The 72089-nt window shown below is 39.2% G+C and overlaps 1 non-coding gene across 1 annotated transcript; it reads left to right on the top strand.

The window, feature by feature from the left end:
- Nucleotides 1–37072: 37072 nt before the first annotated feature.
- LOC112719010 (small nucleolar RNA R71) lies at nt 37073–37180 on the top strand. Its single transcript, XR_003161334.1, has one exon. It is a non-coding gene; the product is annotated as a small nucleolar RNA R71 (small nucleolar RNA).
- The last annotated feature ends 34909 nt before the right edge of the window (nt 37181–72089 follow it).

Raw genomic sequence — 72089 nt, 5'->3', positions numbered from 1 at the left:
TTGTATTCACTGCGTTTTCTTGCTTCAAGAATCAATCTGATGATTTTTTAGATCCTCACTAACAGTTCTCTTTTTCCTCATTCTTTCAAGAGCCAACAATTTTTAACATTCTCAAAACAACAAATTCAAAAGACATATGCACTGTTCAAGCATTCATTCAGAAAACAAAAAGTATTGTCACCACATCAAACTAATTCAACTAGTTTCAAGGATAAATTTCGAAATCCTGTACTTCTTGTTCTTTTGTGATTAAAGCATTTTTTTTATTTAAGAGAGGTGATGGATTCATAGGACATTCATAGCTTTAAGACATGAATTTTAAATTTTATTAATTATGCATTAAGAACAAGACTCAAAAATAGATATAAGATGAGACTAGAAAAAAATAGAAAACAAAAAATTTAGATAGGCTCTTAATGATAGAGGTTTTCACAGAGTTAGGACTCAACAACCTTGATTTTGAGAAGTGGATGCTCCCTCAACTTGAGAAGAGAGCTTTTGGCGTTTCAACTCTTGGAGTTCACGCCCCTGCTTCTCTTGTTCCTTCAACAATTTGCAGAGCATGCAGTTCTGATTCTGCTGTTCTTCCTTCAGTTGCTCCATAGTCTCTTGCAACTTGGTGATAACTGCTTCTAGGCTGGCCCAGTAGCCAATTTCAGGGAATTCAGGGAGGAACTCCTGCGCCCTCCTTTTGATAGAGTTGTCTTGTATTTGTCCTTCCATTGACTTCTTGGTGATTGGATGTTCAATGGGTATGAATTCATCTACTCCCATCTTTACCCCAGCCTCTTTACAGAGCAAGGAAATCAAGCTTGGGTAAGCCAGTTTGGCTTCAGTGGAATTCTTATTTGCAATTGTGTAGATCTCACAAGCAATCACATGATGAACCTCCACTTCTTTTCCAAGCATAATGCAATGAATCATCACTGCTCTCTTGATAGTGACCTCAGAACGGTTGCTAGTGGGCAGTATGGAACGGCCAATAAAGTCTAGCCAACCTCTTGCAATTGGTTTGAGGTCTCCCCTCTTGAGTTGGTTTGTGACACCCTTTGAATTGGTTATCCACTTAGTTCCAGGGAGGCATATGTCCTCTAGAACTTGATCCAACCCTTTATCTGCTCTCACCATTCTCCTATTAAAGGATTCAGGATCATCTTGCAGTTGAGGCAATTTGAAGATTTCTCTTATTTTGTCCAGATGGAAGTACATAACTTTCCCTCTGACCATGGTTCTGTAGGTATGGTAAGCAGTTCCAGTCATTCTCTACTTATCTGTTAACCACAGATTTGAGTAGAATTCCTGAACCATATTCCTTCCAACCTTTATCTCAGGATTGGTTAGAACTTCCCATCCTCTGTTTCGAATTTGCTCTTGGATCCCTGGATATTCATCTTCTTTCAGATCAAATTTAACTTCCGGGATCACTGACCTCAGACCCATTATTTTGTGATAATGGTCTTCATGTTCTTTGGTTAAGAACTTCTCTTGATTCCAAAGATTCTTTGGATTATTCTCTTTCTTTCCTCTTAAATTGGTTTGTTTTCCCTTAGGAGCCATGATCTTGATGAATCTTGGCTTAGTGATCACGAAAAAGCACACCAAAGTTAGAGGTTTGCTTGTCCTCAAGCAAAAGAAAGGAAAGAAGAGAGAGAAGAGAAGAGCAAATTCGAATGGTGTGGGGGAATGAGGGGGCCAAACGTGTATTTATAAAGTGGGGAGGAGAGATTTCGAAAAAAAGAAAAATTTGAAAGGAGATTTGAGAAGATAAGGAAAGAATTTGAGAGAAGGGTGAGTTTTTGAACAAGATTTGGGATTGATTTGAGATATTTGAAGAATGATTTTAGATTTTTGAAAATTTGAGAGTGAATGATGAAAGGTTGAGATGTATTTATGTAGAAAAGTATGGGTAAGAAAAGGGAAATTTGAAAAAATTTGATTGGAAATCAAAATCTTGGTCCCCCCACCTTTCTGGCGTTAAACGCCCAGAATGGCACCCATTCTGGCGTTTAACGCCCATTTGTTGCCCATTGTGGGCGTTTAACGCCCAACCAGGTGCCCTGGCTGGCGTTAAACGCCAGAATTCCTTTATCACTGTGCGTTTTGCTAAACGCCCAGGATGCTGCACACCTGGCGTTAAACGCCCATAATGGTGCCCATTCTGGCGTTTAACGCCCAAAATGGCACCTTTACTGGCGTTAAACGCCCAGAATGGTGCCCATTCTGGCGTTTAACGCCCAAAATGCCCCTTACTGGCGTTTTTTCGCCAGTAAGCTCTTTTTCTCTGCTTTTTGCGCTGAATCCTTCTGTAACTCTGTGAATTCCTTCATTTTTGATACTTGCCTTTGTAGAAACAAAACACATAACCTGCTAATGACTGGGTTGCCTCCCAGCAAGCGCTTCTTTACTGTCTTTAGCTGGACCTTTACTGAGAATCACTCAAGTCTCAGTTTTGAGCATTCCTGCTCAAAATTGCTTTCAAGATAATGCTTGATTCTCTGTCCATTAACATTGAACTTTTTGTCAGAATCAATATCCTGAAGCTCAACATATCCATATGGTGACACTCCTGTAATCACATACGGACCCCTCCACCGGGATTTGAGTTTTCCTGGAAACAATCTGAGCCTAGAGTTGAAGAGCAGAACTTTTTGTCCTGGCTCAAAGACTCTGGATGACAACTTCTTGTCATGCCACCTCTTTGCCTTTTCCTTATAAATTTTTGCATTTTCAAAGGCATTGAGTCTGAACTCCTCTAGCTCATTTAGCTGGAGCAACCTTTTTTCACCAGCTAACTGAGCATCCATGTTTAGGAATCTGGTTGCCCAGTAGGCTTTATGTTCCAGTTCCACGGGCAGATGACAAGCCTTCCCATACACCAGTTGGTATGGAGAAGTTCCTATAGGAGTCTTGAATGCTGTTCTGTATGCCCACAGAGCATCATCCAAACTCTTTGCCCAATCCTTTCTTCGGGCTATCACAGTCCGTTCTAGGATTCTTTTTAGCTCTCTGTTAGAGACTTCAGCTTGCCCATTTGTCTGTGGATGATACGGAGTTGCCACTTTGTGGCTAATTCCATATCTGACCATAGCAGAGTATAGCTGTCTATTGCAGAAATGAGTGCCCCCGTCACTGATTAGTACTCTGGGAACACCAAACCTGCTGAAGATGTGTTTTTAGAGGAATTTCAGCATGGTCTTGGTATCATTAGTGGGTGTAGCAATTGCTTCTACCCACTTAGATACATAGTCCACTGCCACCAGAATGTAAGTGTTTGAGTATGATGGTGGGAATGGACCCATGAAGTCAATTCCCCATACATCAAACAATTCTATCTCTAATATCCCTTGTTGAGGCATGGCATATCCGTGAGGCAAGTTACCAGCTCTTTGGCAACTGTCACAGTTACGCACAAACTCTCGGGCATCTTTATAGAGAGTAGGCCAGTAGAAGCCACATTGGAGGACTTTAGTGGCTGTTCGCTCACTTCCAAAATGTCCTCCATACTGTGATCCATGGCAGTGCCATAGGATCCTTTGTGCTTCTTCTCTGGGTACACATCTGCGGATCATTCCGTCTGCACATCTCTTAAAGAGATATGGTTCATCCCAGAGGTAGTACTTGGCATCTGAAATTAATTTCTTTCTTTGCACTCTGCTGTACTCCTGGGGTATGAACCTCACAGCTTTATAGTTTGCAATATCTGCAAACCATGGAGCTTCCTGAATGGCAAAGAGTTGCTCATCTGGGAAAGTCTCAGAGATCTCAGTAGAAGGGAGGGACGCCCCAGCTACTGGTTCTATTCGGGACAGATGATCAGCTACTTGGTTCTCTGTCCCTTTTCTGTCTCTTATTTCTATATCAAACTCTTGCAGAAGCAACACCCATCTTATAAGTCTGGGTTTTGAATCCTGCTTTGTGAGTAAGTATCTAAGAGCAGCATGGTCAGTGTACACAACCACTTTGGATCCCACTAGATAGGATCTAAACTTGTCAATGGCACCACTGCAAGTAACTCTTTTTCTGTGGTTGTGTAATTCTTCTGTGCGTCATTTAGAACACGACTGGCATAATAAATGACGTGCAGAAGCTTGTTATGCCTCTGTCCCAACACTGCACCAATGGCATGGTCACTGGCATCACACATTAGTTCAAACGGAAATGTCCAATCTGGTGCAGAGATGACTGGTGCTGTGACCAGCTTAGCTTTCAGGGTCTCTGATGAGCGGATAATTTGTACGCTTTTTGGCATTGTTTTTAGTATGTTTTTAGTATGATCTAGTTAGTTTTTAGTATATTTTTATTAGTTTTTAGTTAAAATTCACTTTTCTGGACTTTACTATGAGTTTGTGTGTTTTTCTGTGATTTCAGGTATTTTCTGGCTGAAATTGAGGGACCTGAGCAAAAATCTGATTCAGAGACCAAAAAGGACTGCAGATGCTGTTGGATTCTGACCTCCCTGCACTCGAAGCGGATTTTCTGGAGCTACAGAAGCCCAATTAGCGCGTTCTCAACGGCGTTGGAAAGTAGACATCCTGGGCTTTCCAGAAATATATGATAGTTCATACTTTGCCCAAGATTTGATGGCCCAAACCGGCGTTCAAAGTCACCCTCAGAATTTCCAGCGTTAAACGCCGGAACTGGCACCAAAATGGGAGTTAAACGCCCAAACTGGCACAAAAGCTGGCGTTTAACTCCAAGAAGAGTCTCTACACGAAAATGCTTCAATGCTCAGCCCAAGCACACACCAAGTGGGCCCGGAAGTGGATTTTTATGTCATTTACTCATCTCTGTACACCCTAGGCTACTAGTTTTCTATAAGTAGGACCTTTTACTATTGTATAAAGAGATCTTTCAATCTTTGGATCTTTTGATCATGTTTTGATGATTGAACCCTCATTGGGAGGCTGGCCATTCGGCCATGCCTAGACCTTGTTCTTATGTATTTTCAATGGTGGAGTTTCTACACACCATAGATTAAGGTGTGGAGCTCTGCTGTACCTCGAGTATTAATGCAATTACTATTGTTCTTCTATTCAATTCCGCTTGTTCTTGTTCTAAGATATCACTTGTTCTTCAACTTGATGAATGTGATGATCCGTGACACTCATCATCATTCTCACCTATGAACGTGTGACTGACAACCACCTCCGTTCTACCTTCGATTGGGTGAATATCTCTTGGATTCCTGATACACGATGCATGGTTGATCGCCTGACAACTGAGTGCTCGCCTGACAAACGAGCCAGCCATTCCGTGAGATCAGAGTCTTCGTGGTATAGGCTAGAACTGATGGCGGCATTCAAGAGAATCCGGAAGGTCTAACCTTTTCTGTGGTATTCTGAGTAGGATTCAATGATTGAATGACTGTGACGTGCTTCAAACTCCTGAAGGCGGGGCGTTAGTGACAGACGCAAAAGAATCACTGGATTCTATTCCGGCCTGATCGAGAACCGACAGATGGATAGCCGTGCCGTGACAGGGTGCGTTGAACATTTCCACTGAGAGGATGGGAGGTAGCCACTGACAACGGTGAAACCCTTGCTTAAGCTTGCCATGGAAAGGAGTATGAAGGATTGGATGAAGACAGTAGGAAAGCAGAGAGACGGAAGGGATAGCATCTTCATACGCTTATCTGAAATTCCTACCAATGAATTACATAAGTATCTCTATCCTTATCTTTATGTTTTTATTCGTATATCACCCATATCCATTTGAGTTTGCCTGACTAAGATTTACAAGGTGACCATAGCTTGCTTCATACCAACAATCTCTGTGGGATCGACCCTTACTCGCGTAAGGTTTATTACTTGGACGACCCAGTACACTTGCTGGTTAGTTGTGCGAAGTTGTGTTTATGCCATGGTATTGAACACCAAGTTTTTCGTTTCATTACCGGGGATTATTTGATTTGTGAAAAGTATTGATCACAATTTCGTGCATCAAGTTTTTGGCGCCGTTGCCGGGGATTGTTCGAGTATGGACAACTGAAGGTTCATCTTGTTACTTAGATTAGGTATTTTTTCTTCAGAATTCTTGAAGATGAATTCTAGTGTTTCATGATGATCTGTTGAAGTCTGGCTGGCTGTGAAGCCATGTCTAATTTCATTGGACCGAGGTTTCAACTTATCATTACAAGAGCTTGTTGATTTCTATCAATCTTGCTATTGGAGCAGTGATCTGCTAAGGCTTGGCTGGCCATTGGCCATGTCTAGTGTTTTGGACCGAAGCTTTCTTTGAATGCTTGGCTGGCTGTGAAGCCATGTCTAATTCCTGGACTGGAGTCTTAGACTAAACATTGCATGATTCCTGGAATTCTCATTAAGAATTTTGATACCTTTTTCCACTTTATTTTCGAAAAAAGTACAAAAAAAAATTTACAAAATCATAAAATCCAAAAATATTTTTGAGTCTAGTGTTTCATTTTAAGTTTGGTGTCAATTGCATACATTCATTCATGTGTCTAAAGGATCTTCAAGTAATTCTTGATAATTTCTTACTCTGATCTTTGAATTCTTTTGACTTGAGTGTTCATGTGTCTCATATGCATTCTCATTAGTGTCAGCAGTATACAAACTGCTAAGTTTGGTGTCTTGCATGCATTGTTCTTTTGATTTTAGTTGCATTTTGATTATTCCTTATTATTAAAAATCCAAAAATATTTTTAATTTATGTCTTCTCAAGTCAATAATACAGAGAATTGAAGATTCAGAACATTCAGCAGAGGAATTGCACAGAAAAAGCTGGGCGTTCAAAACGCCCAGTAAGGAAGACAGACTGGCGTTTAAACGCCAGCCAGGGTACCTGGTTGGGCGTTTAACGCCCAAAAGGGTATAGTTTTGGGCGTTAAACGCCAGAATGTGCACCATTCTGGGCGTTTAACGCCAGGATGGCACAAGAGGGAAGATTCTGTTTTTTTATGCAATTTTTTCAGGTTTTCAAAGTTTTTCAAAATCAAATCTTTTTCAAATCATATCTTTTCAATCATATGCTTTCAAAATCAATTTCTTTCCTTTTTCAAAGATACTTGCTATCAATTAATGATTTGATTCAACATTTCAAGTATATTACCTTTTCTGTTGAGAAAGGTTTAATGTTTGAATCATATCTTTTCTTGATAGCCAAGTCATTAATTTTCAAAAATCAAATCTTTTAAAATGTTTTTCAAATCATATCTTCTCAATTACATCTTTTTAAAACCAATCATATCTTCTTAACCACATCTTTTTCAAAATAGTTTTCAATCAAATCTTTTTAATTTCTAATTTCAAAATCTTTTTCAAAAATCACTTTACTTCTTTCTCAATCATGGTTTTCAAAAATTAATTAAAGTTTTTCAAAATGTTTTCAAAATCTTTTACTTAATTTTCGAAAATTACTTCCCTTCTTCTCACATCCTTCTATTTATGGACTAACACTATTCCTTAATGCAAAATTCGAACTCAATCTTCTTTGATAAGTTCGAATTTTCTATTTCTGCCTTCTATTTTTCTTTTCTTCTGACACCTAAAGGAATCTCTATACTGTGACATAGAGGATTCCATATTTTGTTGTTCTCTTCTCTTTCATATGAGCAGGAGCAAAGACAAAAGCATTCTTGTTGAGGCTGATCCTGAACCTGAAAGGACCTTGAAGCGAAAGCTAAGAGAAGCTAAGGCACAATTCTCTGTAGAGGACCTAACAGAAATCTTCAAAGAAGAAGAACTCATGGCAGCCGAAAACAACAACAATGCCAACAATGCAAGGAAGGTGCTGGGTGACTTTACTGCACGTACTCCCGACTTCTATGGGAGAAGCATCTCTATCCCTGCCATTGGAGCAAACAACGTTGAGCTTAAGCCTCAATTAGTTTCTCTAATGCAACAGAATTGCAAGTTCCATGGACTTCCATTGGAAGATCCTCATCAGCTCTTAGCTGAATTCTTGCAAATCTGTGACACTGTCAAGACTAATGGGGTTGACCCTGAGGTCTACAGACTTATGCTATTCCCTTTTGCTGTAAGAGACAGAGCTAGAACATGGTTGGACTCACAACCTAAAGAAAGCCTGGACTCTTGGGAAAAGCTAGTCAATGCCTTCTTGGCAAAGTTCTTTCCACCTCAAAAATTGAGTAAGCTTAGAGTGGAAGTCCAAACCTTCAGACAGAAGGAAGGAGAATCTCTCTATGAAGCTTGGGAAAGATACAAACAATTAATCAGAAAGTGTCCCTCTGATATGCTTTCTGAATAGAGCATCATAGGTATTTTCTATGATGGTCTCTCTGAACTATCCAAGATGTCTTTGGATAGCTCTGCTGGAGGATCTCTTCATCTGAAGAAGACGCCTACAGAAGCTCAAGAGCTGATTGAAATGGTTGCAAATAACCAATTCATGTACACTTCTGAAAGGAATCCTGTGAACAATGGGACTAGTCAGAAGAAAGGAGTTCTTGAGATTGACACTCTGAACGCCATATTGGCTCAGAATAAAATATTGACTCAGCAAGTCAATTTGATTTCTCAAAGTCTGTCTGGAATGCAAAATGCACCAAGCAGTACTAAAGAAGCTTCATCTGAAGAAGAAGCTTATGATCCTGAGAACCCTTCAATGGAAGAGGTGAATTACATGGGAGAACCCTATGGAAACACCTATAATCCTTCATGGAGAAATCATCCAAATTTCTCATGGAAGGATCAACAGAGACCTCAACAAGGTTTCAATAATAATAATAATGGTGGAAGAAATAGGTTTAGCAATAGCAAGCCTTTTCCATCATCTTCTCAGCAACAGACAGAGAGTTCTAAGCAGAACACTTCTGACTTAGCAACCATGGTCTCTGATCTAATCAAAACCACTCAAAGTTTCATGACTGAAACAAGGTCCTCCATTAGAAATTTGGAGGCACAAGTGGGTCAGCTGAGCAAGAAAATTACTGAACTCCCTCCTAGTACTCTCCCAAGCAATACAGAAGAAAATCCAAAAGGAGGGTGCAAAGCCATCAACATGGCCGAATTTGGAGAGGAAGGAGAGGCAGTGAACGCCACTGAGGAAGACCTCAATGGACGTCCACTGGCCTCCAATGAGTTCCCCAATGAGGAACCATGGGAATCTGAGGCTCAAAATGAGACCATAGAGATTCCATTGGACTTACTTCTGCCATTCATGAGCTCTGATGAATATTCTTCCTCTGAAGAGGATGAGTATGTCACTGAAGAGCAAGTTGCTAAATACCTTGGAGCAATCATGAAGCTAAATGACAAGTTATTTGGGAATGAGACTTGGGAGGATGAACCCCCTTTGCTCACCAAAGAACTGGATGACTTGTCTAGGCAGCGATTACCTCAAAAGAGACAAGATCCTGGGAAGTTTTCAATACCTTGTACCATAGGCACCATGACATTCAAGAAGGCCTTGTGTGACTTAGGGTCAAGTGTAAACCTCATGCCTCTCTCTGTAATGGAGAAGCTAGGGATCTTTGAGGTACAAGCTGCAAAAATCTCACTAGAGATGGCAGACAACTCAAGAAAACAAGCTTATGGACCTGTAGAGGATGTTCTGGTAAAGGTTGAAGACCATTACATCCCTACTGATTTCATAGTCCTAGAGACTGGGAAGTGCATGGATGAATCCATCATCCTTGGCAGACCCTTCCTAGCCACAGCAAAGGCTGTGATTGATGTTGATAGAGGAGAATTGATCATTCAAGTGAATGAAGAATCCCTTGTGTTTAAGGCTCAAGGATATCCCTCTGTCACCATGGAGAGGAAGCATGAAGAGCTTCTCTCAAAACAGAGCCAAACAGAGCCCCCACAGTCAAACTCTAAGTTTGGTGTTGGGAGGCCACAACCAACTTCTAAGTTTGGTGTTGAACCCCCACATTCAAACTCTAAGTTTGGTGTTGGGAGGTTCCAACATAGCTCTGAGCATTTCTGAGGCTCCATGAGAGTCCTCTGTCAAGCTAATGACATTAAAGAAGCGCTTGTTGGGAGGCAACCCAATGTTATATTTTATCTATTCTCTTTTGTTATTTTATGTCTTTTGTAGGTTGATGATCATGAGAAGTCACAAAATCAATGAAAAAAGCAAAAACAGAATGAAAAGCAGAAGGAAAAATAGCACACCCTGGAGGAGAGCATACTGGCGTTTAAACGCCAGTAAGGCTAGCTGTTGGGCGTTTAACGCCCAGTCTGGCACCATTCTGGGCGTTTAACGCCAGAAAGGGGCACCAGACTGGCGTTAAACGCCAGAAAAGGGCAAGAAGCTGGCGTTAAACGCCAGAAATGGGCACCAGCCCGGCGTTTAACGCCAGAATTGGCTAAAAACGCATTTTTGCTTGCCATTTGGTGCAGGGATGACTTTTCCTTGACACCTCAGGATCTGTGGACCCCACAGGATCCCCACCTACCCCACCACTCTCTCTCTTCTTCACCCATTCACCAATCACCTCAACACCTCTTCCCCAAAAACCCTTCACCTATCAAATCCCATCTTTCTCTTCACCACTCACATCCATCCTTCATAAAACCCCACCTACCTCACCCTTCAAATTCAAACCACTTCTTCCCCTTTTGGCCGAACACAAAGCCATTCCCTTCTTCCTCATTTCTTCTTCTTCTACTCTCTTCTTTCTTCTTTTGCTCGAGGACGAGCAAACCTTTTAAGTTTGGTGTGGTAAAAGCATTGCTTTTTGTTTTTCCATAACCATTTATGGCATCCAAGGCCGGAGAAACCTCTAGAAAGAGGAAAGGGAAGGCAAAAGCTTCTACCTCCGAGTCATGGGAGATGGAGAGATTCATCTCAAGGGTGCATCAAGACCACTTCTATGAAGTTGTGGCCTTGAAGAAGGTGATCCCCGAGGTCCCTTTTTCACTCAAAAAGAGTGAATATCCGGAGAACCAACATGAGATCCGAAGAAGAGGTTGGGAAGTTCTTACCAACCCCATTCAACAAGTCGGAATCTTGATGGTTCAAGAGTTCTATGCCAATGCATGGATCACCAAGAACCATGATCAAAGTGTGAACCCGGATCCAAAGAATTATCTTACTATGGTTCGGGGGAAATACTTGGTTTTTAGTCCGGAAAATGTAAGGTTGGCATTCAACTTGCCCATGATGCAAGGAGATGAACACCCTTACACTAGAAGGGTCAACTTTGATCAAAGGTTGGACTAAGTCCTCACAGTCATATGTGAAGAGGGCGCCCAATGGAAGAGAGATTCAAGAGGGAGACATCCCTATTGATGAGGACATGCCCATCACTAAGAAGAGGATGGAGCACACAAGAGACCCCACTCATCATGAGATTCCTGAGATTCCTCAAGGGATGCACTTTCCTCCACAAAACTATTGGGAGCAACTAAATACCTCCCTAGGAGAATTGAGTTCCAACATGGGACAACTAAGGGTGGAGCACCAAGAACACTCCATCATCCTCCATGAAATTAGAGAAGATCAAAGAATCATGAGAGAGGAGCAACAAAGACAAGGAAGAGACATTGAGGAGCTCAAGCACTCCATAGGATCTTCAAGAGGAAGAACAAGCCGCCATCACTAAGGTGGACCCGTTCTTTAATTTCCTTGTTCTTTATTTCTTGTTTTTCGAATTTTAATGCTTATGTTTATCTATGTTTGTGTCTTGTGATCATTAGTGTCTTAGTGTCTATGCCTTAAAGTTATGAATGTCCTATGAATCCATCACCTCTCTTAAATAAAAATAAATAAATAAATAAATAAATAATAAATGTTCTTAATTGAAAAAGAGAAGAATTGCATGAATTTTAAATTTTATAACAGTTTAATTATTTTGATGTGGTGGCAATACTTTTGTTCTCTGAATGTATGCTTAAACAGTGCATATGTCTTTTGAATTTGTGGTTCATGAATATTGGCTCTTGAAAGAATGATGAAAAAGGAGACATGTTACTGAGGATCTGAAAAATCATTAAAATGATTCTTGAAGCAAGAAAAAGCAAAAAAAAAAAAGAGAGAAGAAAGAAAAAAACGAAAAAAAAAGAGAGAAAAGAAAGAAATGAAGTTGTGATCCAAGGCAAAAAGAGTGTGCTTAAGAACCTTGGACACCTCTAGTTGGGGACTCTAGCAAAGCTGAGTCACAATCTGAAAAGGTTCACCCAATTATGTGTCTGTGGCATGTATGTATCCGGTGGTAATATTGGAAGACAGAGTGCTTTGGGCCACGGCCAAGACTCAATAAGTAGCTATGTTCAAGAATCATCATACTTAACTAGGAGAATCAATAACACTATCTGGATTCTGAGGATAGAGTGAGATGCCAAAACTATTCAGAGGCAAAAAGCTAAAAGCCCCGCTCATCTAATTAATACTGATCTTCATAGATGTTTTTGGAATTCATTGCATATTCTCTTCTTTTTATCTTATTTGATTTTCAGTTGCTTGAGGACAAGCAACAATTTAAGTTTGGTGTTGTGATGAGCGGATAATTTGTACGCTTTTTGGCATTGTTTTTAGTATGTTTTTAGTATGATCTAGTTAGTTTTTAGTATATTTTTATTAGTTTTTAGTTAAAATTCACTTTTCTGGACTTTACTATGAGTTTGTGTGTTTTCTGTGATTTCAGGTATTTTCTGGCTGAAATTGAGGAACCTGAGCCAAAATCTGATTCAGAGACCAAAAAGGACTGCAGATGCTGTTGGATTCTGACATCCCTGCACTCGAAGCGGATTTTCTGGAGCAACAGAAGCCCAATTGGTGCGCTCTCAACGACGTTGGAAAATAGACATCCTGGGCTTTCCAGCAATATATGATAGTCCATACTTTGCCCAAGATTTGATGGCCCAAACCGGCGTTCAAAGTCACCCTCAGAATTTCCAGCGTTAAACGCCGGAACTGGCACCAAAATGGGAGTTAAACGCCCAAACTGGCACAAAAGCTGGCGTTTAACTCCAAGAAGAGTCTCTACACGAAAATACTTCAATGCTCAGCCCAAGCACACACCAAGTGGGCCCGGAAGTGGATTTTTATGTCATTTACTCATCTCTGTACACCCTAGGCTACTAGTTTTCTATAAGTAGGACCTTTTACTATTGTATAAAGAGATCTTTCAATCTTTGGATCTTTTGATCATGTTTTGATGATTGAACCCTCATTGGGAGGCTGGCCATTCGGCCATGCCTAGACCTTGTTCTTATGTATTTTCAACGGTGGAGTTTCTACACACCATAGATTAAGGTGTGGAGCTCTGCTGTACCTCGAGTATTAATGCAATTACTATTGTTCTTCTATTCAATTCCGCTTGTTCTTGTTCTAAGATATCACTTGTTCTTCAACTTGATGAATGTGATGATCCGTGACACTCATCATCATTCTCACCTATGAACGTGTGACTGACAACCACTTCCGTTCTACCTTCGATTGGGTGAATATCTCTTGGATTCCTGATACACGATGCATGGTTGATCGCCTGACAAATGAGCCAGCCATTCCGTGAGATCAGAGTCTTCGTGGTATAGGCTAGAACTGATGGCGGCATTCAAGAGAATCCGGAAGGTCTAACCTTGTTTGTGGTATTCTGAGTAGGATTCAATGATTGAATGACTGTGACGTGCTTCAAACTCCTGAAGGCGGGGCTTTAGTGACAGACGCAAAAGAATCACTGGATTCTATTCCGGCCTGATCGAGAACCGACAGATGGATAGCCGTGCCGTGACAAGGTGCGTTGAACATTTTTACTGAGAGGATGGGAGGTAGCCACTGACAACGGTGAAACCCTTGCTTAAGCTTGCCATGGAAAGGAGTAAGAAGGATTGGATGAAGACAGTAGGAAAGCAGAGAGACGGAAGGGATAGCATCTTCATACGCTTATCTGAAATTCCTACCAATGAATTACATAAGTATCTCTATCCTTATCTTTATGTTTTTATTCGTATATCACCCATATCCATTTGAGTTTGCCTGACTAAGATTTACAAGGTGACCATAGCTTGCTTCATACCAACAATCTCTGTGGGATCGACCCTTACTCGCGTAAGGTTTATTACTTGGACGACCCAGTACACTTGCTGGTTAGTTGTGCGAAGTTGTGTTTATGCCATGGTATTGAACACCAAGTTTTTGGTTTCATTACCAGGGATTATTTGATTTGTGAAAAGTATTGATCACAATTTCGTGCACCAGTCTCAAATGCCTGCAGACACTGTGTGTCAAACACAAATGGTGTGTCAGCAGCTAGCAGGTTACTCAAAGGTTTTGCAACTTCTGTAGAATCCTGCATGCCCCAGAAAGCTTCTGATTGCCTTAACATTGGCAGGTGGTGGTAATTTTTCAATTACCTCTACCTTTGCCTTATCCACCTCTATTCCCCTGCTTGAAATTTTGTGCCCAAGGACAATTCCCTCAGTCACCATAAAGTGACATTTCTCCCAGTTTAAAACCAGGTTAGTCTCTTGGCACCTTTTCAGGACAAGTGCTAGGTGATTAAGACAGGAGCTGAATGAGTCTCCATATACTGAGAAGTCATCCATGAAGACTTCCAGAAATTTCTCTACCATATCTGAGAAGATAGAGAGCATGCACCTCTGAAAGGTTGCAGGTGCATTTCACAGACCAAAAGGCATCCTCCTGTAGGCAAACACGCCAGAAGGGCAAGTAAATGTTGTTTTCTCTTGGTCCTGAGGATCTACTGCAATTTGGTTGTAGCCTGAATAGCCATCCAAAAAGCAGTAATAATCATGACCAGCTAGTCTTTCTAGCATTTAGTCTATGAATGGTAAAGGAAAATGATCCTTTCTGGTGGCTGTATTGAGCCTTCTGTAGTCAATACACATATGCCACCCTGTGACTGTTCTTGTAGGAACCAGTTCATTTTTTTCATTATCAACCACTGTCATGCCTCCCTTTTTGGGGACAACTTGGACAGGGCTCACCCAGGGGCTATCAGAAATAGGATAAATAATCCCAGCCTCCAGTAATTTAGTGACCTCTTTCTGCACCACCTCCTTCATGGCTGGATTTAGCCTCCTCTGTGGTTGGACCACTGGTTTGGCATTATCCTCCAACAGGATCTTGTGCATGCATCTAGCTGGGCTAATGCCCTTAAGATCACTTATGGACCACCCAAGAGCTGTCTTGTGTGTCCTTAGCACTTGAATCAGTGCTTCCTCTTCCTGTGGATTTAAAGCAGAGCTTATAATCACAGGAAAAGTGTCACCCTCTCCCAGAAATGCATACTTCAAGGATGGTGGTAGTGGTTTGAGTTCAGGTTTGGGAGGCTTATCCTCCTCCTGAGGAATTTTTGAAAATTCCTTTGTTTCCTCTGGTTCTTCTTGATCAGGTTGAGCATCTTTGAAGATGTCCTCAAGCTCTGATTCTAGGCCTTCAGTCATATTGATCTCTTCTACCAGAGAGTCAATAATGTCAGCGCCCATGCAGTCATTTGGTGTGTCTGGATGCTGCATAGCTTTTACAGCATTCAACTTGAACTCATCCTCATTGACTCTCAGGGTTACTTCCCCTTTTTGTACATCAATGAGAGTTCGTCCAGTTGCTAGGAAAGGTCTTCCTAGAATGAGAGTTGCACTCTTGTGCTCCTCCATTTCCAGCACCACAAAGTCAGTTGGAAAGACGAATGGCCCAACCTTGACAATCATATCCTCTATTATGCCTGATGGATGTTTAATGGAGCCATCAGCAAGTTGGAGGCATATCCGGGTTGGTTTGACTTCTCCAGTCAACCCAAGCTTTCTGATAGTGGATGCAGGTATTAGATTGATGCTTGCTCCAAGATCACATAGGGCTGTCTTGGTGCAAGCACCTTCTAATGTGCATGGTATCATAAAGCTTCCTGGATCTTGAAGCTTTTCTGGTAAGCTTTTCAGAATGACTGCACTGCATTCTTCAGTGAGAAACACTTTTTTGGTTTCTCTCCAATCCTTCTTATGACTTAAGATTTCTTTCATGAACTTAGCATAAGAAGGTATTTGCTCAAGTGCCTCTGCAAACGGAATCTTTATTTCAAGAGTCCTTAGATAGTCTGCAAAGCGGGCAAATTGCTTATCCTGTTCCGCTTGGCGGAGTTTTTGAGGATAGGGCATCTTGGCTTTATAGTCTTCAACCTTAGATGCTGCAGGTTTATTCCTTACAGAAGTGGTTGAAGAAGCCTTGTTAGAGGGATTACTGTCAGCACTCTTAGGTGTCTGATCTTCCCTTGGCGTTTGAACGCCAGAATTGGGTGGAAAATGGGCGTTTAACGCCAACTTTTCCCCCTTTTCTGGCGTTTGAACGCCAGAATTGGGCAGGGAATGGGCGTTTAACGCCAGCTTTCCCCCCTTTTCTGGCGTTTGAACGCCAAAGGTGTTCCTCTCTGGGCTCTTACTGTCCTCAGAGAGATTTTGAACAGTGGTTTGGTTATCCTCTGTCAATTGTTCCTTGTTTGGCTTTTTGCTCTTTTGAGCAGTGTTATTCAGTGTCTTCCCACTCCTCAGTTGAACTGCTTGACATTCCTCTGTTATCTGTTTAGATATTTGCTGTTTTGCTTGATTCAACTGCAGTTCTATGTTCTTGTTAGCAACTTTAGTTTCATGGAGCATCTCTTTAAATTCTGCTAACTGTTCTGTCATCAGGAGCAATTGTTGATTAAGCTCAATCATCTGTTCTTGAGGATTAGGATCAGTGACTACTGTCATGACTTCCTCTTTTGGAAAGAACTCATTGCTAGAGTACAAATATTGATTTCTAGCAACAGTGTCTATAAGCTCTTGAGCCTCTTCAATTGTCTTCCTCATGTGTATAGATCCACCAGCTGAGTGGTCTAAAGACATCTGAGCTTTTTCTGTAAGCCTATAGTAGAAGATGTCTAACTGTACCCACTCTGAAAACATTTCAGAGGGGCATTTTCTTAGCATACCTCTATACCTCTCCCAGGCATTATAAAGGGATTCATTATCCTCTTGTTTAAAGCCTTGGATGTCCAGCCTTAGCTGTGTCATCCTCTTTGGAGGGTAAAAGTGATTCAGGAATTTGTCTGATAACTGTTTCCATGTCTTTATGCTTGCTGTAGGTTGGTTATTCAACCACCTTTTAGCTTGATCTTTTACAGCAAATGGAAACAGTAATAGTCTGTAGACATCCTGATCCACCTCTTTATCATGTACTGTGTCAGCAATTTGTAAGAACTGTGCCAGAAACTCAGTAGGCTCTTCCTGTGGAAGACCGAAATACTGGCAATTTTGCTGCACTATGATAATGAGTTGAGGATTTAGCTCAAAGCTGCTTGCTTTGATGGGAGGTGTACAAATGCTACTCCCATATGCAGCTGTAATGGGGTTAGCATATGACCCCAGAGTCCTTCTGGATTGATCAATCCCACTTAGGTCCATAATGGATAAAGGGAAATGATATGGATTGCAAATAGATAAATTTTTTTTTTGAATTAACCTAAAAAAATAAAATAAAACAAAAGGAAATTAAAATAAAAATTCGAAAATTAAAAAGAAAATAAGATCAAAGCAAATTGAGAACTGAATCGATTAGTTAATTAAAAAGATTTTGAAATCAGCAATTAAGAAGATATGATTGAAAAATTTTATGAAAAAGATTTGATTTTTGAAATGAGGAAAGAGAAAAACAACAAAATGACACCAAACTTAAAATTTTTAGAAAATCAAACACTAATTTTTTCGAAAATTTTAAGGGAAAAACACAAAGAGGACACCAAACTTAGAATTTTTACGAATCAAAAAGGGACTAAAGACATGCAAATTCAAAAATTAAAAGAAAAACAAAAGCATGCAATTGACACCAAACTTAAAATATGAAACTAGACTCAACTAAAAGACTCTAAACCAACAAAAATAAAACAGTCCTAATCTAAGCAACAAGATAAGCCGTCAGTTGTCCAAACTCGAACAATCCCCGGCAACGGCGCCAAAAACTTGGTGCACGAAATTGCAATCACACTTTTGCAATCCCGCACAACTAACCAGCAAGTGCACTGGGTCGTCCAAGTAATACCTTACGTGAGTAAGGGTCGATCCCACGGAGATTGTCGGCTTGAAGCAAGCTATGGTTATCTTGTAAATCTTAGTCAGGATATCAGAAATTATCAGGATTGATTGTGAAGAGTAAAAGAACATGAAATAAGTACTTGTTTTGCAGTGATAGAGAATAGGTTGAGGTTTTGGAGATGCTCCATCTTCTGAATCTCTGCTTTCCTACTGTCTTCTTCTTCAAGCACGCAAGGCTCCTTCCATGGCAAGCTGTATGCAAGGGTTTCGCCGTTGTCAGTGGCTACCTCCCATCCTCTCAGTGGAAATGTTCAACGCACCCTGTCACGGCACGGCTATCCATCTGTCGGTTCTCAATCAGGCCGGAATAGAATCCAGTGATTCTTTTGCGTCTGTCACTAACGCCCCGCCCTCAGGAGTTTGAAGCTCGTCACAGTCATTCAATCATTGAATCCTACTCAGAATACCACAGACAAGGTTTAGACCTTCCGGATTCTCTTGAATGACGCCATCAGTTCTAGCTTATACCACGAAGATTCCGATTAAAGAATCCAAAAGATATCTATTCAATCTAAGATAGAACGGAGGTGGTTGTCAGGCACACGTTCATAGTTGAGAATATGATGAGTGTCACGGATCATCACATTCATCCGGTTTAAGCACAAGTAATATCTTAGAATGGAAGCAAGCATGATTGAATAAGAAATAGTAGTAATTGCATTAATCCATCAAAACACAGTAGAGCTCCTAACCCCCAACCATGGGGTTTAGAGACTCATGCTGTGGAAGGTACACAAAGAAACGTGTAAAGTGTCATGAGGTACAGAATCAATGTCAAAAGATCCTATTAATAGTAAGCTAGTAACCTAGGGTATACAGAGATGAGTAAATGACGTAAAAATCCACTTCCGGGGCCCACTTGGTGTGTGCTTGGGTTGAGCATTGATACTTTTCGTGTAGAGACCTTTTCTGGAGTTAAACGCCAGCTTTGGTGCCAGTTTGGGCGTTTAACTCCAAGTTTTATGCCAGTTCCAGCGTTAAACGATGGAAATTCTGAGGCTGATTTGCAACGCCGGTTTGGGCCATCAAATCTCGGGCAAAGTATAGACTATTAAACATTGCTGGAAAGCCCAGGATGTCTACTTTCCAATGCCGTTGAGAGCGCGCCAATTGGGCTTGTGTAGCTCCAGAAAATCCACTTTGAGTGCAGGGAGGTCAGAATCCAACAGCATGTGCAGTCCTTTTCAGTCTCTGAATCAGATTTTTGCTCAGGACCCTCAATTTCAGCCAGAAAATACCTGAAATCACAGAAAAACACACAAACTCATAGTAAAGTCCAGAAAAGTGAATTTTAACTAAAAACTAATAAAAATATACTAAAAACTAGCTAGATCATACTAAAAATATACTAAAAACAATGCCAAAAAGCGTATAAATTATCCGCTCATCAATTATTAAGAAATTATTTGACAATTTTATATTAATTTTATAGGTTTGCTTGCATGTTCAATTTAATACTTTTCACCACTAATTTCCCATGCATGCTATGTGTTTGTGAAAATGCCCGTATGGCATTATGACTTCTTCGTTATTCTATCCTTCTACTTTAATGCCTGTTTTTCACCAAACTCTTCCAATACTTTATTAATTAAATATAATTATCAATACAAACATTATTGTTAGTTTCTTACGACTGATAATACATTTTGGCTTTTAATGCTTGTTCTATGCTACTCATGCCTTTGCCAGCATGCCAATAAACATCTTGCATTTAATTGCCTCAATTTATCATGTTATATTTCCATTGATGTCCTAATTTCATGGAGTCGCGACCATGTGTTAACGGCATTCTTCTTTACTTTGGCATGATTATCACTCGTACTGCCCTCTTCTTTGCTCTATCTCTTTGACTTCATGTCCCTTTCTCTTCTCCCTTTTCAGGATGGCCACCAAAAAGGGTAAAGAGAAAGCTTCTATAACGAGCACCAGCTGAGGAACCACAACCCCCGCCCACCTGCACATCTTTGCATGCACCAAGGACGGTGCAATCTTTAAGTGTGGGGAGGTTGATACCGATCTCCACAGGTTAGTTAGTCCCTTTTCAACACCAATTTTTAATTTTCTATGTTAGTTCATTGCTGCATTTGCATGTGTATTTGCATGTTTGATTGCATACTTTACCACCACTTGGTTGAAGTAACATTTTCTTTTTCAAGAAACCTTTTATAGCATTTCACTAATTTGAATTTAAATATTTGTTAAACTTGTTTGAAGAAATATTATATTGGAACATGGTTTAGAGCTCGAACACATTACCAGTGAGATTTTGAGCCTATTTGATTGGTTGCATTTTATCAACCAATATTTTTTATCTTTGTGTGTGTTGTTCTCTCTAAAAGTTTAATCTTTGTCTTGCTTAATTCTATATTTTCATTATTTGATGTATGCATGCACTTATATGATTGAGGCCTTGTTTCACTAAGCTTACATACCCATATGGCCTTACCCTTTAATTATCCTTTGCAAACCAATTTGAGCCTATTTTACCCATTTGTTCTTTACTTTAGCTCATTACTAACTCTAAACGGAAAATAATAATGTCCTTAATTTGAATCATTGATTAGTTTAGACTAGTAAAAGTGCTCATGATTTAAGTGTGGGGAAGTTGGGTTTGAAAATATTTGGTTTGAGTAATTGGGTGTTGAAATTTTTTTGAAAATGTACAAAATAATAGTTAAACACATATTATTGCATTCAATACTTTAATCATATGCATTGAGAAAAACAAGAAAAAAATATAATAATAGAAAAAAAAGAAAAAAAAGGTGAAAAAGAAAAGGAAAAGAGCAAATAATAAAATAGTATAAAATGCCCCAAAGTAAGTGTTGGTATCAATGCATATGTACTGTACTCAAATTTAGGATGCATGAATATATGGAAAACACAGTTAATGGGAAGTTAGATTTTGCATTTTAATTAAATGGATTGTCTTAAGTTAGGTGGGAAGCTTAGGTTAATTAAGGATTCAGATTTTAGTCCACTTGGCCAAATATAATCCTACCTTGACCCTAACCCCATTACAACCCTTAAAAGACCTCTTCATTTGTGTATTGGTGCATTAAATTTTTTGTTGATTGTTAGATGAAGAGCAAGCCTTAGAAAGCAAGACTAGTAGAGAATTGAGAGAATTTACCCTATACACTTGAGAGACTAGAGTGATATACACTACTAGTAAGGGTTCAGTGCTTAAATTCTATGTTTCCTGCTTTCATGAGCTATTTTCTTCTTGCAAGTTATTTGTACTTTATTTTGTGATTTGAATTAGTGAAATCCAGTTCATATTTATTCTTGGAAGATTTATTTACTTTTTCACCAAGTAGGTAGAATCATTTTTGCATGTAAGTTGCATTCACATTCATAGGTTGCATTGCATGAGTCTTGCTTTTCCCTACTCATTTGTTTTATCTCCTTGAGTTTAGCATGAGGACATGCTAATGTGTAAGTGTGGGAAGGTTGATAAACCACTATTTTATGGTTTATATTGTGTTTAATTAAGTGGTTTTTATCAGCTTTTCACCCACTTATTCATATGATTAGCATGATATTACAAGTTCTTCCCAAAATTGTTCTATGATTGAAAACTTGCTTCCTAAAGACCTTTTAATTGTATATTTTTATTCTCCTTTATACCATTCGATGGTATCATCTGTGTGTTAAGTGTTTCAGGCTCCATAGGATAGGAATGGCTTAGAGAATGGAGAGGAAGCTTGCAAAAAGGGAAGGAGCACAAGAAATAAAGGAGACAACCAGCGGACAGCGACGCGCACGCATGGCTGAGGCGTGCGCGCAATTTGGACAAAATCACAGCGATGCGTACGTGTGCTGGACGCACATGCGTGGATTGGAGTTCGCACAAAACGATACGAGCGCGCGCCTGACGCGCATGCGTGGCAAGGAAAACGCTGAATGACGCGTACACGTGAGTGACGCGTACGCGTGACCTGCGCGATCTGCAGAAATGACAAAATACACTGAAGATAGTTTCGAGCCGCGTTTTGACCCAGAGTTCGGCCCAGAAACACAGATTAAAGTCAGGAAACATGCAGAGACTCAAGATATCATTCATTTATAATACACACTTTTCACAACTTATATGTAGTTTTTAGAGAGAGAGGTTCTCTCCTCTCTATTAGGATTAGGATTTATCTTAGGCTTTATGATTTCTTTTAGTCATTAGGATTGTTTCTTCATACCAGGTTCAATATTCTATGTTTCTCTTCTACTTTGAGATACTTTAATGCTTTTATTTATGACTTATGTTGCCAAATTGTCTTATGAACTTTTCCATTTTACATTTGATATCTTTATTAATTCAATTTGAGGTATTCAGACTCATGATTGCTTTCTTCTATTTATTATATAAATAATTTAGATTTTTACCTTTTTGGCTTTGGTTGATTAATTGGTGACTCTTGATTTGTCAAACTCATCGTGATTGATAATTGTTATCTTTGCTGATTAATTTAGATTCCTACAACTCTAGTCTTTCCTTAGGAGTTGACTAGGACTTTAGGTGTTAAATTGATTTATCCACTTAACTTACCTTCATAGTTAGAGGGTGACTTAGTGGTAGCAAAAATATAATTCTCATCACCATTGATAAGGATAACTAGGATAGAACTTCCAATTTTCATACCTTGCCAAGATTTTTTAGTTATTCCTGCAATCTAGATCTCTTGTTCAAAACCTTTTCAAAACCTAAAAATACTATTTTTCTTAACAAATAATAAATCATACTTCCTTGCAATTTCTTGAGAAGACGACTCAAGGTTTGAATACTTCGATTAATTATTTTTATTGGGTTTGTTACTTGTGACAACCAAACGTTTGTAAGAAAGGGATTCTTATCGGTCTAGAAGCTATACTTACAATGGAAATTTATTTGTGAAAATTCTAGATTGCGTGAGAGTTTCGTTCTTCACTTCTGCAGGTGTTTTCTTCAGGTGAATAGATCCACCTGTAGAATGGTCCAATGACATCTTAGAAAATTTAGACAGACCATCATAGAATATATCCAGGATGATCCATTCTGAAAGCATGTCAGAAGAATACTTTTTGGTTAGTTGCTTGTATCTCTCCCAAGCTTCATAGAGGGATTCACCCTCTTTCTGCCTGAAGGTTTGAACATCCACTCTAAGCTTTCTCAACTTTTGAGGAGGAAAGAACTTGGCTAAGAAAGTCGTGACCAGCTTATCCCAAGAGTTTATGCTATCTCTAGGTTGAGAGTCCAACCATGTTCTAGCTCTGTCTCTTACAGCAAAAGGGAAAAGTATAAGCTTATAGACCTCGGCATCAACTCCATTGGTCTTAACAGTATCACAGAATTGTTTGCTCAAAATTGTTTGCTCCAATGGCAGGGATTGAGATGCTTCTTCCATGGAAGTTGGAATTTGGTGCAGTAAAGTCACCAAGCATCTTCCTTGCACCTCCACCATTGTTATTGGGTTCGGCCATCTCTACTTCTTTTTTGAAAATTTCAGTAATGTCCTCTTCAGAGTGTTGTGTTTTAGCTTCTCTTAGCTTCCTCTTCAGAGTCCTTTCAGGTTCCAGATCAGCTTCAACAAGAATGTTCTTATCCTTGCTCCTGCTCATGTGAAAAAGAAGCGAACAGAAAAGAAGAGGAATTCTCTATGTCACAGTATCGAGATTCCTTTATGTGAGTAGAAGAAGATAAGAATAGGAGAAGGAGAAGAGAAGAATTCGAACATAGAGAGGAAGAGAGGGTTCGAATTATAAGAAGAAGAGAAGAGTGTTAGTGATTAAATAAATAAATAGAAGAAGATGAGAGAGAGGGTTTTCGAAAATAATTAAAAAGAAAAGGAAAATATTTTTGTTTTTATTTTAAAATTTTGTTAGAGTTCAAAAATTAAGAGAGGAAATAAAATTAAAATTAAAATTTGAAATAATTAGTTAATTAAAAGAATTTTGAAAAAGAGGAAGGTGATTTTCGAAAATTAGAGAGAGAAAAGTAGTTAGGTGGTTTTGAAAAAGATAAGAAATAGTAAAACAAACAAAAAGTCAATTAGTTAATTGAAAAAAGATTGAAAATCAATTTTGGAAAGATAAGGAGTTAGAAAAGATTTTGAAATTGATTTTGAAAAAGATATGATTTGAAAAAGATATGTTTGAAAAGATATGATTGAAATTTTTAATTTTGAAAAAGATTTGATTTTTAAAATCAGAATTAATGACTTGACTCACAAGAAATCAAAAAGATACGATTCTAAAATTTAAAGTTTGAATCTTTCTTAACAAGAAAGTAACAAACTTGAAATTTTTGAATAAAAACATTAATTTTTAGTATTAATTTCAAAAATAAAAGATAAAATTAAGAAAAAGATTTTTGAAAATTAATTTTAAAGAACTTTCGAAAATAATAAAAGGAAAAAGAAAAGGTTTGATTTTGAAAAAGATTTGAAAAGATAAATTTTGAAATTGAAATCTTGACTTGACTAACAAGAAACAAGTTATTTTAAAAATTTTTGACTAAGTCAACCCAAAATTTTGAAATTTTTGAGAGAAATAAGGGAAAGAGATTTTTTTTATTTTTTTTAATTTAATTAGGAAAGAGAAAAACCACAAAATGACTCAACACATAAAAATTTTGGATCAAAACAAATGATGCATGCAAGAACACTATGAATGTCAAAAGATGAATACCAAGAACACTTTGAAGATCAAGATGAATATCAAGACTTATTTTTGAAAAATTTTCAAGAAAAGAAAAACACGCAAGACACCAAACTTAGAAATTTTTCATGTTTAGACAATATGAATTCAAAAATGCATATGAAAAACAACAAAAGATACAAAACAAGAAAATATGAAGATCAAACAAGGAGACTTACCAAGAACAACTTGAAGATCATGAAGAACACCATGCATGAGTTTTTGAAAATTTTTTTGAAAAAGTAAAACATGCAATTGACACCAAACGTAAAAATTGACACTAGACTCAAACAAGAAACACAAATTTTTTTTGGTTTTTATGATTTTATAAATTTTTTTTGGATTTTTCGAAAATTATTTTTAGAAAAGCAAAAAAGAAGAAAAATTTTGAAAGATTTTTGAAAACGTTTTGAAAATAAAATATTGGTTAAAAGAAGAAGAAAATTACCTAATCTGAGCAACAAGATGAACCGTCAGTTGGCCAAACTCGAACAATCCCCAACAACGGCGCCAAAAATTTGGTGCACGAAATTGTGATCTGGTGGACGAAATTGTGATCCTCTTTGTATTTGCATGAGATTTATTTCATGGCTATTGACTATATGTGGACACAACTCCGTTCAACTTAACCAGCAAGTGTACTGGGTCATCCAAGTAATACCTTACGTGAGTAAGGGTCGATCCCACAGAGATTGTTGGTATGAAGCAAGCTATGGTCACCTTGTAAATCTCAGTTAGGCAGATTAAATGGTTTATGATGAGTTCGAAAATTAATAATAAACAGAAAATAAAATAGGATAGAAATACTTATGTGAATCAATAGTGGGAATTTCAGATAGGCGTATGGAGATGCTGTGCTCCTCTTGAATCTCTACTTTCTTATTACATTCATCCAATCCTTCTTACTCCTTTCTATGGCAAGCTGTATGTAGGGCATCACCGTTGTCAATGGCTACATCCCATCCTCTCAGTGAAAATGGTCCTATGCTCTGTCACAACACGGCTAATCATCTGTCGGTTCTCAATCAGGTTGGAATAGAATCCCTTGATTCTTTTGCGTCTGTCACTAACGCCCAGCCTTCAGAAGTTTGAAGCTCGTCACAGTCATTCAATACCGGAATCCTACTCGGAATACCACAGACAAGGTTAGACTTTCCAGATTCCCAGAATCCTACTCGGAATACCACAGACAAGGTTAGACTTTCTGGATTCCCATGAATGCCGCCATCTATCTAGCTTATACCACGAAGATTCTGTTAGGGAATCTAAGAGATATGCGCCCGGCCTAAGGTAGAATGGAAGTGGTTATCAGTCACGCGCGTTCATAGGTGAGAATGATGATGAGTGTCACGGATCATCACATTCATCAAGTTGAAGTGCAACGTATATCTTGGAATAAGAATAAAAGAGAATTGAATAGAAAATAATAGTAATTGTATTGAAACTTGAGGTACAGTAGAGCTCCACACCCTTAATCTATGGTGTGTAGAAACTCCACCATTGAAAATACATAAGTGAGAGGTCCAGGCATGGCCGAATGCCCAGCCCCCATGAAGGTGATCAAAAGACCGAATGATCAAAAGATCGAATGGTCAAAGACACTAAATACAATAGTAAAATGTTCTATTTATACTAAACTAGCTACTAGGGTTTACATGAGTAAGTAATTGATGCATAAATCCACTTCCGGGGCCCACTTGGTGTATGTTTGGGCTAAGTGATGAGCGGATAATTTATACGCTTTTTGGCATTGTTTTTAGGTAGTTTTTAGTAAGTTCAAGCTACTTTCAGGGATGTTTTCATTAGTTTTTATGTTAAATTCACATTTCTGGACTTTACTATGAGTTTGTGTGTTTTTCTGTGATTTCAAGTAATTTCTGGCTGAAATTGAGGGACTTGAGCAAAACTCTGATAGGAGGCTGACAAAGGACTGCTGATGCTGTTGGAATCTGACCTCCCTACACTCGAAATGGATTTTCTGGAGCTACAGAACTTCAAATGGCACGCTCTCAACGGCGATGGAAAGTAGACATCCAGAGCTTTCCAGCAATATATAATAGTTCATACTTTATTCGGAAATTGATGATGTAACTTGGCGTTGAACGCCAAGTACATGCTGCTGTCTGGAGTTAAACGCCAGAAACACGTCATGATCCGGAGTTGAACGCCCAAAACACGTTATAACTTGGCGTTCAACTCCAAGAAAAGCCTCAGCTCGTGGATAGATCAAGCTCAGCCCAAACATACACCAAGTGGGCCCCGGAAGTGGATTTATACATCAATTACTTACTCATGTAAACCCTAGTAGCTAGTTTAGTATAAATAAGACTTTTTACTAGTGTATTAGTCATCTTTTGACCATTCGGTCTTTTGATCACCTTCATGGGGGCTGGCCATTTGGCCATGCCTGAACCTTTCACTTATGTATTTTTAACGGTGGAGTTTCTGCACACCATAGATTAAGGGTGTGGAGCTCTGCTGTACCTCAAGTTTCAATACTATTACTATTACTTTCTATTCAATTCTCTTTTATTCTTATTCCAAGATATACGTTGCACAACACTTTGATGAATGTGATGATCCGTGACACTCATCATCATTCTCACCTATGAACGTGCATGACTGACAACCACTTCCATTCTACTCTAGGCCGGGCGCATATCTCTTAGATTCCCCAACAGAATTTTCGTGGTATAAGCTAGATTGATGGCGGCATTCATGAGCATCCGGAAAGTCTAAACCTTGTCTATGGTATTCCGAGTAGGATTCTGGGATTGAATGACTGTGACGAGCTTCAAACTCCTGAAGGATGGGCGTTAGTGACAAATGCAAAAGAATCAAGGGATTCTATTCCAACCTGATTAAGAACCGACAGATGATTAGCCGTGCTGTGACAGAGCATAGGACCATTTTCACTGAGAGGATGGGATGTAGCCATTGACAACGGTGATGCCCTACATACAGCTTGCCATGGAAAGAAGTAAGAAGGATTGGATGAATGTAAGAAGGGAGTAGAGATTCGAGAGGAGCACAGCATCTTCACATGCCTATCTGAAATTCCCGCCATTGAATTATATGAGTAACTATTTACTATCTTATTTTCTGTTTATTATTTAATCCAATTACATTTGACCCTATGAATCCACTTAACTGAGATTTACAAGGTGACCATAGCTTGCTTCATACCAACAATCTCTGTGGGATCGACCCTTACTCACGTAAGGTTTATTACTTGGACGACCCAGTATACTTGCTGGTTAGTTGAATGGAGTTGTGATCACATGTGCCATTACCAGGGATCATTAAAGATCCCAATTCATCATACCATGATCTCTTTGGTGTATTTTTGAAAGAGCCATTAAATAAATCTCAAGCAAATAACAAGAGGGAGTACAACTTTAAGGATCACAATTCCGTCCACCACTAAGCTTGATCTATTCATGAGCTGAGGCTTTTATTGGAGTTGAACGCCGAGTTATAGCATGCTTTGGGCATTCAACTCCGGGTCGTGACGTGTTTCTGGCGTTTGACTCCAGACAGCAGCATATACTTGGCGTTGAGCGCCACTTTACGTCGTCGATTTCCGAATAAAGTATGGACTATTATATATTGCTGGAAAGCTATAGATGTCTACTTTTCAACGCTGTTAAGATCGCGCCATTTGGAGTTCTGTAGCTCCAGAAAATTTATTTCGAGTGCAGGGAGGTCAGATTCCAACAGCATCGGCAGTCCTTTGTTAGTCTCCTTCTTAGAGTTTTGCTCAGGTCCCTCAATTTCAGCCAGAAATTACCTGAAATCACAGAAAAACACACAAACTCATAGTAAAGTCCAGAAATGTGAATTTAGCATAAAAACTAATGAAAACATCCCTAAAAGTAGCTTGAACTTACTAGAAACTACCTAAAAACAGTGCCAAAAAGCGTATAAATTATCCGCTCATCACAACACCAAACTTAAATTGTTGCTTGTCCCCAAGCAACTAAAAATCAAATAGGATAAAGAGAAGAGAATATACTATAAATTCCAGAATATCAATGAATATTAATTATAATTAGATGAGCGGGACTTGTAGCTTTTTGCTTCTGAACAGTTTTGGCATCTCACTTTTTCCTTTGAAGTTTAGAATGATTGGCTTCTCTAGGAACTTAGAATTTTAGATAGTGTTATTGACTTTCCTAGTTAAGTATGTTTGATTCTTGAACACAGCTACTTATGAGTCTTGGCCGTGGCACTAAGCATTTTGTTTTCCAGTATTACCATCGGATACATAAATGCCACAGACACATAACTGGGTGAACCTTTTCAGATTGTGACTCAGCTTTGCTAGAGTCCCCAGTTAGTGGTGTCCAGAGCTCTTAAGCACACTCTTTTGCTTTGGATCACGACTTTAACCACTCAGTCTCAAGCTTTTCACTTGGACCTGCATGCCACAAGCACATGGTTAGGGACAGCTTGAATTAGCCGCTTAGGCCTGGATTTAATTTCCTTGGGCCCTCCTATCCATTGATGCTCAAAGCCTTGGATCCTTTTTACCCTTGCCTTTTGGTTTTAAGGGCTATTGGCTTTTTCTGCTTGCTTTTTTTTTCTTTCTATTTTTTTTGCCACTTTTTTTTTCGCAAGCCTTTGCTTTTTCACTGCTTTTTCTTGCTTCAAGAATCAATTTTATGATTTTTCAGATCATCAATAACATTTCTCTTTGTTTATCATTCTTTCAAGAGCCAACAATTTTAACATTCATAAACAACAAGATCAAAAATATGCACTGTTCAAGCATTCATTCAGAAAGCAAAAAGTATTGTCACCACATTAATATAATTAAACTAAATTCAAAGATAAATTTGAAATTCATGTACTTCTTGTTCTTTTGAATTAAAACATTTTTTTATTTAAGAGAGGTGAAGGATTCATGGAATTATTCATAACCTTAAGACATAGTTACTAAACACTAATGATCATAAAGTAGAGACACAAAACATAAATGAACACAACATAAAAACCGAAAAGCAGAAAGAAATAAGAACAAGGAATGAATCCACCTTAGTGGCGTCTTCTTCTTGAAGGACCAACAATGTCCTTAAGCTCTTCTATGTCCCTTCCTTGCCTTTGTTGTTCCTCCCTCATTGCTCTTTGATCTTCTCTTGTTGAGTTGTTCCCAATAGTTGTTGGGAGGAAAGTACATCCATTGAGGCATCTCAGGGATTTCTTGATGATGAGCTTCCTCATGCATCTCTTGAGAACCGTGGAGGGTCTCTCTTGCTTGCTCCATCCTCTTCTTGGTGATGGGCTTATCCTCTTCAATGGGGATGTCTCCTTCTATGATAACTCCAGCTGAGTAACATAGATGGCAAATAAAGTGAGGAAAAGCTAGCCTTGCCATGGTGGAGGGCTTTTCGGCTATTTTGTAGAATTCATTGGAGATGACTTCATGAACTTCTACTTCCTCTCCAATCATGATGCTATGAATCATGATGGCCCGATCCACAGTAACTTCAGATCGGTTGCTAGTGGGAATGATGGAGCGTTGAATGAACTCCAACCATCCTCTAGCCACAGGCTTGAGGTCTAGTCTTCTTAGTTGAACTGGCTTGCCTTTCGAGTCTCTTTTTCATTGAGCTCCTTCCACACATATGTCCATAAGGACTTGGTCCAACCTTTGATTAAAGTTGACCCTTCTAGTGTAGGGGCGTTCATCTCCTTGCATCATGGGCAAGTGGAACGCCAACCTCACATTTTCCGGACTAAAATCTAAGTATTTCCCCCGAACCATTGTGAGATAATTCTTTGGACTCGGGTTCATACTTTGATCATGGTTCCTAGTGATCCATGCATTGGCATAGAACTCTTGAACCATTAAGATTCCGACTTGTTGCATGGGGTTGGTTAGGACTTCCCAACCTCTTCTTCGGATCTCATGTCAGATCTCCGGATACTCATTTTTCTTGAGCTTGAAAGGGACCTCAGGGATCACCTTCTTCTTTGCCACAACATCATAGAAGTGGTCTTGATGGCTTTTGGAGATGAATCTTTCCATCTCCCATGACTCGGAGGTGGAAGCTTTTGTCTTCCCTTTTCCTTTTCTAGAGGATTCTCCGGCTTTAGGTGTGGTGCGCGAAATTGTGAACATTACTTTTCACAACTCTCATAATCCCCGGTAATGGCTCCAAACACGTGGTGGCTCAATACCATGGCATTACACAACTTCGCACAACTAACCAGCAAGTGCACTGGGTCGTCCAAGTAATAAACCTTACGCGAGTAAGGGTCGATCCCACGGAGATTGTTAGTATTGAAGCAAGCTATGATCATCTTGTAAATCTTAGTCAGGCAAACTCAAATGGATATAATGATGAACGAAAATAACACAAAGGTAAAGATAGAGATACTAATGTAATTCATTGGTAGGAACTTCAGATAAGCGTATGAAGACGCCTTCCCTTCCGTCTCTCTGTTTTCCTACTGCCTTCATCCAATTCTTCTTACTCCTTTCCATGGCAAGCTCGTGTAGGGTTTCACTGTTGTCAGCAGCTACCTCCCATCCTCGCAGTGAAAACTAATGCTCATACACTCTGTCACAGTGCGGCTAATCACCGGTTTGGTTCCCTCCCCTACCGGAATAGAATCACTCTTTTGCGTCTGTCACTAACGCCCAGTAGGTTACAGGTTTGAAGCACGTCACAGTCATTCAATCATTGAATCCTACTCAGAATACCACAGACAAGGTTTAGACCTTCCGGATTCTCTTGAATGCCGCCATCAGGTCCTGCCTATACCACGAAGACTCTGATCTCACGGAATGGTTGGCTCGTTTGTCAGGCGAGCGCTCGGTTGTCAGGCGATCAACCATGCATCGTACAATCAGGAATCCAAGAGATATTCACCAAGCCTCAAATGCTTGTAGAACAAGAGTGGTTGTCAGTCACTTTGTTCATGAGTGAGAATGGTGATGGGCGTCAATCATCACCTTCATCAAGTTGAAGAACAAGTGATATCATGGAACAAGAACAAGCGGAATTGAATGGAAGAACAATAGTAATTGCATTAATACTCGAGGTACAGCAGAGCTCCACACCTTAATCTATGGTGTGTAGAAGCTCCACCGTTGAAAATACATAAGCATAAGGTCTAGGCATGGCCGAATGGCCAGCCTCCCAATGATCTAAGATAGCATAAAAATGAAGATAGCTACCAAAGTCTCTATCATGATCTAAGAACTAGATGTCCAAAGATGAAAATACAATAGTAAAAGGTCCTACTTATAAGAACTAGTAGCCTAAGGTGTACAGAAATGAGTAAATGACATAAAAATCCACTTCCGGGCCCACTTGGTGTGTGCTTGGGCTGAGCAATGAAGCAAATTTCGTGCAGAGACTCTTCTTGGAGTTAAACGCCAGCTTTAGTGCCAGTTTGGGCGTTTAACTCCCATTTGGGTGCCAGTTCCAGCGTTTAACGCTGGGATTTCTTGAGGTGACTTTGAACGCCGGTTTGGGCCATCAAATCTTGAGCAAAGTATGGACTATCATATATTGCTGGAAAGCCCAGGATGTCTACTTTCCAACGCCGTTGAGAGCGCGCCAATTGGGCTTCTGTAGCTCCAGAAAATCCACTTCGAGTGCAGGGAGGTCAGAATCCAACAGCATCTGTAGTCCTTTTTGGTCTCTGAATCAGATTTTTGCTCAGGTCCCTCAATTTCAGCCAGAAAATACCTGAAATCACAGAAAAACACACAAACTCATAGTAAAGTCCAGAAAAGTGAATTTTAACTAAAAACTAATAAAAATATACTAAAAACTAACTAGATCATATCAAAAACATACTAAAAACAATGCCAAAAAGTATACAAATTATCCGCTCATCACAACACCAAACTTAAATTGTTGCTTGTCCCCAAGCAACTGAAAATCAAATAAGATAAAAAGAAGAGAATATGCAATGAATTCCAAAAACATCTATGAAGATCAGTATTAATTAGATGAGCGGGGCTTTTAACTTTTTGCTTCTGAATAGTTTTGGCATCTCACTCTATCCTTTGAAATTCAGAATGATTGGCTTCTTTAGGAACTCAGAGTCCAGATAGTGCTAATGATTCTCTTAGTGAAGTATGATGATTCTTGAACATAGCTATTTATTGAGTCTTGGCTGTGGCCCAAAGCACTCTGTCTTCCAGTATTACCACCGGATACATACATGCCACAGACACATAATTGGGTGAACCTTTTCAGATTGTGACTCAGCTTTGCTAAAGTCCCCAATTAGAGGTGTCCAGGGTTCTTAAGCACACTCTTATTTGCCTTGGATCACAACTCTTTATTCTCTATTTTTTTCGTTTTTCTTTTTCTTTTTCTTTTTTTTCGATTTTTTTTTTGAATAGCTTTTTCTTGCTTCAAGAATCATTTTTAATGATTTTTCAGATCCTCAGTAACATGTCTCTTTTTTCATCATTCTTTCAAGAGCCAACATTCATGAACCACAAATTCAAGATACATATGCACTGTTTAAGCATACATTCAGAGAACAAAAATATTACCACCACATCAAAATAATTAAACTATTATAAAATTCAAAATTCATGCAATTCTTCCTTTCTCAATTAAGCACATTTTTATTCAAGAAAGGTGATGGATTCATAGGACATTCATAACTTTAAGGCATAGACACTAAGACACTAATGATCACAAGACACAAACATGGATAAACATAAGCATAAAATTCGAAAAACAGAAGAATAAAGAACAAGGAAATCAAAGAACGGGTCCACCTTAGTGATGGCGGCTCTTTCTTGCTCTTGAAGATCCTATGGAGTGCTTGAGCTCCTCAATGTGTCTTCCTTGTCTTTGTTGCTCCTCCCTCATGATTCTTTGATCCTCTCTAATCTCATGAAGGATGATGGAGTGTTCTTGATGCTCCACCCTTAATTGTCCCATGTTGGAACTCAACTCTCCTAGGGAGGTGTTTAGTTGCTCCCAATAGTTTTGTGGAGGAAAATTCATCCCTTGAGGAATCTCAGGGATCTCATGATGAGTGGGATCTCTTGTGTACTCCATCCTTTTCTTGGTGATGGGCTTGTCCTCATCAATGGGGATGTCTCCCTCTATGTCAACTCCAACTGAGTAACAGAGGTGACAAATGAGATGAGAAAAGGCTAACCTTGCCAAGGTGGAGGTCTTGTCCGCCACTTTATAGAGTTCTTGGGCTATAACCTCATGAACTTCTATTTCTTCTCCAATCATGATGCTATGGATCATGATGGCCCGGTCTATGGTAACTTCGGACCGGTTGCTAGTGGGGATGATTGAGCGTTGTATGAACTCTAACCACCCTCTAGCCACGGGCTTGAGGTCATGCCTTCTCAATTGGACCGGCTTTCCTCTTGAATCTTGCTTCCATTGTGCGCCCTCTTCACATATAACTGTGAGGACTTGGTCCAACCTTTGATCAAAGTTGACCCTTCTAGTGTAAGGATGCTCATCTCCTTGCATCATAGGCAAGTTGAACGCCACCCTCACACTCTCCGGACTAAAATCCAAGTATTTCCCCCGAACCCTAGTAAGATAATTCTTTGGATTCAGGTTCACACTTTGGTCATGGTTCTTGGTGATCCATGCATTGGCATAGAACTCTTGAACCATCAAGATTCCGACTTGTTGAATGGGGTTGGTAATAACTTCCCAACCTCTTCTTCGGATCTCATGTCGGATCTCCGGATATTCACCCTTTTTGAGTGAAAAAGGGACCTCGGGGATCACCTTCTTCAAGGTCACAACTTCATAGAAGTGGACTTGATGCACCTTTGAGAGGAATCTATCCATCTCCCATAACTCGGAGGTGGAAGCCTTTGCCTTCCCTTTCCTCTTTCTAGAGGTTTCTCCGGCCTTGGATGCCATAATGGTTATGGAAAAACGAAAAAGCAACGCTTTTACCACACCAAACTTAAAATGTTTGCTCGTCCTCGAGCAAAAGAAGAAAGAAGAGAGTAGAAGAAGAAGAAGAAATGAGGAATAGGGAGATGGTGGTGTGTTCGGCCAAAGAGGGGGAGAAGGGGTGTTTAGGTTGTGTGAAAATGAAGGGTTGAAGAAGGGTATATATAGGAGAGAGGGGGTAAAGGGTTCGGCCATGATGGGTGGGTTTGGGAGGGAAAGTGGTTTGAATTTGAAGGGTGAGGTTGGTGGGGGTTTTTTGGGAAAGAGGTGTTGAGGTGATTGGTGAATGGGGGAAGAAGAGAGAGAGTGATGGTAGGGTCCTGTGGGGTCCACAGATCCTGTGGTGTCAAGGAAAAGGCATCCTTGCACCAAATGGCATCAAAATCCACGTTTTGAGCCATTTCTGGCGTTAAACGCCGGGCTGGTGCCCATTCCTGGCGTTTAACGCCAGGTTCTTGCCCTTTACTGGCGTTTAACGCCAGTCTGGTGCCCCTTTCTGGCGTTAAACGCCCAGAAGGGTGCCAGACTGGGCGTTAAACGCCCAACTGCTAGGCTGACTGGCGTTTAAACGCCAGCAGCATCTTCCTCCAGGGTGTGCTATTTTTCTTCCTGTTTTTCATTTTGTTTTTGCTTTTCTCATTATTTTTGTGACTTCTTATGATCATCAACCTACAAAAAAAAGATAAAATAACAAAAGAAAATAATTAATTATAAAACATTGGGTTGCCTCCCAACAAGCGCTTCTTTATTGTCATTAGCTTGACAGAGGACTCTCATGGAGCCTCAGAAATGCTCAGAACCGTGTTGGAACCTCCCAACACCAAACCTAGAGTTTGAATGTGGGGGTTCAACACCAAACTTAGAGTTTGGTTGTGGCCTCCCAACACCAAACTTAGAGTTTGGTTGTGGGGGCTCTGTTTGGCTCTGTTTTGAGAGAAGCCCTTCATGCTTCCTCTCCATGATGACAGAGGTATATCCTTGGGCCTTAAACACCAAGGATTCTTCATTCACTTGAATGATCAACTCTCCTCTATCAACATCAATCACAGCCTTTGCTGTGGCTAGGAAGGGTCTGCCAAGGATGATGGATTCATCCATGCATTTCCCAGTCTCTAGGACTATGAAATCAGTAGGGATGTAATGGTCTTCAATCTTCACCAAAACATCCTCTACAAGTCCATAAGCTTGTTTTCTTGAGTTGTCTGCCATCTCTAGTGAGATTTTTGCAGCTTGTACCTCATAGATCCCTAATTTCTCCATTACAGAGAGGGGCATGAGGTTTACGCTTGATCCTAAGTCACACAAGGCCTTCTTGAAGGTCATGGTGCCTATGGTACAAGGTATAGAAAACTTCCCAGGGTCCTGCCTCTTTTGAGGCAATTGCTGCCTAGACAAGTTATCCAGTTCTTTGGTGAGCAAAGAGGGTTCATCCTCCCAAGTCTCATTTCCAAATAACTTGTCATTTAGCTTCATGATTGCTCCAAGGTATTTAGCAACTTGCTCTTCAGTGACATACTCATCCTCTTCAGAAGAAGAATACTCATCAGAGCTCATGAATGGCAGAAGTAAGTCCAATGGAATCTCTATGGTCTCATCTTGAGCCTCAGATTCCCAAGGTTCCTCATTGGGGAACTCATTGGAGGTCAGTGGGCGTCCATTGAGGTCTTCCTCAGTGGCGTTCACTGCCTCTTCTTCCTCCCAGAATTCGGCCATGTTGATGGCCTTGCACTCTCCTTTTGGATTTTCTTCAGTATTGCTTGGGAGAGTGCTTGGAGGAAGTTCAGTAATTTTCTTGCTCAGCTGACCCACTTGTCCTTCCAAACTCCTAATGGAAGATCTAGTTTCAGTCATGAAACTTTGAGTGGTTTTGATTAGATCAGAGACCATGGTTGCCAAGTCAGAATTATTCTGCTTAGAACTCTCTGTCTGTTGCTGAGAAGATGATGGAAAAGGCTTGCTATTGCTAAACCTGTTTCTTCCATCATTATTGTTATTGAAACCTTGTTGGGGTCTCTGTTGATCCTTCCATGAAAGATTTGGATGATTCCTCCATGAAGGATTGTAGGTGTTTCCATAGGGTTCTCCCATGTAATTCACCTCTTCTATTGAAGGGTTCTCAGGATCATAAGCTTCTTCCTCAGATGAAGCTTCCTTAGTACTGCTTGGTGCATTTTGCATCCCAGACAGACTTTGAGAAATCATATTGACTTGTTGAGTCAATATTTTATTCTGAGCCAATATGGCATTCAGAGTGTCAATCTCAAGAACTCCTTTCTTCTGACTAGTCCCATTGTTCACAGGATTTCTTTCAGAAGTGTACATGAATTGGTTATTTGCAACCATTTCAATCAGTTCTTGAGCTTCAGTAGGCGTCTTCTTCAGATGAAGAGATCCTCCAGAAGAGCTATCCAAGGACATCTTGGACAGTTCAGAGAGACCATCATAGAAAATACCTATGATGCTCCATTCAGAAAGCATATCAGTGGGACACTTTCTGATCAATTGTTTGTATCTTTCCCAAGCTTCATAGAGGGATTCTCCTTCCTTCTGTCTGAAGGTTTGGACTTCCACTCTAAGCTTACTCAATTTTTGAGGTGGAAAGAACTTTGCCAAGAAGGCATTGACTAGCTTTTCCCAAGAGTCCAGGCTTTCTTTAGGTTGAGAGTCCAACCATGTTCTAGCTCTGTCTCTTACAGCAAAAGGGAATAGCATCAGTCTGTAGACCTCAGGGTCAACCCCATTAGTCTTGACTGTGTCACAGATTTGCAAGAACTCAGCTAAAAACTGATGAGGATCTTCCAGTGGAAGTCCATGGAACTTGCAATTCTGTTGCATTAGAGAAACTAATTGAGGCTTAAGCTCAAAGTTGTTTGCTCCAATGGCAGGGATAGAGATGCTTCTCCCATAGAAGTCGGGAGTAGGTGCAGTAAAGTCACCAAGCACCTTCCTTGCATTGTTGGCATTGTTGTTGTTTTCGGCTGCCATTTGTTCTTCTTCCTTGAAGAGTTCGTTCAAGTGCTCTAAAGAGAGTTGTGCTTTGGCTTCTCTTAGCTTTCTCTTCAAGGTCCTTTCAGGTTCAGGATCAGCCTCAACAAGAATGCCTTTGTCTTTGCTCCTGCTCATAAGAAAGAGAAGGGAACAAGAAAATGTGGAATCCTCTATGTCACAGTATAGAGATTCCTTTAGGTGTCAGAGGAAAAGAAGAATAGAAGACAGAAGTGGAAAATTCGAACTTAACAAAGGAGATGGAGTTCGAATTTTGCATTAAGGGATAATGTTAGTCCATAAATAGAAGGATGTGAGAAGGAGGGAAGTCATTTTCGAAAATTAAGTGGAAAATTTAAAAAAATATTTTTGAAAAACATTACTTAATTTTCAAAATGAAAAGGGAAAAGAAATCAAATGATTTTTGAAAAAGATTTTGAAATTAGAAATCAGAAACATTTGATTGAAAACTATTTTGAAAAAGATGTGGTTAAGAAGATATGATTGGTTTTAAAAAGATGTGATTGAGAAGATATGATTTGAAAAACATTTTAAAAAGATTTGATTTGAAAATTAAAAACTTGACTTAACAAGAAAAGATATGATTCAAACATTAAACCTTTCTCAACAGAAAAGGCAACATACTTGAAATGTTGAATCAAATCATTAATTGATAGTAAGTTTCTTTGAAAAAGGAAAGAAGTTAATTTTGAAAAAGATTTGATTGAAAAATTGATTTGAAAAAGATTTGATTTGGAAGAAATTTTGAAAACTTAGAAAAAAAATTGATTTGAAAACAAAATCTTCCCCCTTTAGCCATCCTGGCGTTAAACGCCCAGAATGGCATCCATTCTGGCGTTTAACGCCCAAAATGCTACCCTTTTGGGCGTTAAACGCCCAACCAGGTACCCTGGCTGGCGTTTAAACGCCAGTCTGTCCTTCTTCACTGGGCGTTTTGAACGCCCAGCTTTTTCTGTGCAATTCCTCTGCTGTATGTTCTGAATCTTCAATTCTCTGTATTATTGACTTGAAAAGACACAAATTAAAAATATTTTTGGATTTTTAATAATAAGGAAAAATCAAAATGCAACAAGAATCAAATAACAATGCATGCAAGACACCAAACTTAGCAGTTTGTATACTACTGACACTAACAAAATGAAAATGCATATGAGACACACAAAACACTCAAGTCAATAGAATTCAAAGATCAGATCAAGCAAATCATCAAGAACATCTTGGAGATCAATAAGACATATGAATGCATGCAATTGACACCAAGCTTATGATGAGACTCTAGACTCAAACAAGAAATATTTTTGGATTTTATGATTTTGTAAATTTTTTTGTGTTTTTCGAAAATTAAGTGAAAAAAAGATATCAAAATTCTTAATGAGAATTCCAGGAATCAGTGCAATGTTAGTCTAAGACTCCGGTCCAGGAATTAGACATGGCTTCACAGCCAGCCAAGCTTTCAAAGAAAGCTTCGGTCCAAAACACTAGACATGGCCAGAGGCCAGCCAAGCCTTAGCAAATCACTGCTCCAAAAGCAAGATTGATAAGAAATCAACAAGCTCTTGTGATGATGAGTTGAAACCTCGGTCCAATGAAATTAGACATGGCTTCTCAGCCAGCCAGATTTCAAGAAATCACCATGAAACTCTAGAATTCATCTTCAAGAATTTCGAAAAAAATAAATACCTAATCTAAGCAACAAGATGAACCGTCAGGTGTCCAGCCTAAACAATCCCGGGCAATAACACCAAAAACTTGATGTTGTTGCCGGATCTTGGCACTGATGTTACCAAAAGCTTGCTCAAAACTTGAACAATCCCCGGCAACGGCGCCAAAAACTTGGTGCGCGAAATTGTGAACATTACTTTTCACAACTCTCATAATCCCCGGTAATGGCTCCAAACACGTGGTGGCTCAATACCATGGCATTACACAACTTCGCACAACTAACCAGCAAGTGCACTGGGTCGTCCAAGTAATAAACCTTACGCGAGTAAGGGTCGATCCCACGGAGATTGTTAGTATTGAAGCAAGCTATGATCATCTTGTAAATCTTAGTCAGGCAAACTCAAATGGATATAGTGATGAACGAAAATAACACAAAGGTAAAGATAGAGATACTTATGTAATTCATTGGTAGGAACTTCAGATAAGCGTATGAAGACGCCTTCCCTTCCGTCTCTCTGTTTTCCTACTGCCTTCATCCAATTCTTCTTACTCCTTTCCATGGCAAGCTCGTGTAGGGTTTCACTGTTGTCAGCAGCTACCTCCCATCCTCGCAGTGAAAACTAATGCTCATACACTCTGTCACAGTGCGGCTAATCACCGGTTTGGTTCCCTCCCCTACCGGAATAGAATCACTCTTTTGCGTCTGTCACTAACGCCCAGTAGGTTACAGGTTTGAAGCACGTCACAGTCATTCAATCATTGAATCCTACTCAGAATACCACAGACAAGGTTTAGACCTTCCGGATTCTCTTGAATGCCGCCATCAGGTCCTGCCTATACCACGAAGACTCTGATCTCACGGAATGGTTGGCTCGTTTGTCAGGCGAGCGCTCGGTTGTCAGGCAATCAACCATGCATCGTACAATCAGGAATCCAAGAGATATTCACCAAGCCTCAAATGCTTGTAGAACAAGAGTGGTTGTCAGTCACTTTGTTCATGAGTGAGAATGGTGATGGGCGTCAATCATCACCTTCATCAAGTTGAAGAACAAGTGATATCATGGAACAAGAACAAGCGGAATTGAATGGAAGAACAATAGTAATTGCATTAATACTCGAGGTACAGCAGAGCTCCACACCTTAATCTATGGTGTGTAGAAGCTCCACCGTTGAAAATACATAAGCATAAGGTCTAGGCATGGCCGAATGGCCAGCCTCCCAATGATCTAAGATAGCATAAAAATGAAGATAGCAACCACAGTCTCTATCATGATCTAAGAACTAGATGTCCAAAGATGAAAATACAATAGTAAAAGGTCCTACTTATAAGAACTAGTAGCCTAAGGTGTACAGAAATGAGTAAATGACATAAAATCCACTTCCGGGCCCACTTGGTGTGTGCTTGGGCTGAGCAATGAAGCAAATTTCGTGCAGAGACTCTTCTTGGAGTTAAACGCCAGCTTTAGTGCCAGTTTGGGCGTTTAACTCCCATTTGGGTGCCAGTTCCAGCGTTTAACGCTGGGATTTCTTGAGGTGACTTTGAACGCCGGTTTGGGCCATCAAATCTTGGGCAAAGTATGGACTATCATATATTGCTGGAAAGCCCAGGATGTCTACTTTCCAACGCCGTTGAGAGCGCGCTAATTGGGCTTCTGTAGCTCCAGAAAATCCACTTCGAGTGCAGGGAGGTCAGAATCCAACAGCATCTGCAGTCCTTTTTGGTCTCTGAATTAGATTTTTGCTCAGGTCCCTCAATTTCAGCCAGAAAATACCTGAAATCACAGAAAAACACACAAACTCATAGTAAAGTCCAGAAAAGTGAATTTTAACTAAAAACTAATAAAAATATACTAAAAACTAACTAGATCATATCAAAAACATACTAAAAACAATGCCAAAAAGTATACAAATTATCCGCTCATCAAGGTGCCATTGATGGTAATGGAAAAACAAAAAGCTTATGCTTTTACCACACCAAACTTAAAATATTGCTCGCCCTCGAGCAAGAGAAGAAAGAAGAGAAGAAGAAGAAGAAAATATGGGGGAGAGAGAGAGCTGGTGTTTCGGCCAAGGTAAGGAAGAGGGGGTTGTGTTGTGTGAAAATGAAGTGGAATGGAGGGGTTTATATAGGAAAATGGGAGAGGGTAGGTTCGGCCATGTAGGGTGGGTTTGGGTGGGAAAGTGTTTTTGAATTTTGAAGGTAGGTGGGGTTTTTGGGGAAGCGTGGATGGATGTGAGTGGTGAAGGGGGTAATTGGGAAGAGAGATTGAAGTTGTTGGGAAGTGTGACATGGGGAAGAGTGATATAGGATTAGGAGGTAAGGTGGGAATATGTTAGGTGGGGATCCTGTGGGGTCCATAGATCCTGAGATGATCATGTGGGGTCCACAGATCCTGAGGTGATCCTGTGGGGTCCACAGATCCTGAGGTGTCAAGGAATTACATCCCTGCACCAAATAGGCATGCAAAATGCCTTTGCATACCATTCTGGCATTTAAACGCCAAGGTTATGCACGTTCTGGGCGTTCAACGCCCATGTGAAGCATGTTCTGGGCGTTCAACGCCCATGTATAGCATGTTTCTGGCGTTGAACGCCAGTTCCATGCTTGTTACTGGCGTTCAGCACCAGCTTTTCTCAAGGCACATTCCTGGCGTTCAAACGCCAGAATATTGCTTGTTTCTGGCATTCAGCGCCAGATTCATGCTCTGTTCTGGCGTTGAACGCCAGCCAGATGCTGCTTACTGGCGTTGAACGCCAGTCTGTCCTTCCTCTAGGGTGTGATTTTTCTTCTGCTATTTTTTATTCTGTTTTTAATTTTTATATATTTTTTTTCGTGACTCCACATGATCATGTACCTAATAAAACACAAAATAACAATAAAATAAAAATAAAATTAGATAAATAAAAATTGGGTTACCTCCCAACAAGCACTCTTTTAATGTCATTAGCTTGACAGTGGGCCCTCATGGAGCCACAAGGTGATCAGGTCAATGTTGTATAGTCCCAACACCAAACTTAGAGTTTGGATGTGGGGTCTTAACACCAAACTTAGAGTTTGGTTGTGGCCTCCTGATGAGCGGATAATTTGTACGCTTTTTGGCATTATTTTTAGTATGTTTGAGTTAGTTTTTAGTATATTTTTATTAGTTTTTAGTTAAAATTCACTTTTCTGGGCTTTACTATGATTTTATGTGTTTTTCTGTGATTTCAGGTATTTTCTGGCTGAAATTGAGGGACCTGAGCAAAAATCTGATTCAGAGACTAAAAAGGACTGCAGATGCTGTTGGATTCTGACCTCCCTACACTCGAAGTGGATTTTCTGGAGCTACAGAAACCCAATTGGCACGCTCTCAATGGCGTTGGAAAGTAGACATCCTGGGCTTTCCAGCAATATATGATAGTCCATACTTTGCCCAAGATTCGATGGCCCAAACTGGCGTTCAAAGTCACCCTCAGAATTTCCAGCGTTAAACGCCGGAACTGGCACAAGGATGGGAGTTAAACGCCCAAACTGGCACCAAAGCTGGCGTTTAACTCCAAGAGAAGTCTCTACACGAAAATGCTTCAATGCTCAGCCCAAGCACACACCAAGTGGGCCCGGAAGTGGATTTTTATGTCATTTACTCATCTCTGTACACCCTAGGCTACTATTTCTCTATATATAGGACCTTTTACTATTGTATTTTCATCTTCTGATCTTTGGAATCTTTTGATCTTTAGATCTTTTGATCACTTTGGGAGGCTGGCCTCACGGCCATGCCTAGACCTTGTTCTTATGCATTTTCAACGGTGGAGTTTCTACACACCATAGATTAAGGTGTGGAGCTCTGCTGTACCTCGAGTATTAATGCAATTACTATTGTTCTTCTATTCAATTCCGCTTGTTCTTATTCTAAGATATCACTTGTTCTTCAACTTGATGAATGTGATGATCCGTGACACTCATCATCATTCTCACCTATGAACGTGTGCCTGATAACCACCTCCGTTCTACCTTAGATTGGGTGGATATCTCTTGGATTCTTTAACCGGAATCTTCGTGGTATAAGCTAGAACTGATGGCGGCATTCAAGAGAATCCGGAAGGTCTAAACCTTGTCTGTGGTATTCTGAGTAGGATTCAATGATTGAATGACTGTGACGAGCTTTAAACTCCTGAGGGCGGGGCGTTAGTGACAGACGCAAAAGAATCACTGGATTCTATTCCGGCCTGATTGAGAACCGACAGATGGATAGTCGTGCCGTGACAGGGTGCGTTGAACATTTCCACTGAGAGGATGGGAGGTAGCCACTGACAACGGTGAAACCCTTGCATACAGCTTGCCATGGAAAGGAGTAAGAAGGATTGGATGAAGTCAGTAGAAAAGCAGAGAGACAGAAGGGACCAAGCATCTTCATACGCTTATCTGAAATTCCCACCAATGAATTACATAAGTATCTCTATCTTTATCTTTATGTTTTATTTGTATATCACCCATAACCATTTGAGTTTGCCTGACTAAGATTTACAAGGTGACCATAGCTTGCTTCATACCAACAATCTCTGTGGGATCGACCCTTACTCGCGTAAGGTTTATTACTTGGATGACCCAGTACACTTGCTGGTTAGTTGTGCGAAGTTGTGATAAAGAGTTGAGATTACAATTGTGCGTACCATGTTGATGGCGCCATTGATGATCACAATTTCGTGCACCACCTCCCAACACCAAACTTAGAGTTTGACTGTGGGGGCTCTTCTTGACTTTGAACTGAGAGAAGCTCTTCATGCTTACTCTCTTTTGTCATAGAGGGATGGCCATGTGCCTTAAATACAAGGTAGTTCCCATTCAATTGAAGGACTAATTCACCTCTGTTGGCATCTATCACAGCTCCTGCTGTAGCTAGGAAAGGTCTTCCAAGGATGATGTATTCATCCTCTTCCTTCCTAGTGTCTAAGATTATGAAATCAGCAAGGATGTAAAGGCCTTCAACCTTTACTAACACGTCTTCTACTATTCCATTAGCTTGTCTCAATGACTTGTCTGCCAATTGTAATGAGAACAAGGCATGTTGTACCTCAATGATCCCAACTTCTCCATTACAGAGAGTGGCATAAGATTTATCCCTGACCCCAGATTACATAGAGCTTTTTCAAAGGTCATGGTGCCTATGGTACAAGGTATTAAGAACTTGCCAGGATCTTGTCTCTTTTGAGGTAGAGTTTGCTGAATCCATGTATCCAGTTCACTAATGAGCAAGGGAGGTTCACTTTCCCAAGTCTCATTACCAAACAACTTGGCATTCAGCTTTATGATAACTCCTAAATATTGAGCAACTTGCTCTCCAGTCACATTTTCATCCTCTTCTGAAGAAGAATAGTCTTCAGAGCTCATGAATGGCAGAAGGAGATTTAGTGGACTCTCTATGGTCTCTATATGAGCCTCAAATTCCTTTGGATCCTTAATAGAAAACTCCTTCTTACTTGAGGGACGTCCCAGGAGGTCTTCCTCACTAGGATTTTTGTCCTTCTCCTCCCTTGTGCATTCGGCCATATTGATCACATCAATGGCCTTGCACTCTCCTTTTGGATTCTCTTCTGTATTGCTTGGGAGAATACTGGGAGGAATTTCAATAACTTTCTTACTCGGCTGGCCCACTTGTGCCTCCAAATTTCTAATGGAGGACCTTATTTCACTCATGAAACTTAAAGTGGCCTTTGACAGTTCAGAGACTAAATTTGCTAAATTAGACGTGCTTTGTTCAGAATTCTCTGTCTATTGCTGAGAAGATGATGGAAAAGGCTTGCTATTGCTCAGCCTATTGCGTCCACCATTGTTAAAGCCTTGTTGAGGCTTTTGTTGATCCTTCCATGAGAAATTTGGATGATTTCTCCATGATGAATTATAGGTTTTTCCATAAGGTTCACCCATGTAATTGACCTCTGCCATTGCAGGGTTCTCAGGATCATAAGCTTCTTCAGAAGCTGCCTCTTTAGTACTGTTGGATGCATTTTGCCATCCATTCAGACTTTGAGAGATCATGTTGACTTACTGAGTCAATACTTTGTTCTGAGCCAATATGGCATTCAGAGCATCAATATCAAGAACTCCTTTCTTCTGAGGTATCCCATTATTCACAGAATTTCTCTCAGAAGTGTACATGAATTGGTTATTTGCAACCATGTCAATTAGTTATTGAGCTTCTGCAGGCATTTTCTTTAGGTGAACTGATCCACCTGCAGAATGGTCCAATGACATTTTCGAAAATTCAGATAGACCATAATAGAATATATCTAAGATGGTCCATTCTGAAAACATGTTAGATGGACACCTTTTGGTCAGCTGCTTGTATCTTTCCCAAGCTTCATAGAGGGATTCACCATCTTTTTGTTTGAAGGTTTGAACATCCACTCTCAGCTTGCTCAGCTTTTGAGGAGGAAAGAATTTATCCAAGAAGATCGTGACCAGCTTTTCCCAGGAGTCCAGGCTATCCTTAGGTTGTGAATCTAACCATATTCTAGCTCTGTCTCTTACAGCAAAAGGGAAAGGCATGAGCCTGTAGACTTCAGGATCTACTCCATTCGTCTTAACAGTCTCACAAATCTGCAAGAACTCAGTTAAAAACTGGTAAGGATCTTCAGATGGAAGTCCATAAAACTTGCAGTTCTGTTGCATTAAAGCAACTAGTTGAGGCTTATGCTCAAAATTATTGGCTCCAATGGGAGGAGTGGAGATGCTTCTTCCATCAAATTTGGACGTTGGCTTTGTGAAGTCACCAAGCATTCTCCTTGCATTATTGTTGTTGGGTTCGGATACCATCTCCTTCTCTTGTTCTAATATTTCTGAAAGGTTACCTTTAGATTGTTGTAATTTAGCTTCTCTTAGTTTCCTATTCAGAGTCCTTTCAGGTTCAAGATCAATTTCAACAAGAGTGCCTTTTTCCTTGTTCCTGCTCATATGAAAGAGAAGAAAACAAGAAAAGAAGAGGAATCCTCTATGTCACAGTATAGAGATTCCTTTATGTTAGTAGAAGAAGAAAGGGGAGAAGAGTGAGGAAGAGTGGTTTCGGATATTTAGATGAAGAGGGGTGAAGAGAAGTGTTAGTAAATAAATAATTAAATAGAATAAGAGAGAAGAGATAGAAAATTCGAAAATAATTTTAAAAAGGGGTTAGTAATTTTCGAAAATTAAATATAAGATATAATTAAAATTAAAGTTTAAAACAAAAAGAATTTTTGAAAAAGAGAGAGGTATTTTCGAAAATTAGAGAGGGAAAAGTAGTTAGTTGGTTTTGAAAAAGATAAGAAACAAAAAAAAAGTCAAATAATTAGTTGAAAAAGATATTAAAATCAAATTTGAAAAGATTAGAAGATAAGAAGTTAGATAAGATATTTTTAAATCAAAATTTGAAAAAAAAAATTTGAAAAAGATATGAAAAAGATAAGATAAAAAGATAAGATAGATAAGATATGGTTGAAAAAGATTTTATTTTTAAAATTAAAATTAATTACTTTACTAACAAGAAACTACAAGAGAAGATTCTAGAATTTAAAGATTGAACCTTTCTTAACAAAAAAGTAACAAACTTCAAATTTTTTAATCAATCACATTAATTGTTAGAAAAATATTTTGAAAATATTTTGAAAAAGATTTTTAGAAATTTTCGAAAAAGAGGAAAAAAATGAAAAAGATATAATTTTTGAAAAAGATTTTGAAAAGATAAGATTTTTAAAATTGAAAATTTGACTTGACTTGTAAGAAACAACTAATTTTAAAAATGTTTGACCAAGTCAACCCAAAATTTCAAAAATTTGGAGAGAAAAAAGGAAAAGATATATTTTTTATTTTTGAATTTTTAATTATGAGAGAGAAAAATAACAAAAATGACTCACAACATGAAAATTATGAATCAAAACTCATGATGCATGCAAGAACACTATGAATGTCAAGATGAACACCAAGAACACTTTGAAGATCATGATGAACATCAAGAACATAATTTTGAAAAATTTTTGATGCAAAGAAAACATACAAGACACCAAACTTAGAAATCTTTAATGCATGGACTCTAACAAACGAAAAATGCACATGAAAAACAACAAACAACACAAAGCAAGAAAACATCAAGATCAACAAGAAGACTTGTCAAGAACAACTTGAAGATCACGAGGAACACCATGAATGCATAAATTTTCGAAAAATGCAAGAAAAATTTTTTTAAAGCATGCAATTGACACCAAACGTAAAAATTGACTCAAGACTCAAACAAGAAACACAAAATATTTTTGGTTTTTTTTTATTTTCTAATTTTTTTGGATTTTTATTATTATTTTTTTCGAAAATATATTTGGAAAAACGAAAAAGAAAAGAAAAATTTTTGAAAAAGTTTTTGAAAAGAAAATTACCTAATCTGACCAACAAGATAAACCGTCAGTTGTCCATACTCGAACAGTCCCCGGCAACGGCGCTAAAAACTTGGTGGACGAAATTGTGATCCTCTTTATATTTGCATGAGATTTATTTAATGGCTATTGACTATATGTGGACACAACTCCGTTCAACTTAACCAGCAGGTGTATTGGGTCATCCAAGTAATACCTTACGTGAGTAAGGGTCGATCCCACAGAGATTGTTGGTATGAAGCAAGCTATGGTCACCTTGTAAATCTCAGTTAGGCAGATTAAATGGTTTATGATGAGTTCGAAAATTAATAATAAACAGAAAATAAAATAGGATAGAAATACTTATGTGAATCAATAGTGGGAATTTCAGATAGGCGTATGGAGATGCTGTGCTCCTCTTGAATCTCTACTTTCGTGTTACATTCATCCAATCCTTCTTACTCCTTTCCATGGCAAGCTGTATGTAAGGCATCACCGTTGTCAATGGCTACATCCCATCTTCTCAGTGAAAATGGTCCTATGCTCTGTCATAGCACGGCTAATCATCTGTTGGTTCTCAATCAGGTTGGAATAGAATCCCTTGATTCTTTTGCGTCTGTCACTAACGCCCAACCTTCAGGTGTTTGAAGCTCGTCACAGTCATTCAATACCGGAATCCTTCTCGGAATACCACAGACAAGGTTAGACTTTCCAGATTCCCAGAATCCTACTCGGAATACCACAGACAAGGTTAAACTTTCCGGATTCCCATGAATGCCGCCATCTATCTAGCTTATACCACGAAGATTCTATTGGAGAATCTAAGAGATATGCGCCCGGCCTAAGGTAGAACGGAAGTGGTTATCAGTCACGCGCGTTCATAGGTGAGAATGATGATGAGTGTCACGGATCATCACATTCATCAAGTTGAAGTGCAACGTATATCTTGGAATAAGAATAAAAGAGAATTAAATAGAAAATAATAGTAATTTTATTGAAACTTGAGGTACAGCAGAGCTCCACACCCTTAATCTATGGTGTGTAGAAACTCCTCCGTTGAAAATACATACGTGAGAGGTCCAGGCATGGCCGAATGGCCAGCCCCCATGAAGGTGATCAAAAGACCGAATGGTCAAAAGATCGAATGGTCAAAGACACTAAATACAATAGTAAAATGTTCTATTTATACTAAACTAGCTACTAGGGTTTACATGAGTAAGTAATTGATGCATAAATCCACTTCCGAGGCCCACTAGGTGTATGTTTGGGCTAAGCTTGATCTATCCACGAGCTGAGATTTTTATTGGAGTTGAACGCCGAGTTATAGCGTGCTTTGGGCGTTCAACTCCGGGTCGTGACGTGTTTCTGGCGTTTGACTCCAGACAGCAGCATGTACTTGGCGTTGAGCGCCACTTTACGTCGTCAATTCCCGAATAAAGTATAGACTATTATATATTGCTAGAAAGCTCAGAATGTCCACTTTCCAACGCCATTGAGAGCGCGCCATTTGGAGTTGTTTAGCTCCAAAAAATCCATTTCGAGTGTAGGGAGGTCAGATTCCAATAGCATCAGCAGTCCTTTGTTAGCCTCCTTCTCAGAGTTTTGCTCAGGTCCCTCAATTTCAGCCAGAAATTACCTGAAATCACAGAAAAACACACAAACTCATAGAAAAGTCCATAAATGTGAATTTAGCATAAAAACTAATGAAAACATCCCTAAAAGTAGCTTGAACTTACTAGAAACTACCTAAAAACAGTGCCAAAAAGCGTATAAATTATCCGCTCATCATGATCTCAATGGCGCCAACAACTTGGTACGCACAATTGTAATCTCAACTCTTTTTCACAACTTCGCACAACGTACTAGCAAGTGCACTGGGTCATCCAAGTAATAAACCTTACGTGAGTAAGGGTCGATCCCACGGAGATTGTCGGCTTGAGGCAAGCTATGGTCATCTTGTAAATCTCAGTCAGGCGGATTCAAATGGTTATAGATTTTTGATAATTAAAATATAAATAAAAGAAAAAATAAAGATAGAGATACTTATGCAATTCAATGGTGGGAATTTCAGATAAGTGTATGGAGATGCGTTGTTCTTTCTGAATCTCTGCTTTCCTATTGCCTTCATCTAATCTTTCATACTCCTTTCTATGGCAAGCTGTATGTTGGGTGTCACCATTGTCAATGGCTACTTCCCGTCCTCTCAGTGAAAATGGTCCTCTACGGTTTCTGTACGGCTAATCAACTGTCGGATACTCGTCTCGGATGAAAAATACCATGCACAGATATCGTATGGCTAATCAGCTGTTGGTTATCAATCGTGTAGGAATAGGATTTACTATCCTTTTGTGTCTGTCACCACGCCCTACAGTCGCGAGTTTGAAGCTCGTCACAGTCATCCCATCCCAGATCCTATTCGGAATACCACAGACAAGATTTAGACTTTCCGGATCTCAAGAATGCTGCCAATAGATTCTAGCCTATACCACGAAGATTCTAATCTCGGATTCAGATGCCCCATTTTCAAAGGGGAGTCGATGTGAATCGTTGATTATAAACCCAAGAGATATACATTCAAGCTTGTCTTCATGTAGAACAGAAGTGGTGATCAATCACGCATTCATAAGTGAGAATGGTGATGAGTGTCACATAATCATTACATTCATCATGTTCTTGTGTGTTAATGAATATCTTAGAATAAGAATAAGCATGAATTGAATAGAAGAACAATAGTATTTTGCATTAATACTCGAGGAACAGCAGAGCTCCACACTTTAATCTATGGTGTGTAGAAACTCCACCGTTGAAAATACATAAGTGATAATGGTCCAAGCATGGTCAAACGGCCAGCCTCCCCAAATGGCATATGAATTCAAAAATAGGGAAAAAGACCCCTAGTACAATAGTAAAAAGTTCTATTTATACTAAACTAGTTACTAGGGTTACAGAATTAAGTAAATGATGCAGAAATCCACTTCCGGGCCCACTTGATGTGTGCTTGGGCTGAGCATTGAGGCTTTCACATGTAGAGGCCTTCTTTGGAGTTAACACCAGTTTGTAACTTGTTTCTGGCGTTTGACTCTAGCTTGCAACTTGTTCGCTAGAATAGGACAAAAAGCTGGCGTTGAACGCTAGTTTGCGTCATCTAAAATCAGGAAAAGTATAGACTATTATATTTGCTGAAAATCCCTGGATGTATACTTTCCAAAGCAATTGAGAGCGTGCCATTTGGACTTCTGTAGCGCCAAAAATTCCATTTCGAGTGTAGGGAGGTCAGAATCCAATAGCATCAACAGTCTTTCTTCAGCCTCTGAATCAGATTTTTGCTCAGGTCCCTCAATTTCAGCCAGAAAATACCTGAAATCACAGAAAAATACACAAACTCATAGGAAAGTCCAGAAATATGAATTTTGCTTAAAAACTAGTAAAATATACTAAAAACTACTAAATCATACTAAAAACTACCTAAAAACAATGCCAAAAAGCGTATAAATTATCCGCTCATCAGTATCTGCCTCTTTATGGGTGTTGAACGCCCAGCCCTGCCCCTTAGCTGGAGTTCAATGCCAGTAATGCTGCTCTTCTTGAGCATTGAACGCCCAGTTGGGACTCCTTTCTTACGCCAACTTTCTTGTCTATTTGGGGCGTTGAACTTCCTTCTTTCCTCCTTGTCTGGTGTTCAATGCCAGCAAGGGGCCTACTACACGGTGTTCTGTTTCAAGTTCTGACCGTCTCTGTTTCTATTCTAACTACTGCACATGATCACAACATAAAGGAAGAAATATGAAAATTAAACTGATATAACTTAAATAAACTAAAAAAAATAGAAATAACTCTAATTCTTGATGGGTTGCCTCCTAAAAAATGCTTCTTTAACGTCACTAGCTTGACAGTTAACTCCTTACGGAGATGGATAGGGTGTCAAAATTTCATCCTTTGTAGTGAACTTCTTGCCTATGCTCTTATGGATGAGCTCCACATGTTCTTGAGACAGGATCTTATTCATTGTATGCGGAATGACCGGGTTGTCAGTAAAGACAACTTTCATGCCAGGTGAGAGGCCTTCAGTGGAGATCTTCTTGTCCCTCCATCCTTTAGGTACCTCCTTCTTAGTACCAGTGTTCTCAGTGCTTGATGATGGCCACCCAACACTAAACTTAGAGTTGGTGTCTAGGGGCTTTGTATGGCCTTGCACTGAGAGAGAGGACTGGAACACTAAATGTTGCACAATTGTCTCTTTTTTGTTAGAGGGAGAGTTGGGGTTAGGCATCTTGAAAAAGATGTGGTCCTCCCATAACTGTAGAATTAGCTCTCCCTTTGCTACATCAATGATGGCATTGGCAGTGGCTAGGAAGGGTCTTCCAAGGATGATGGATTCATCATCTTCTTCCCCAGTATCCAAGATTATAAAGTCCGCATAGAAGTAAAGGTTTTCAACCTTTACTAGGACATCTTCCACTAGACCATATACCTTTTTCATTAACTTGTCTGCCATCTCTAGTGAGATTCTTGTAGCTTGCACCTCGAATATTCCTAGCCTCTCCATTACAGAGAGTGGCATAAGGTTTATGCTTGACCCTAGGTCAGACAGAGTCTTCTCAAAGGTAATGGTGCCTATGGTGCAAGGAATTAGGAAGCGTCCGGGATCCAGTAGCTTCTGAGGTGGTTTTTTCTGAACCAAGGCATTGAGTTCCTTGGTGAGCACTGGAGGTTCTTCCTCCAATGTCTCTGTTCCAAATAATTTGGCATTTAGCTTCATCAGAATTCCTAGGTATCGAGCAACTTGCTCTTCCCTAGTTTCCTCTTCCTCATCATAGGAGGAGTGATCTTCATAATCCATAATTTGCAACAAGGCATTCAATGGAACTTCTATGGTCTCTTCATGAGTATTAGATGCCTTCAGTTCTTTAATAGGGAAGTTTTTAGTGGGCGTTAAATGCCCAGCTGCCCCATTACTGGTGTTCAATGCTAGCTTTTGTGCCACTTTGGACGTTGAACGCCCAGTTACACCTTTGCTGGTGTTCAACGCCATTGATGGTTCCTCTTTGGGCGTTGAACGCCCAGTAGAGACTCCCTTACTGGCGTTTAACGACAGTGATGGCTCTTCTTTAGCCATTGAACACCTAGTAGGGACTTCCTTACTGGCGTTGAATGCCAGAGCATCCCTTTCAGATTCGGCCTCAACTTCTACAGTGATGGCCTTTGGTGCACAAAACTGGCTCCGCAATATTCGCACAAATAAACAGGCAAGTGCACCGGGTCATCCAAGTAATACGTCAGGTGTGCCACTTTGGGTGTTGAATGCCTAGTTACTCCTTTGCTGGCATTCAACGCCACTGATGGTTCCTCTTTGGGCGTTGAACGCCCAGTAGGGACTCCCTTACTTGTGTTAAACGACAGTGATGGCTCTTCTTTGGCCGTTGAATGGCCAGTAAGGACTTCCTTACTGGCGTTTAATGCTAGAGCATCCCCTTCAGACTCGACCTCAACTTCTACTGTGATGGCCTTTGGTGCGCAAAACTGGCTCCGCAATATTCGCACAAATAGACCAGCAAGTGCACCGGGTCGTCCAAGTAATACCTCAGGTGAGTGAGGGTCGATCCCAAGGAGATTGTTGGTTTGAACAATCAATGGCTAACTTGTAGATCTTAGTCAGGCGGATAAAAAATATAGTTTGTCATGAAAAATGCATAAATATAGATAAATAAATAAAACGTTACTAGATAGGTGTGAAATCAATGGTATGAGAACGGTTGAGGTTTCGGAGATTCTTTTTCTTCTGGATCAACTTTTCTCACCATCTACTCCAACTTCTGACTTATTCATTCCATGGCAGGCTGTAAATGATTAACGCCGGGTCAGTGGTCATTAATTTTCTCTACTTCAGATTAAACGCTGGGTCAGTGGTCATCCAATCTGAATGGGGGTAAAGCTCTAGCAATCCGTTCCCTTGGTGATCATACTCAAAATATCATAGACAAGATCGGATCTTCCGTATCAGAGAACACTGCTCCTTAGATTCTAGCCTATACCACAAAGGCCCTAATCGCCCCGTACTTCGGCTAAACTAATGTCCCGAGAAGTCCCCTACGAAGCCGTGGATTAGCCGTCTAAGAGATGTATAATCAAGCTAGTGGTTCAGTACTATCCTATCAAGGACCTGCAAGAACCCATGTGAATAGGGATGATGGTCAAGTTACACTCCCAATTTGTAAGGATGAAGAACGAGGATACATTTTAGAATAGAATCAACCGTAGATTGAAGTAGAATAATGATATTATTAATTCATAAGAATCAGCAGAGCTCCTAACCTTAACCTTAGGAGGTTAGTGACTCATACTGTAAAGAAAATAATAGTGAAAGATTCGAATGGGCAAAGATCTCTAACAAGGGTGATCTTTGCTATATATATATATACTAGTCTAGCAACTAAGGATTACAGAAAATAAGATAGACTAGTCTTGTAGTGCAAAAATTCACTTTCTGGGCCCACTGATAAACCACTATTTTATGGTTTATCTTGTGCTCAATTGAGTGGTTTTTATCAAGCCTTTACCCATGGTGCACGAAATTGTGATCATTAATGGCGCCATCAACATGGTACGCTCAATTGTAATCTCAACTCTTTATCACAACTCCGCACAACTAACCAGCAAGTGCACTGGGTCGTCCAAGTAATAAACCTTACGCGAGTAAGGGTCGATCCCACGGAGATTGTTGGTATGAAGCAAGCTATGGTCATCTTGTAAATCTCAGTCAGGCAGATTCAAATGGTTATGAATGATTTATGAATAAAGCATAAAATAAAGATAGAGATACTTATGTAATTAATTGGTGAGAATTTCAGATAAGTGTATGGAGATGCTTTGTCTCTTCCATCTCTCTGCTTTCCTACTGTCTTCATCCAATCCTTCTTACTTCTTTCCATGGCAAGCAGTATGTTGGGCATCAACATTGTCAATGGCTACAGTCCCGTCCTCTCAGTGAAAATATTCGACGCGCTCTGTCACAGCACGGCTAATCATCTGTCGGTTCTCAATCAGGTTGGAATAGAATCCAGTGATTCTTTTGCGTCTATCACTAACGCCCAGCCTTCAGGAGTTTGAAGCTCGTCACAGTCATTCAATCCTTGAATCCTACTCAGAATACCACAGATAAGGTTTAGACCTTCCGGATTCTCTTGAATGCCGCCATCAATTCTAGCTTATACCACGAAGATTCCGATTAAGAAATCCAAGAGATAGGCATTCAAGCCTTGTTTGCTTGTAGAACGGAAGTGGTTGTCAGGCACGCGTTCATAGGTGAGAATGATGATGAGCATCACATAATCATCAAATTCATCATGTTCTTGGGTGCAAATGAATATCTTAGAACAAGAATAAGGCGAATTGAATAGAAGAATAATAGTAATTGCATTAATACTCGAGGTACAGCAGAGCTCTACACCTTAATCTATGGTGTGTAGAAACTCCACCATTGAAGATACATAAGAACAAGGTCTAGGCATGGCCGAATGGCCAGCCTCCCAAAGAGGGTTGAATCATAAAAACATGATCAAAAGATGATCCTAAGATCTAAAGTGATCAAAAGATGAAAATACAATAGTAAAAGGTCCTATTTGTAGAGAACTAGTAGATTAGGGTTTACAAAGATGAGTAAATTACATAAAAATCCACTTCCGAGCCCACTTGGTGTGTGCTTGGGCTGAGAATTGAAGCTTTCATGTGTAGAGACTTTTCTTTGAGTTAAACGCCAGCTTTTGTGCCAGTTTGGGCGTTTAACTCCCATTCTTGTGCCAGTTCCGGCGTTTTACGCTAGAATTCTTGAGCTGACTTGGAACGCCAGTTTGGGCCATCAAATCTCAGGCAAAGTATGGACGATTATACATTGATGGAAAGCCCAGGATGTCTACTTTCTGACGCAATTTAGAGCGCGCCAACAGCATCTGCAGTCCTTTTCAACGTCTGAATCAGATTTTTGCTCAGGTCTCTCAATTTCAGCCAGAAAATACCTGAAATCACAGAAAAACACACAAACTCATAGTAAAGTCCAGAAAAGTGAATTTTAAATAAAAACTAATAAAAATATAATAAAAACTAACTAAAACATACTAAAAACATACTAAAAATAATGCCAAAAAGCGTATAAATTATCCGCTCATCACAACACCAAACTTAAATTGTTGCTTGTCCCCAAGCAACTGAAAATCAAATAGGATAAAAAGAAGAGAATATGCAATGAATTCCAAAAACATCTATGAAGATCAGTATTAATTAGATGAGCGGGGCTTTTAGCTTTTTGCCTCTGAACAGTTTTGGCATCTCTTTCTATCCTTTGAAATTCAGAATGATTGGCTTCTATAGGAACTCAGAATCCAGATAGTGTTATTGACTCTCCTAGTTAAGTATGATGATTCTTGAACACAGCTACTTTATCAGTCTTGGCCATGGCCCAAAGCACTCTGTCTTCCAGTATTACCACCGGATACATACATGCCACAGACACAAAACTGGGTGAACCTTTTCAGATTGTGACTCAGCTTTGCTGGAGTCTCCAATTAGAGGTGTCTAGGGTTCTTAAGCACACTCTTTTTGCCTTGGATCACGATTTTATTATTTCTTTTTCTCTCTCTTTTTTTTCGCATACACTATCTCTTTTTTTTTGTATTCACTGCTTTTTCTTGCTTCAAGAATCATTTTTATGATTTTCCAGATCCTCAGTAACATGTCTCCTTTTTCATCATTCTTTCAAGAGCCATCATTCATGAACAACAAATTCAAAAGACATATGCACTGTTTAAGCATACATTCAGAAGTCAAAGTATTGCCACCACATCAAAATAATTAATCTGCTATAAAATTCAAAATTCATGCAATTCTTCTCTTTTTCAATTAAGAACATTTTTTTTATTTAAGAAAGGTGATGGATTCATAGGACATTCATAACTTTAAGGCATAGACACTAAGACACTAACGATCATAAGACACAAACATAGATAAACATAAGCATGAAAATTCGAAAAACAGGAAAATAAAGAACAAGGAAGTTAAAGAACGGGTCCACCTTAGTGATGGCGGCTTGTTCTTCCTCTTGAAGATCTTATGGAGTGCTTGAGCTCCTCAATGTCTCTTCCATGCCTTTGTTGCTCCTCTCTCATGATTCTTTGATCTTCTCTAATTTCATGGAGGAGAATGGAATGTTCTTGGTGCTCCACCCTTAGTTGTCCCATGTTGGAACTCAATTCTCCTAGGGAGGTGTTGATTTGCTCCCAATAGTTTTGTGGAGGAAAGTGCATCCCTTGAGGCATCTCAGGGATTTCATGATGAGTGGGATCTCTTGTTTGCTCCATCCTTTTCTTAGTGGTATCGTTGAGGACTTGGTCCAACCTTTGATCAAAGTTGACCCTTTTTGAGTTTGAAAGGGACCTCGGAGATCACCTTCTTCATGGCCACAACTTCATAGAAGTGGTCTTGATGCGCCCTTGAGATGAATCTCTCCATCTCCCGTGACTCGGAGGTGGAAGCTTTTGCCTTCCCTTTCCTCTTTCTAGAGGTTTCTCCGGCCTTAGATGCCGTAAATGGTTATGGAAAAACAAAAAGCAATGCTTTTACCACACCAAACTTAGAAGGTTTGCTCGTCCTCGAGCAAAAGAAGGAAGAAGAGAGTAGAAGAAGAAGAAATAGAGGAGATGGAGGTTGCTTTGTAGTTCGGCCAAGGGGGAGAAGTAGTGTTTAGGTTGTGTGAAAATGAAGGAGTGAGGATGGGTGTATATAGGAGTGGAGAGGGGGTGTAGGGTTCGGTCATGTATGGGTGGCTTTGGGAGGAAAAGTGGTTTGAATTTAAATGGTGAGGCAGGTGGGGTTTTATGAAGGATGGATGTGAGTGGTGAAGAGAATAGTGGGATTTGATAAGTGAGGGGTTTTTTTTTTGGGAAGAGGTGTTGAGGTGATTGGTGAATGGGTGAAGAAGAGAAAGAGTGGTGGGGAAGGTGGGGATCCTGTGAGGTCCACAGATCCTGAGGTGTCAAGAAAAATTCATCCCTGCACCAAGTGGCGAGCAAAAATGCTCCTTCTGCCAATTCTGGCGTTAAACACCGGGCTGGTGCCCATTTCTGGCGTTTAACGCCAGCTTCTTGCCCCTTCCTGGCATTTAACACCAGTTTGGTGCCCCTTTCTGGCGTTAAACGCCCAGAATGGTGCCAGACTGGGCGTTAAACGCCCATTTGCTGCCCTTACTGGCGTTTAAACGCCAGCAAGTTTTCCTCCAGGGTGTGCTGTTTTTCTTTCTATTTTTCATGCTATTTTTGCTTTTTCAATTGATTTTGTGACTTTCCATGATCATCAACCTATATAAAATAACAAAGGAAAATAGATAAATATAACATTGGATTGCCTCCCAACAAGCGCTTCTTTAATGTCAATAGCTTGACAGTGGGCTCTCATGGAGCCTCACAGATACTCAGAGCAATGTTGGAACCTCTCAACACCAAACTTAGAGTTTGAATGTGGGGGTTCAACACCAAACTTAGAATTTGGTTGTGGCCTCCCAACACCAAACTTAGAGTTTGACTGTGGGGGCTCCGTTTGACTCTGTTTTGAGAGACGCTCTTCATGCTTCATTCACGCATACGCATCCTTGACGCGTGCGCGTCATGTTCCCTTTATAGCCACCCACGCGTACGCGTGGGCGACGCTTACGCGTCGCATGGCTTGTTCAGTTTTTACACATTCGCATATTTTTTCTCTCCTTTCTACTTCTTTCTTCCTTCTCTTTTATTTTCTTCTTCTTCATTCCATTAACCTCTCACCCCTCTTCACTTCCATCCTATTTCATTTAATTTATCTGCATACTCTCATTCATTGCATTATTTTCATTAGTGTTAGAAATCTATTTGGGTCATTATTTCCTATATTTTGCTTGTGGATTATTTAGAAATTGTTTGACAATTATATATTATTTTTATAGGTTTGCTTGCATGTTCAATTTAATACTTTTCACCACTTATTTCCCATGCATGCTATGTGTTTGTGAAAATGCCCGTATGGCATTATGACTTCTTCATTATTCTATCCTTCTACTTTAATGCCTGTTTTTCACCAAACTCTTCCAATACTTTATTAATTAAATATAATTATCAATACAAACATTATTGTTAGTTTCTTACGACTGATAATACATTTTGGCTTTTAATGCTTGTTCTATGCTACTCATGCCTTTGCCAGCATGCCAATAAACATCTTGCATTTAATTGCCTCAATTTATCATGTTATATTTCCATTGATGTCCTAATTTCATGGAGTCGCGACCATGTGTTAACGACATTCTTCTTTACTTTGGCATGATTATCACTCGTACTGCCCTCTTCTTTGCTCTATCTCTTTGACTTCATGTCCCTTTCTCTTCTCCCTTTTCAGGATGGCCACCAAAAAGGGTAAAGAGAAAGCTTCTATAACGAGCACCAGCTGAGGAACCACAACCCCCGCCCACCTGCACATCTTTGCATGCACCAAGGACGGTGCAATCTTTAAGTGTGGGGAGGTTGATACCGATCTCCACAAGTTAGTTAGTCCCTTCTCAACACCAATTTTTAATTTTCTATGTTAGTTCATTGCTGCATTTGCATGTGTATTTGCATGTTTGATTGCATACTTTACCACCACTTGGTTGAAGTAACATTTTCTTTTTCAAGAAACCTTTTATAGCATTTCACTAATTTGAATTTAAATATTTGTTAAACTTGTCTAAAGAAATATTATATTGGAACATGGTTTAGAGCTCGAACACATAACCAGTGAGATTTTGAGCCTATTTGATTGGTTGCATTTTATCAACCAATATATTTTATCTTTGTGTGTGTTGTTCTCTCTAAAGGTGTAATCTTTGTCTTGCTTAATTCTATATTTCCATTATTTGATGTATGCATGCACTTATATGATTGAGGCCTTGTTTCACTAAGCTTACATACCCATATGGCCTTACCCTTTAATTATCCTTTGCAAACCAATTTGAGCTATTTTACCCATTTGTTCTTTACTTTAGCTTATTACTAACTCTAAACGGAAAACAATAATGTCCTTAATTTGAATCCTTGATTAGCTTAGACTAGTAAAAGTGCTCATGATTTAAGTGTGGGGAAGTTGGGTTTGAAAATATTTGGTTTGAGTAATTGGGTGTTGAAAATTTTTTGAAAATGTACAAAATAATAGTTAAACACATATTATTGCATTCAATACTTTAATCATATGCATTGAGAAAAATAAGAAAAAATATAATAATAGAAAAAAAAGAAAAAAAAAGGTGAAAAAGAAAAGGAAAAGAGCAAATAATAAAATAGGATAAAATGCCCCAAAGTAAGTGTTGGTATCAATGTATATGTACTGTACTTAAATTTAGGATGCATGAATATATGGAAAACACAGTTAATGGGAAGTTAGATTTTGCATTTTAATTGAATGGATTGTCTTAAGTTAGGTGGGAAGCTTAGGTTAATTAAGGATTCAGGTTTTAGTCCACTTGGCCAAATATAATCCTACCTTGACCCTAACCCCATTACAACCCTTAAAAGACCTCTTGATTTGTGTATTGGTGCATTAAATTTTTTATTGATTGTTAGATGAAGAGCAAGCCTTAGAAAGCAAGATTAGTAGAGAATTGAGAGAATTTACCCTATACACTTGAGAGACTAGAGTGATATACACTACTAGTAAGGGTTCAGTGCTTAAATTCTATGTTTCCTGCTTTCATGTGCTATTTTCTTCTTGCAAGTTATTTGTACTTTATTTTGTGATTTGAATTAGTGAAATCCAGTTCATATTTATTCTTGGAAGATTTATTTACTTTTTCACCAAGTAGGTAGAATCATTTTTGCATGTAAGTTACATTCACATTCATAGGTTGCATTGCATGAGTCTTGCTTTTCCCTACTCATTTGTTTTATCTCCTTGAGCTTAGCATGAGGACATGCTAATGTGTAAGTGTGGGAAGGTTGATAAACCACTATTTTATGGTTTATATTGTGTTTAATTGAGTGGTTTTTATCAGCTTTTCACCCACTTATTCATATGATTAGCATGATATTACAAGTCCTTCCCAAAATTGTTCTTTGATTGAAAACTTGCTTCCTAAAGACCTTTTAATTGTATATTTTTATTCTCCTTTATACCATTCGATGCCATGATCTGTGTGTTAAGTGTTTCAGGCTTTATAGGATAGGAATGGCTTAGAGAATGGAGAGGAAGCTTGCAAAAAGGGAAGGAGCACAAGAAATAAAGAAGACAACCAGCGGACAGCGACGCGCACGCATGGCTGAGGCATGCGCGCAATTTGGACAAAATCACAGCGATGCGTACGTGTGCTGGACGCACATGCGTGGATTGGAGTTCACACAAAACGATACGAGCGCGTGCCTGACACGCATGCGTGGCAAGGAAAACGCTGAATGACGCGTATACATGAGTGACGCGTACGCGTGACCTGCCCGATCTGCAGAAATGACAGAATACACTGAAGACAGTTTCGAGCCACGTTTTGACCCAGAGTTCGGCCCAAAAACACAGATTAAAGTCAGGGAACATGCAGAGACTCAAGATATCATTCATTTATAATACACATTTTTCACAACTTATATGTAGTTTTTAGAGAGAGAGGTTCTCTCCTCTCTATTAGGATTAGGATTTATCTTAGGCTTTATGATTTCTTTTAGTCATTAGGATTGTTTCTTCATACCAGGTTCAATATTCTATGTTTCTCTTCTACTTTGAGATACTTTAATGCTTTTATTTATGACTTATGTTGCCAAATTGTCTTATGAACTTTTCCATTTTACATTTGATATCTTTATTAATTCAATTTGAGGTATTCAGACTCATGATTGCTTTCTTCTATTTATTATATAAATAATTTAGATTTTTACCTTTTTGGCTTTGGTTGATTAATTGGTGACTCTTGATTTGTCAAACTCATCGTGATTGATAATTGTTATCTTTGCTGATTAATTTAGATTCCTACAACTCTAGTCTTTCCTTAGGAGTTGACTAGGACTTTAGGTGTTAAATTGATTTATCCACTTAACTTACCTTCATAGTTAGAGGGTGACTTAGTGGTAGCAAAAATATAATTCTCATCACCATTGATAAGGATAACTAGGATAGAACTTCCAGTTTTCATACCTTGCCAAGATTTTTTAGTTATTAATTTATTAATTCCTGCAATCTATCTCTTTTGTTCAAAACCTTTTCAAAACCCAAAAATACTATTTTCCATAACAAATAATAAATCATACTTCCCTGCAATTTCTTGAGAAGACGACCCAATGTTTGAATACTTCGGTTAATTATTTTTATTGGGTTTGTTACTTGTGACAACCAAACGTTTGTAAGAAAGGGATTCTTGTCGGTCTAGAAGCTATACTTACAACGGAAATTTATTTGTGAAAATTCTAGATTGCGTGAGAGTTTCGTTCTTCACTTCTGCAGGTGTTTTCTTCAGGTGAATAGATCCACCTGTAGAATGGTCCAATAACATCTTAGAAAATTTAGACAGACCATCATAGAATATATCCAGGATGATCCATTCTGAAAGAATGTCAGAAGAATACTTTTTGGTTAGTTACTTGTATCTCTCCTAAGCTTCATAGAGGGATTCACCTTCTTTCTGCCTGAAGGTTTGAACATCCACTCTAAGCTTGCTCAACTTTTGAGGAGGAAAGAACTTGGCTAAGAAAGTCGTGACCAGCTTATCCCAAGAGTTTAGGCTATCTCTAGGTTGAGAGTCCAACCATGTTCTAGCTCTGTCTCTTACAGCAAAAGGGAAAAGTATAAGCTTATAGACCTCGGGATCAACTCCATTGGTCTTAACAGTATCACAGAATTGTTTGCTCAAAATTGTTTGCTCCAATGGCAGGGATTGAGATGCTTCTTCCATGGAAGTTGGAATTTGGTGCAGTAAAGTCACCAAGAATCTTCCTTGCACCTCCACCATTGTTATTGGGTTCGGCCATCTCTACTTCTTTTTCGAAAATTTCAGTAAAGTCCTCTTCAGAGTGTTGTGTTTTAGCTTCTCTTAGCTTCCTCTTCAGAGTCCTTTCAGGTTCCAGATCAGCTTCAACAAGAATGTTCTTATCCTTGCTCCTGCTCATGTGAAAAAGAAGAGAACAGAAAAGAAGAGGAATCCTCTATGTCACAGTATCGAGATTCCTTTATGTGAGTAAAAGAAGATAAGAATAGGAGAAGGAGAAGAGAAGAATTCGAACATAGAGAGGAAGAGAGGGTTCGAATTATAAGAAGAAGAGAAGAGTGTTAGTGATTAAATAAATAAATAGAAGAAGATGAGAGAAAGGGTTTTCGAAAAAAATTAAAAGGAAAAGGAAAATATTTTTGTTTTTATTTTAAAATTTTGTTAGAGTTCAAAAATTAAGAGAGGAAATAAAATTAAAATTAAAATTTGAAATAATTAGTTAATTAAAAGAATTTTGAAAAAGAGGAAGGTGATTTTTGAAAATTAGAGAGAGAAAAGTAGTTAGGTGGTTTTGAAAAAGATAAGAAATAGTAAAACAAACAAAAAGTCAATTAGTTAATTGAAAAAAGATTGAAAATCAATTTTGGAAAGATAAGGAGTTAGAAAAGATTTTGAAATTGATTTTGAAAAGGATATGATTTGAAAAAGATATGTTTGAAAAGATATGATTGAAATTTATTTTTGAAAAAGATTTGATTTTTAAAATCAGAATTAATGACTTGACTCACAAGAAATAAAAAAGATATGATTCTAAAATTTAAAGTTTGAATCTTTCTTAACAAGAAAGTAACAAACTTGAAATTTTTGAATCAAAACATTAATTTTTAGTATTAATTTCAAAAATAAAAGATAAAATTAAGAAAAAGATTTTTGAAAATTAATTTTAAAGAACTTTCGAAAATAATAAAAGGAAAAAGAAAAGGTTTGATTTTGAAAAAGATTTGAAAAGATAAATTTTGAAATTGAAATCTTGACTTGACTAACAAGAAACAAGTTATTTTAAAAATTTTTGACTAAGTCAACCCAAAATTTCGAAATTTTTGAGAGAAATAAGGGAAAGAGATTTTTTTTATTTTTTTTAATTTAATTAGGAAAGAGAAAAACCACAAAATGACTCAACACATAAAAATTTTGGATCAAAACAAATGATGCATGCAAGAACATTATGAATGCAAGATGAACATCAAGAACACTTTGAAGATCAAGATGAATATCAAGACTTATTTTTGAAAAATTTTCAAGAAAAGAAAAACATTCAAGACACCAAACTTAGAAATTTTTCATGTTTAGACAATATGAATTCAAAAATGCATATGAAAAACAACAAAAGATACAAAACAAGAAAATATGAAGATCAAACAAGGAGACTTACCAAGAACAACTTGAAGATCATGAAGAACACCATGCATGAGTTTTTGAAAATTTTTTTGAAAAAGTAAAACATGCAATTGACACCAAACGTAAAAATTGACACTGGACTCAAACAAGAAACACAATTTTTTTTTGGTTTTTATGATTTTATAAATTTTTTTTGGATTTTTTGAAAATTATTTTTAGAAAAGAAAAAAAGAAGAAAAATTTTGAAAGATTTTTGAAAACTTTTTGAAAATAAAATAATGGTTAAAAGAAGAAGAAAATTACCTAGTCTGAGCAACAAGATGAACCGTCAGTTGGCCAAACTCGAACAATCCCCGACAACGGCGCCAAAAACTTGGTGCACGAAATTGTGATCTCAATGGCGCCAACAACTTGGTACGCACAATTGTAATCTCAACTCTTTTTCACAACTTCGCACAACTAACTAGCAAGTGCACTGGGTCGTTCAAGTAATAAACCTTACGTGAGTAAGGGTCGATCCCACAGAGATTGTCGGCTTGAAGCAAGCTATGGTCATCTTGTAAATCTCAGTTAGGCGGATTCAAATGGTTATAGATTTTTCATAATTAAAAGATAAATAAAAGAAAAAATAAAGAGAGAGATACTTATGCAATTCATTGGTGGGAATTTCAGATAAGTGTATGGAGATGCGTTGTTCTTTCTGAATCTCTGCTTTCCTATTGCCTTCATCTAATCCTTTATACTCCTTTATATGGAAAGCTGTATGTTGGGTATCACCGTTGTGAATGGCTACTTCCCGTCCTCTCAGTGAAAATGGTCCTCTACGGTTTCTGTACGGCTAATCAACTGTCGGATACTCGTCTCGAATGAAAAATACCATGCACAGATATCGTATGGCTAATCAGCTGTTGGTTATCGATCGTGTAGGAATAGGATTTACTATCCTTTTGCGTCTGTCACCACGCCCTACAGTCGCGAGTTTGAAGCTCATCACAGTCATCCCATCCCAAATCCTATTCGGAATACCACAGACAAGATTTAGACTTTCCGGATCTCAAGAATGCTGCCAATAGATTCTAGCCTATACCACAAAGATTCTAATCTCGGATTCAGATGCCCCATTTTCAAAGGGGAGTCGATGTGAATCGTTGATTATAAACCCAAGAGATATTCATTCAAGCTTGTCTTCATGTAGAACGGAAGTGGTTGTCAATCACGCGTTCATAAGTGAGAATGGTGATGAGTGTCACATAATCATCACATTCATCATGTTCTTGTGTGTGAATGAATATCTTAGAATAAGAATAAGCATGAATTGAATAGAAGAACAATAGTATTTTGCATTAATACTCGAGGAACAGCAGAGCTCCACACCTTAATCTATGGTGTGTAGAAACTCCACCGTTGAAAATACATAAGTGATAATAGTCCAAGCATGGTCAAACGGCCAGCCTCCCCAAATGGCATATGAATTCGAAAATAGGGAAAAAGACCCCTAGTACAATAGTAAAAAGTTCTATTTATACTAAACTAGTTACTAGGGTTACAAAATTAAGTAAATGATGCAGAAATCCACTTCCGGGCCCACTTGATGTGTGCTTGGGCTGAGCATTGAGGCTTTCACATGTAGAGGCCTTCTTTGGAGTTAACACCAGTTTGTAACTTGTTTCTGGCGTTTGACTCTAGCTTGCAATTTGTTCGCCAGAATAGGGCAAAAAACTGGCGTTGAACGCTAGTTTGCTTCATCTAAAATCAGGCAAAGTATAGACTATTATATATTGCTGAAAATCCCTGGATGTATACTTTCCAAAGCAATTAAGAGCACGCCATTTGGACTTCTGTAGCGCCAAAAATTCCATTCCGAGTGCAGGGAGGTCAGAATCCAATAGCATCAGCAGTCTTTCTTCAGCCTATGAATCAGATTTTTGCTCAGGTCCCTCAATTTCAGCCAGAAAATACCTGAAATCACAGAAAAATACACAAACTCATAGGAAACTCCAGAAATGTGAATTTTGCTTAAAAACTAATAAAAATATACTAAAAACTACTAAATCATACTAAAAACTACATAAAAATAATGCCAAAAAGCGTATAAATTAATCCGCTCATCAGTATCTGCCTCTTTTTGGGTGTTGAACGCCCAGCCTCTGCCCCTTAGCTGGAGTTCAACGCCAGTAATGCTTCTCTTCTTGAGCATTGAACGCCCAGTTGGGACTCCTTTCTTACGCCAACTTTCTTGTCTATTTGGGGCGTTGAACTTCCTTCTTTCCTCCTTGTCTGGTGTTTAATGCCAGCAAAGGGCCTACTACACGGTGTTCTGTTTCAAGTTCTGACCGTCTCTGTTTCTATTCTAACTACTGCACATGATCACAACATAAAGGAAGAAATATGAAAATTAAACTGATATAACTTAAATAAACTAAAAAATAGAAATAACTCTAATTATTGATGGGTTGCCTCCTAAAAAGCGGTTCTTTAACGTCACTAGCTTGACAGTTAACTCCTTACGGAGATGGATAGGGTGTCAAAATTTCACCCTTTGCAGTGAACTTCTTGCCTATGCTCTTATGGATGAGCTCCACATGTTCTTGAGACAGGATCTTGTTCATTGTATGCAGAATGACCGGGTTGTCAGTAAAGACAACTCTCATGCCAGGTGAGAGGCCTTCAGTGGAGATCTTTTTGTCCCTCCATCCTTTAGGTACCTCCTTCTTAGTACCAGTGTTCTCAGTGCTTGATGATGGCCACCCAACACCAAACTTAGAGTTGGTGTCTAGGGGCTTTGTATGGCCTTGCACTGAGAAAGAGGACTGGAACACTACGTGTTGCACAATTGTCTCTTTTTTGTTAGAGGGAGAGTTGGGGTTAGGCATCTTGAAAAAGATGTGGTCCTCCCATAACTGTAGAATTAGCTCTCCCTTTGCTACATCAATGATGGCATTGGCAGTGGCTAGGAAGGGTCTTCCAAGGATGATGGATTCATCATCTTCTTCCCCAGTATCCAAGATTATAAAGTCCGCATAGAAGTAAAGGTTTTCAACCTTTACTAGGACATCTTCCACTAGACCATATACCTTTTTCATTAACTTGTCTGCCATCTCTAGTGAGATTCTTGTAGCTTGCACCTCGAATATTCCTAGCCTCTCCATTACAGAGAGTGGCATAAGGTTTATGCTTGACCCTAGGTCAGACAGAGTCTTCTCAAAGGTAATGGTGCCTATGGTGCAAGGAATTAGGAAGCGTCCGGGATCCAGTAGCTTCTGAGGTGGTTTTTTCTGAACCAAGGCATTGAGTTCCTTGGTGAGCACTGGAGGTTCTTCCTCCAATGTCTCTGTTCCAAATAATTTGGCATTTAGCTTCATCAAAATTCCTAGGTATCGAGCAACTTGCTCTTCCCTAGTTTCCTCTTTCTCATCATAGGAGGAGTGATCTTCATAATCCATAATTTGCAACAAGGCATTCAGTGGAACTTCTATGGTCTCTTCATGAGCTTTAGATGCTTTCAGTTCTTTAATAGGGAAGTTTTTAGTGTGCGTTAAACGCCCAGCTGCCCCATTATTGGTGTTCAATGCTAGCTTTTGTGCCACTTTGGACGTTGAACGCCCAGTTACACCTTTGCTGGCGTTCAACGCCACTGATGGTTCCTCTTTGGGCGTTCAACGCCCAGTAGGGACTCCCTTACTGGTGTTCAACGACAGTGATGGCTCTTCTTTGGCCGTTGAATGGCCAGTAGGGACTTCCTTACTGGCGTTTAATGCCAGAGCATCCCCTTCAGACTCGACCTCAACTTCTACTGTGATGGCCTTTGGTGCGCAAAACTGGCTCCGCAATATTCGCACAAATAGACCAGCAAGTGCACCGGGTCGTCCAAGTAATACCTCAGGTGAGTGAGGGTCGATCCCAAGGAGATTGTTGGTTTGAACAATCAATGGCTATCTTGTAGATCTTAGTCAGATGGATAGAAAATATAGTTTGTCACGAAAAATGCATAAATATAGATAAATAAATAAAACGTTACTAGATAGGTGTGAAATCAATGGTATGAGAATGGTTGAGGTTTCAGAGATTCTTTTTCTTCTGGATCAACTTTTCTCACCATCTACTCTAACTTCTGACTTATTCATTCCACGGCAGGATGTAAATGATTAACGCCGGGTCAGTGGTCCTTAATTTCCTCTACTTCAGATTAAACGCCGGGTCAGCAGTCATCCAATCTGAATGGGGGTAAAGCTCTAGCAATCCGTTCCCTTGGTGATCATACTCAAAATGCCATAGACAAGGTCAGATCTTCCGTATCAGAGAACACTGCTCCTTGGATTCTAGCCTATACCACAAAGGCCCTAATCGCCCCGTACGTCAGCTGAACTAATGTCCCGAGAAGTCCCCTACGAAGCCGTGGATTAGCCGTCTAAGAGATGTATAATCAAGCTAGTGGTTCAGTACTATCCTATCAAGGACCCAAGAACCCATGTGAATAGGGATGACGGTCAAGTTACACTCCCAATTTGTTAGGATGAAGAACGAGGATACATTTTAGAATAGAATCAACCGTAGACTGAAGTAGAATAATGATATTATTAATTTATAAAAATCAGCAGAGCTCCTAACATTAACCTTAGGAGGTTAGTGACTCATACTATAAAGAAAATAATAGTGAAAGATTCGAATGGGCAAAGATCTCTAACAAGGGTGATCTTTGCTATATATATATATATACTAGTCTAGCAACTAAGGATTACAGAAAATAAGATAGACTAGTCTTGTAGTGCAAAAATTCACTTTCTAGGCCCACTGATAAACCACTATTTTATGGTTTATCTTGTGCTCAATTGAGTGGTTTTTATCAAGCCTTTGCCCATGGTGCACAAAATTGTGATCATTAATGGCGCCATCAACGTGGTACACTCAATTGTAATCTCAACTCTTTATCACAACTCCGCACAACTAACCAGCAAGTGCACTGGGTCGTCCAAGTAATAAACCTTACGCGAGTAAGGGTCGATCCCACGGAGATTGTTGGTATGAAGCAAGCTATGGTCATCTTATAAATCTCAGTCATGCAGATTCAAATGGTTATGAATGATTTATGAATAAAGCATAAAATAAAGATAGAGATACTTATGTAATTCATTGGTGAGAATTTCAGATAAGTGTATGGAGATGCTTTGTCCCTTCCGTCTCTCTGCTTTCCTACTGTCTTCATCCAATCCTTCTTACTTCTTTCCATGGAAAGCAGTATGTTGGGCATCACCATTGTCAATGGCTACAGTCCCGTCCTCTCAGTGAAAATGTCCAACGCGCTCTGTCACAGCACGGCTAATCATCTGTCGGTTCTCAATCAGGTTGGAATAGAATCCAGTGATTCTTTTGCGTCTGTCACTAACGCCCAGCCTTCAGGAGTTTGAAGCTCGTCACAGTCATTCAATCCTTGAATCCTACTCAGAATACCACAGACAAGGTTTAGACCTTCCGGATTCTCTTGAATGCCGTCATCAATTCTAGCTTATATCACGAAGATTTCGATTAAGAAGTCCAAGAGATAGACATTCAAGCCTTGTTTGCTTGTAGAACGGAAGTGGTTGTCAGGCACGCGTTCATAAGTGAGAATGATGATGAGCGTCACATAATCATCACATTCATCATGTTCTTGGGTGCAAATGAATATCTTAGAACAAGAATAAGCCGAATTGAATAGAAGAATAATAGTAATTGCATTAATACTCGAGGTACAGCAGAGCTCCACACCTTAATCTATGGTGTGTAGAAACTCCACCATTGAAAATACATAAGAACAAGGTCTAGGCATGGCCGAATGGCCAGCCTCCCAAAGAGGGTTGAATCATAAAAACATGATCAAAAGATGATCCTAAGATCTAAAGTGATCAAAAGATGAAAATACAATAGTAAAAGGTCCTATTTGTAGAGAACTAGTAGCTTAGGGTTTACAAAGATGAGTAAATTACATAAAAATCCACTTTCGGGCCCACTTGGTGTGTGCTTGGGCTGAGCATTGAATCTTTCATGTGTCGAGACGTTTCTTGGAATCAAACGCCAGCTTTTGTGCCAGTTTGGGCGTTTAACTCCCATTCTTGTGCCAGTTCCGGCGTTTTACGCTAGAATTCTTGAGCTGAATTGGAACGCCTATTTGGGCCATCATATATTGGGCAAAGTATGGACTATTATACATTGATGGAAAGCCCAGGATGTCTACTTTTTGACGCAATTTAGAGCGCGCCAATTGAGCTTTTGTAGCTCCAGAAAATTCACTTCGAGTGCAGGGAGATCAGAATCCAACAGCATCTGCAGTCCTTTTCAACCTCTGAATCAGATTTTTGCTCAGGTCTCTCAATTTTAGCCAGAAAATACCTGAAATCACAGAAAAACACACAAACTCATAATAAAGTCCAGAAAAGTGAATTTTAAATAAAACTAATAAAAATATAATAAAAACTAACTAAAACATACTAAAAACATACTAAAAATAATGCCAAAAAGCGTATAAATTATCCGCTCATCACAACACCAAACTTAAATTGTTGCTTATCCCCAAGCAAATGAAAATCAAATAGGATAAAAAGAAGAGAATATGCAATGAATTCCAAAAACATCTATGAAGATCAGTATTAATTAGATGAGCGGGGCTTTTAGCTTTTTGCCTCTGAACAGTTTTGGCATCTCACTCTATCCTTTGAAATTCAGAATGATTGGCTTCTATAGAAACTCAGAATCCAGATAATGTTATTGACTTTCCTAGTTAAGTATGATGATTCTTGAACACAGCTACTTTATGAGTCTTGGCCGTGGCACAACGCACTCTGTCTTCCAGTATTACCACCGGATACATACATGCCACAGACACATAACTGGGTGAACCTCTTCAGATTGTGACTCAGCTTTGCTAGAGTCTCCAATTAGAGGTGTCCAGGATTCTTAAGCACACTCTTTTTGCCTTGGATCACGACTTTATTATTTCTTTTTCTCTCTCTTTTTTTTCGCATACACTATCTCTTTTTTTTTTGTATTCACTGCTTTTTCTTGCTTCAAGAATCATTTTTATGATTTTTTAGATCCTCAGTAACATGTCTCCTTTTTCATCATTCTTTCAAGAGCCAACATTCATGAACAACAAATTCAAAAGACATATGCACTGTTTTAGCATACATTCAGAAGTCAAAGTATTGCCACCACATCAAAATAATTAATCTGCTATAAAATTCAAAATTCATGCAATTCTTCTCTTTTTCAATTAAGAACATTTTTTTTATTTAAGAAAGGTGATGGATTCATAGGACATTCATAACTTTAAGACATAGACACTAAGACACTAACGATCATAAGACATAAACATAGATAAACATAAGCATGAAAATTCGAAAAACAGGAAAATAAAGAACAAGGAAGTTAAAGAACGGGTCCACCTTAGTGATGGCGGCTTGTTCTTCCTCTTGAAGATCTTATGGAGTGCTTGAGCTCCTCAATGTCTCTTCCTTGCCTTTGTTTCTCCTCTCTCATGATTCTTTGATCTTCTCTAATTTCATGGAGGAGAATGGAATGTTCTTGGTGCTCCATCCTTAGTTGTCCCATGTTGGAACTCAATTCTCCTAGGGAGGTGTTGATTTGCTCCCAATAGTTTTGTGGAGGAAAGTGCATCCCTTGAGGCATCTCAGGGATTTCATGATGAGTGGGATCTCTTGTTTGCTCCATCCTTTTCTTAGTGGTATCGTTGAGGACTTGGTCCAACCTTTGATCAAAGTTGACCCTTTTTGAGTTTGAAAGGGACCTCGGAGATCACCTTCTTCATGGCCACAACTTCATAGAAGTGGTCTTGATGCGCCCTTGAGATGAATCTCTCCATCTCCCACGACTCGGAGGTGGAAGCTTTTGCCTTCCATTTCCTCTTTCTAGAGGTTTCTCCGGCCTTAGATGCCATAAATGGTTATGGAAAAACAAAAAGCAATGCTTTTACCACACCAAACTTAGAAGGTTTGCTCGTCCTCGAGCAAAAGAAGGAAGAAGAGAGTAGAAGAAGAAGAAATAGAGGAGATGGAGGTTGCTTTGTAGTTCGGCCAAGGGGGAGAAGTAGTGTTTAGGTTGTGTGAAAATGAAGGA

Source organism: Arachis hypogaea, chromosome 10, assembly GCF_003086295.3.
Source record: "Arachis hypogaea cultivar Tifrunner chromosome 10, arahy.Tifrunner.gnm2.J5K5, whole genome shotgun sequence".
Taxonomy (NCBI): Eukaryota; Viridiplantae; Streptophyta; class Magnoliopsida; order Fabales; family Fabaceae; genus Arachis; species Arachis hypogaea.
Note: the sequence above shows the minus strand (reverse complement) of the source record. Positions and strands in the feature narration are given on the sequence as shown.